General features: G+C 38.1%; 1 protein-coding gene across 1 annotated transcript; it reads right to left on the reverse strand.

The window, feature by feature from the left end:
- Nucleotides 1-12,692: 12,692 nt before the first annotated feature.
- On the reverse strand, nt 12,693-34,375 carry LOC139722929 (transient-receptor-potential-like protein). Its single transcript, XM_071634215.1, has 12 exons — nt 33,959-34,375; nt 29,077-29,533; nt 23,746-23,918; nt 21,826-22,162; nt 20,816-20,930; nt 18,611-18,767; nt 17,720-17,916; nt 15,899-16,115; nt 15,113-15,331; nt 14,199-14,365; nt 13,157-13,431; nt 12,693-13,075 (listed from the first exon to the last, which is right to left on the reverse strand). The coding sequence occupies exons 1-12, from the start codon at nt 34,373-34,375 to the stop codon at nt 12,693-12,695; spliced, it is 3,114 nt and encodes a 1,037-aa protein (XP_071490316.1).
- Between the last annotated feature and the right edge of the window lie 17,643 nt (nt 34,376-52,018).

The following is a 52,018-nucleotide window of genomic DNA, read 5'->3' on the forward strand; positions in this document are numbered from 1 at the left end:
CCGTTTTCAGTTTCTCATTGGCAAGGCAATTGGATGGTCATTCAATACAACTATACCCTCCTCATGTTATACAATTCTAACTTCTAAGGTGGCTTCTAGATCTCTCAGATATTGTCCATTAGAAATATGACTCAGCATCGCTAGGAGTAAATTGTCTGATCATGCCTTTGACATTAGATTCTGGCCATATCTCAGCAAGTAAATTCCCTTCAGGCAGAATTTTACTTACCGGTTCAATGTGTAGAGGCAAAATGCTCGGGGTTCACAATATACCCACAGAGTGATCCTTCTCTCAAAGTGTAGATCAAACAATATACAGTACTGTGTGACTTCCATTATCCGGCCATGTTGGGATCAGCTTCTGTCCAGATAAGCAATTTGGCCAGAAATGGGAGACATGATGTTTACGCACATTCACATTGTAATGATAGACTCAGAAATTGAGCAATCACACACTAGCTGGCTATGGCTCATCCAACAACAAGCATGCAGCGCGCATTTGGTAAAAGTTGCGTGTGTTGATTTATGTGTGTACAATTTGTGAATGTGCTTGTGCTAATGTTGTTCACGGATTGCGAAGGTCACATTAAAGCCAACATTTTTGGTCATTTATTTTATCCGATCCAATCTACTGTAAGGTAGATTGCAGGAGTTTTGCAGAAGTTTTGATTGACTGTGAAATCACTTTTTTTAATTGTCTTCACTGTGTGAACATTTCTGTATGATACTCAATAGAGAAGTTTTGATTTGAAGAGATGGCCAGATAATCAAGGTCAGACTGTATTTCAGGATCGGAAGATTTTGTGATTGAGTGGAGGAGACCACAGGCTCACATTCTTAAAGGGATCGTATAGTTTTGGTTGAGAACTAATTTCAGGTTTCTAACATGTTTTGGTGAGATAATGAGAAACCTCTTGTGAAATATGATAGAGCATGTAATTCCATGAGGAATTCAACGTTCATTTGATGAAAATTGGTCTTGAAATGGCCGAGATACCCAAAAAAGAGCGATTCTACACTTCTAATAAAGTGTGGGACCCACACTTTATCACGATCACTTTGTTTTACTTTGTTTTTGGATGTTTCAGTCATTCCAAACCCGATTTTCATCAAATAATCTTTGAAATCCTCTTAAAATGGTATGCTCTGTACTAAATTATCATAAGTGTTTTCTTGGTATCTCGCAAAAAGTTCAAAGCCCAATTCTCATCTCCACCAATACTGTACCATCCCTCTAAGGCCCCTGGTTCAAGTCCCTGTGCAGCTTTGGTAATGCCCTTTGGCAAGGCACTGTGATGCAACTGCCTAGCTCTAGCTCTTCCAAGCTTTCCAAGTTTTTGTATTGCCTCCCTATGTGGCCATGTAAAATAAATCTAAATGCATTTCATACATGTGGTTGAACAGTAATGAGAATCATGAAAATGTCTACTTAAACTTCATCTAGTGAGCACAGAAGCTCATGATACTACGACGTATGTAAATTATGGATTTTACTTTGTTCCCTCTCTTTGATTACAAAGTGCTTGACAATGAACTCTCACCCTGTCTTTTAGGGTAGAAAACCTTATTGAAACATGGCATACCAGATGATGGGTTACTCACAGTGTCAAGTCAGTTTTCTCAGAATAACAGAGAAGTTGTGCAAGAAATCTTAACTTTGTGTACAAGCTGACTTTTGAAACGAATAAAGTCAAACAAACAGAAAACAGTAGAATGAAACAAACCATAGTTACAGTTTCTTTAAAAAAAAAAGATAGCCAATGATTCTTATTTAGGTAAAACTTTGATGCTGATAACATGGAAACTGAACAAGATGAAGATGCTTCATTGCTGCTCGTCTCTTTCGTTGGTTTACACTCGGAGATGTTATGAATTCTCCTTTTGTCAATGGTTTAGCAACTCTAACCCCCTTTCCTGTGCTGCAAAAATAATTACTGCCAAATTGTTGCAACTCCAGAGCAATGGGATGTTAAGGGTAGGATTTTTTCTTGACAGGTACATAGGAAAATTAGATTTGTAAGTGATGATTTGTCTACTAAGAGTATTGAATACTTGCTGGGCCACGAAAATATCACCTCATCTAATTTGCATAGATCACTGTGACCTATGCCACTGTTGTGGAAAATGTGTTAAACTTCAAAATTCAATAACTTTAGTTTTATTTGTCCAACTTTGATGAAACTTTTGGCATTTTGTTTGTCTGGCTTAAATCTATGAATACAAAGAAAGTGGATGTGGAACATGGATTTTGTTTTCTGTGAAAGCAAAATCTACTGTGAAGATTGAAGGAGAATTTACTTCAAACATAAACTTGGATACAGGGAGTGCAGAGATATTAGAAGTATATATCAGTGAAATTGGAGGAAATCTCATCAAATGTTAGCAACTTATACAGATTTGGTAAAATCAGTGTGCCATCATTTCTGGAGTCTACACTAAGTCACGATGTCACAGTAGTTGAACTTTTATGAATGAAAATGTCAGAGAATCCACATATTATCATTTTCTAGCATAATTCTAGAATACTTGATTAACCCCCTTCACAAGGCAGGGGAGTGATACCATAGGTACATTTATGTCAGTTGCAAGTCTAGGGACTGTACGTGTATAATTTTCATGAGATACTCCATAATGGGGGTATAAATTTCATTATTAGACCAAAACAAGTTTATTATGTGCAAAGGATACCATGTTTAATACTTGGCCAGCTGACATCCAAACAGCTGCTATTTCTTTGACATACTATGCTCATCTTCTCCCAAAGCACATGTTTATTGATATTATCTCTTGCCCAGTTTTACTGCTAATATTGAATTTTTTTTTTCTTCACTGAGGTAGTTATCCGTCACATATGTGTCAATGAGATACAACACACAGTGTCAAGTCTTACATATGATCTGCAATACATGCGTTTAAGAGGTACGCACATTTGCATGATTTTGTTAGCTAAGCGAGATACATGTTTGTGATGTGCATTAAATGATACCGTAACATGTATTTATCTTTTTCGTTCAAATTGCCAAAGTAAATAGATTTATTTTTAACACATTCGTTTTATGAGGTGCATGTCTTTCTTTGTGTGTGTGTGTGTGTGTGTGTGTGTGTGTGTGTGTGTGTGTGTTTGAAGTCGATTAAATACACATCATTGCAGCAATTCATTGTTGCAGTATGATATTCATGAAGAACATGAATAATATTTGACCCTTTGTTATGCAAATGTTGTGTCCAAATTGCATTATGGAACGCACGTTAAGAGATGATTTGTTTGCCTGTTAAGATGTTCCAACTATTGCATATTATCTTTTTCTACTTTCATATTTATTTTTTCTCAGAAAGCAATTCACGATGCTGCATCTGGCCCTTCATGTGATCACTATGTCTATACTTGGCACTTCAGGGAAAACCAAAAGAGTTTTGATATTGATAATGACAATAATGATAACATAGTATAACTGATAATATAATTGTAATGACAATAAGAACAAGATAAAGCAAGAAGATGAACAATAAAAATGAGTATACAGTGGACTCCCATTATAACGAAGTCCTCGGGACCGGCAGGTTTCTTTCGTTACATTGAGATAATGTGCTTATTTCTTTATAACCTCACAAATAAACAATGAAAAACATCCCACAAAGAGGATAAAGTTACGGTGTGAATTTTTATTTCTTTGTAACCGGAATTTTGTGATAACAGTGTTCGTTATAATGGGAGTGCACTGTATGTAGGGTAAAGTGTTATAGCCTACTTCATACCTACATAGATGTTGCACAGTGCAGTCTATGTAGTCACAAGTGTCTAATACCAAATTACACAAACAGAATACCCCCCCCCCCCCCCCAAAAAAAAAAAAAAAAAAAAAAAAGTGAAGATGGAGCATAACTGTTAATATACAAAGAGTAGAAAAGCTAATGTAAAACTACAATGTGAAATGAATTTGTAGCAATCAATCACATGAAAGAAACAAAAGCAAAGTTGCTTTCCCTTTAGCATAAGACAATGCTTAGAGTATGGCTAGATTTGTGCATTTCAGCATGTGTGTGGGTGTGTGTCGTGGTGTGAGCATGGAGAGCAATCAGTATTTAGTTTGACATTTTACTGGGAAGAACAAGGAACAAAACCTGATACACATGTACAATTGCACATATTTTTTTTAAAATCTATTACAGTGTATTATACTCCATGATAGACCTGCTTGCACTTTATTTTGTCAGACATCAGTGGATGATGAATATAAGATGTCCCACACATCAATAAGTTATGAAATTGAAAAAAAAAAAATGGTTAAATGAAATACTGTATTGAGCTCTCTCTATGGTCCTTTAGTGTGTTGCTATATACTAGTAGATGAGAACACGTGTGTGTGAGAGAGAAGGGGTATTATACGGGCCACAATGTATGTGTGGTTGCAGATTTATATGTGTGTGTTTGGCGTTATTATTTCCTTTTGTATGACACACTTTTGTAGGATGATTTTTTGTCATTTTCAGTTATTCATGTATTTTTATGAGATTTTTGTTGGGAATCAATAACAAAAACACAAAGTAACACTCGTAGCAAGTCATTATGCCTCCACCACGAAGTGTCGCCGGAGGCATTATGTTTTCGGGTTGTCCGTCCTTCCGTCCGTAATGAATTTTGTGGACAGTGTGACTAAAAATCCGTTTGAGGTATTCTAATGAGACTTGGTATGTATATGCAAGAGTGGACGAAGTTGTGCCAATTAACTTTTGGGCGCTCATGCTCAAGGTCAAAGGTCAAAAGGTTAAAGTCTAATGCTCAAAATTTCACTATTTTCCCCATATCTATGCAATGCCTGAAGGTTTTTTTTCTTGACACTCGGTGTATGGATGTAATACCAAATAAAGATTCTCCAGAGAGAGTTTCGAGTCATGAGGTCAAAGATCAAAGGTCAGAGGTCAAGGTAAAATGTCACAATTTCACTTTTTTCTCCATATCTTGGAAACGATTCAAGGTATCTTCATGGAACTTAGTGCATATGCGTGTACTGACTAGCAGTGATTATCTAGGGAATGTAGGGGCTATGGGTCAAAGGTCAAAGGGTCAAAGGTCAAGGTTCACTCCTCAAAATTTCACTTTTTCCCTCATATTTTGCAGTACTTGCCAGATTTTTCTTGAAACATGATACAAGTATATACATGTACAGTATTACCTGGGAAATTTTTTGCCCAAAGGTCAAGTGAACGTGCTAAATTTCACTTCTTTTTTCCATGTCGAAAGTGACTCAAGGTATCATCATAAAACTTAGTACATATTTATGCATTTTCTACCTGAAAGTAATTCTCTCAGGAATTTTAGGGTCTTAGGGTCAAAGTTTCAGGGTCAAAGGCCAAGTTAGAATGCAAAAATTTTACTATTTGATACTGAAATTATACTTTTTCACCATACATGTACCTTGAAAGTTACTCAATGCATAGACCTACTAAAGGGTCAAAAGTCAAGTAAAGATCCTCAAATCCCCAAATACCTGCACTCTTAGGCAGTATAGCCATCCATCCAATTAAACCTAGTTCAAGGAAAGTGAACATTCAACACATTTGTGACAAAACCTGTCATTAATTCTAATATTTTGCCAATTATGTGAAACTGTCATCACACTTTGTCAAGATGTTGTACAATAGACCTATTAGGAGAGCCATGCATTATGGCGGAGGCATATCAGTCGCCATAGCGACATTTCTAGTTCTATATACTTAATGGCTCAACCTAGCTTTCACTGGCAAGTTGAAAGTGTGTGTTTTCGAGCTCTTTTACTAATTCATATAACAATAGAAGATAAAGTGTATTGTCACAAATAGACAGATCGTTAGGAATTCACAGGGTGCGCGCTGTTAGTCCAAGTAGGGAGTCGAGGGAAGACATCCTTCCCGAACAGTCTCCAAACTCTTGAGATGCATGGACATTATATGAATGTTTACATTTTTATTGCTACTAATCGACAAATTGCCCTACATCGACATAAATATGCACCTATTAGTTAGTGTTATACATAGTAGTAGCCATGATATATATATAAAAAAAGAAGAAAAGCTTGCTTAGTAATCGGTGCTTATTCACGTCGATATGGGGCAATGAAAACAACTTGACACAATGTTCACGTTGTTGCTGCAAGATAAATGCCGGGAGCAGTGTAACTCTGTAGTAGCCACCACGAGGCAATTCCAAGCTTGTGATTATTTAGTGACTTACCATCAGCATGTTACCATTAGCGCTGTGCATGCAAGTTTGGAAAGATTTGAAAAGAACTCCCTGCATTACTTGTAAAACATAATGAAAGGGGGAAAGGAGGGGGGGCGTTGACGTAAAGTGCGAACACGTGATATGCTGAATGTCGCACTTCGATAGAGGAGTAAGTTTATAAAGTTTACAAAGTTTGAAAACAACAGAATACAAAAGAATTTGTTCCACCGTGATTTTTAATATATATATTGCCATGTACACAGAACTGTTTTCATATGAGAAAAATACGTTAATAACTTAGTTCGTTTCTCTGTGATACAAATAAGGGCATACAAACAATAAAATCACGTTATTGACAATAGGCAACGTATATATAGCGTGATTATAATAAAATATCAAACCATCTCGTTTGCAAAATGTCTTAAAGAGTACAAGTGACCAAAATTGGAGAGAAATATTGAGAAATGCTGTAGAATTGCGGATACATTACCATGAATATTCGTTCTCTCCCCGTTTTTGTTCTTGACGGTAGACAAATGGGTGAGCTGTATGCTAATACACTTGATATCATTAAATGGATACTTCAACCAGTGGCGTATCTAGGGAAAACGGCGCCCGGGGCAAGCGCGAAAATTGCGCCCCTAATTTCTGAAATAGTGTTCAACCCCAACCCCATCCCGGTAGGGACTTTTAGAAAAAAAGGTCCACATATGCTTTTTCCAGCACATAAAAGGGGTCTTTTGAGGGTGATTTAAATGTAATAAATTTAGATAAATATTGGCGAGCGAGCGCAGCGAGCGAGCCAAAATTTTTTGTATATTTCGCGTCATCATCACGTTTGGTTCTTATCTTCTTTTTTTTTGTGGATAAATTGCGGCGAGCGAGCGCAGCGAGCGAGCCGAAAATTTTTGTATTTTAGCTTACAATACATGGAATTCTTGTCATTTTTTGCTTATTAAATCTTACAATTCTAATCAAGATATTGTGACGGCCTTATAGATAACGATTTATACCAACAAACTTAGGACTCGAAAAAATACTCCAAATTAGTACGCACGAGTGAGCCGAAATTCGTATATTTCCGCGCCATCATCACGTTTGGTTCTTATCTTCTTCTTCTTCTTTTTTTTTTTTTGATAGATTTTGGCGAGCGAGCGCAGCGAGCGAGCAGAAAATTTTTGTATTTCAGCTTACAAAACATGGAATTCTTGTCATTTTTTGCTTATTAAATCTTACAATTCTAATCAAGATATATAAGTGACGGCCTTATAGATAACGATTTATACCAACAAACTGAGGAGTTGAAAAAATATTCCAAATTAGTACGCACGAGTGAGCCGAAATTCGTATATTTCCGCGCCATCATCACGTTTTGTTCTTATCTTCTTTTTTGATAAATTTTGGCGAGCGAGCGCAGCGAGCGAGCCGAAAATTTTCGTATTTCAGCTTACAAAACATGGAATTCTTGCCATTTTTTGCTTATTAAATCTTAAAATTCTAATCAAGATATAGTGACGGTCATATAGATAACGATTTATACCAACAAACTGAGGACTTGAAAAAAAAAATACTCTAAATTATTACGCGCGAGTGAGCCGAAATTTGTATATTTCCGCGTCATCATTACGTTTTGTTCTTATCTTGTTTGATTTTTTTTGCCCCCCCCCCCCGTAATGTTCGACACCTTTGGTGTCCTCGTTTGATCCAGTATAGGCGATCGCTTCAGAACGAAAGAAATAAAATTGCAGCCGCTGCTCCGTGTAACATTTTGCCTTCTAACAATGGCATGTGTGAACACAATATACATTGTCATTTTGTCCCCGTTATCATCACGTTTTGTTCTTATCTTCTTTTCTATACATTTTGTCGAGCGAGCGCAGCGAGCGAGTCTAAATTTCAGCTTACAAAACATGGAATTCTTGTGTGAACACAATTAACATTGTCATTTTTTGTTTTTATCTTGTTTGATTTGGTTTTCTCTCCCCCCCCCCCCCCCCCCCCCCGGTCCGGGCGAGGGGTTTTTTTTTCCTTCTTCTTCTTCTTCTTCTTCTTCTTCATTTTTTTCTTTTTCTTTTTCTTCTTCTTTTTTTCCCGTTTTTTCGTTTTCGGCGCCCCCAAGGAGTGGCGCCCGGGGCACGTGCCCCCCTTGCCCCCCCCCCCCCCCCTAGATACGCCACTGACTTCAACAGCCCAACATGATACCCGCCATGAAATCGAAAACAAACAAACAAAAACAAAAACAACAAAAATCAACCTTAACATTTGCAGAGAAAAAAATCCACAACCCCGTTATTGCCTGAGTTTTAGTAACCTTTGAACTGTACACAGATTGATCGCATACCATTCTAGAAATCCCTTAGTTCATAGAATTTCGAAGGCACATGAATTAGTGCAATATATATCAACATAAAGCTGGAACAGTACAAAATGTTAGACATGAAAATATAAATCCGGATTAGTGTTCGATAGTTTTACACTCCTGTGTGTCGTGTATTGTTTGATGTTACGGGTTTAGAATTTTGTCAACAGAAAGTGTACGTGCAGATTTTTCATATTGTTCACTGGTCTTGCATGTAAGTGTAAGCTGGAATGAATATCACTTGGTCCTCGAACCACGGGGGTGTTTCACAAAGAATCTAAGTCGATCTTAAAATTTAAAGACATCTTAAAATGGTAGGTTTAGTGTGTCTTCAATAATATTCTAACTGTCATAATAAGAATGAACATTTTGGAGACTTTTTCATCCAGGCATTAATGAACAAAATAAGTAAGGGACCAAGGATTTTTTTTCTGTAAATTTTGATAGCAATTTGAATTGGATTCTAAAAACATAAGATAAACTGAAAAGAGAAACCGATAGTATACCATTGATAATTTGAAGTCGATCTTAACTTTTAAGTTCGACTTAAATTCTTCGTGAAACAGCCCCAGTAGAGGTATCTCTCCTATGTACCTCCCTGCTAAAATCCTTTAACAATCGACACGAGTTGCTCTCATAGCTCAACAGCTGGCTCGCGGTTTATCACCAATACGAGGCGGGAAGAGAGATTTTGGATCCTCTCAATATTAAAGGAACTATAACATAGTGCAAATGCATGCTGACTTATGTTGATTCATGATACCGTCAACATGAATATCTAAATACGTGTCATATATTTTATTTCTTCAGACTACTTGCATACGTAACCCCCCCCCCCCAAAAAAAAAAACCCAAACAAACAAACAAACAAACAAACCAACAAACAACAACAAACAAACAAACAAACAAACAATTTCCAAACCAAGATTCTGCCAGTGACATCATCTGTCAATCATTGCTAGAGTATACTGATATGATACAGGACACCGGAATGTACCTTTCCCTAGACTAAGCATGTTTGGGAGTGTCCAAACCATCTGAAGATAAGTAGTAGAAAAATTATGATAAAATATATATGGCACATGATATTTAGATATTCTTTTGGCCGCATAAGTGATGATCAGGGTATTATGAATTCATACGAGTCGACATGCATTTAGCATTGCATAGTTCCTTTAATATTTCGCATATCTTACCCGTGAGAGATAGCGCTTCGGGCCTTCTCCCCTAGCGCGGGACCGGCGCGCCTCTATCGCGGGAATGATTTTCCGCGCAGAGTGTACAACTACCGCTCTCCGGACGCATGATGTCCTTTTGCTTCAAAGATGGGAGAGTAGTACGGACTTGCCAAATGGTCCAAATTTTGGGTAACGGTGATTTAGACGTCGTTGACTGTGTCACCAGCTGTGTCACTTGGATGAGTCATGAAACTGTTAAAAAACTGTATTCACATGAGTAATTCCTTTTCACAACATTCATAACAAGTACTCTTATTTCAATTCGTATAATAGACGAACCAAAACTTTAATCATTCAAGGATTATGTAACTTGCATGTGAACATTCTGTCAACTTTGATGGATTGATACGAACAAAATAATGTTAATGCATGGAAGGTGAAAAAGAAACAAAACCAATCAAAATCGCAACAAAAGAATTCCTCAAACAATCTGCTTCAAATACAGTTTTCATCGAATCCGGAAATAACATCAGCCGGTATGCAAACTACAGTTTTCATCGAATCCGGAAATAACATCAGCCGGTATGCAAACTCATAGTTTTCCTGTCAAATATTTACGGCAGACGTGTTGCCTTTATCAATTTGCCAATGTTTTCTTAATTGTCACTCGCATGCGATGCTTGCTGTGAAACACGGATTTGTCCAAGCTATTATTGAGAGACAACGTGCCTTATTATCCATCATAATCTGTACTTAACAATTGGTAAAAATTATTGGGTACTTCGTCATGATTTAATTGATTTCATCATTGATACGAGAAATATTCTAAAGAAATATTGAGGGAAATATTCTATCTTTTTGGTTAAAAATAAATAATGTTCCTGTTATTTCACGTTATGTCGCTATAACAATGCATGGTAATCGTATAGGTCTATATTGTAATTCATATAATACGGTACGCATCTTAAAAAAGAATGCCTTTGCAACATCAGAATCATGATTACTCATACAAATGCACTCAGAAAATATATTCAGTATAGTGTGAACAATAAGGAAAATATACATGCCAGATGTACGTAATACACAGCATGGCAATCTTATCATTGCGCCGAACAGAGCAGTGTAATAAAAATGATCACAATATAGTATCTTACAACTGTGTCATAATTCAGAGTTAGTATTCCTGCGTTGCAATGAAATTGATGATGGCACTGACTGATATGTTTTGTTTGTGACAATAGCAGTTTTGGGTATGTGGCGTATGGATGAAATAATGACAATTTTTCAAATTCTAAGGAGAATTCTGATAAATCAAGCGTTTGCTTGGCTACTAATACTAATGTCACTATAGCTTCTGGAAGTGGGTCGATGTGTTTTAATTGTAAACCGGTACAGTGTTTCTCTGCGGAGGTTGAATGCGTAGCATCGTCAAGATTAGTGTACCCATTATTTCATCTTCGTTTTTCCCTTCACGCGAGCCGCTTCGAAAGAAGAGAGAAGAATGTGTGAAACACTGTTTTCATTCATCATGGTGCGTAGATACTTCTCTGCTCAAAGTAAACATTTACAGCTCATCTGATCTGATTTTCCAAGATTGAAATATGGTACAGTGTATGATACGTATGTCACGTGCTTGTGGAATCTGTAATTATACAACTCGCTTGTTCAGTTTAGTGACAGGTGTAATCTTCGATGGAGGCACCTTTATAATGCACGCTATTTCCACGTCTACAGTGAAACGCACAGCTACCTTCAAGTTGACATTGATCAGTAGTGAATGCATTCACAATTAGAGCGGTAAAATAATGAAAATGGCTATAAACTAAGACACTTTTTGGATTTTGAGAACAGCATGTGTTTTCACAAAACATTGGTAATTGGTCATAATTACATGTTAATCCCTTCCTGTGTCACAGCGCCCCCATTGGTTTGCACGTAGCCAACGTTAAAGAAATTTTGTGTGTGTGTGTGTGTGTGTGGTGTGGATGATTAGGCATTACTCCCTATCTATAAAGCTGACATTGCTCCGTCTTTTAGATAAAATGAGATAATTTTGAGGAGGATAATATGTTTCGTATGAGGTAATGACACCGTCCCATCTAATTTGCATTATTGTGACTGACGGGAGTTCCATTACAAATGATTTAAATGGTTTACTTGAAATACTTTATTGTATCATGTCCCAATAGATGTGACGACTTACACTGCTTAAATCTTCTTCATCGAATTAATTTAAACTAGGAGGGACTGATTGTTTGCCATTATTTTACGTCGTATGTTTCTCGGAGATTGAAGTCAAATTCAAACCGCAATCTTTGAAAGCAGCGGTACATTGCATGTGATTGAGCAAATTTGCAATGCAAAGCCTTATGTTGATTCTTAACAATTACGGTGCATTTGATCTTCATTATTCAGGCTGCGAAAAGAGACAGGTTCAGTCAAGTTCCATTTTTGTTCAACAACAACAGAAACATTATTTGTCGATACATCGTCTGCATCACTCGATATCCAGTTTCTTGGTGGAGTCCTTGGCGAGATATATACTCAGAACGTTGTGTATGCGTTTTGTCTTCACTCACCAAAAGCATGGCATTGATCGATTTCTTCCTCAAAAGACTCGTGAATGCATTCACTTGAGCATTCATGACTATTTTCCTCTTATCCGATCGTATCAATTCATCTGACCGCCATTCTTTTTCTCTAAATTTGCACACAAAAAAGAAAACAGAAAAAAATAGTTACCTATCTTCTGGTGAATACATTCAAGTAGTAGATGAAAGTGCACATTATTTGTCACTTAGAAATACAGCCGCAGACAGCGGGTTTTTCTAAAGCAGTTCATGCAAGTCTTGGTATCAAAAGTAATTACAAAGAGTATGAACGAATGTCTTCGATGAACATGCTGTATTTTTCTCAGAAGAGAAGCGCCATTACCCGCTTGTCGGCAGATTCGTCAAAGCTGCGTTAGGGACGGGTTTTTCGTCCGTCCCTCGTCAGTCTCGAATGCTGGATTCCGATATGAAAAATAGTTGTCCTCGCAGGGGAGGGGAGGAAGCGGGGGCGCTGTGGTGAAATCCAGCTCCAGGGGTGGCGGAGGCACAGGTGGTGGAGGTGACGTCGGCACGTCCACCGAATTCCGCTGCATCACAAATCTGGAGCTGTTTTGTGCTTGCAAGACAGTCTGTAGGCACTGCTGGACTTCAAGGCGAATCCCCTGCATGATCTCCTGCTTCAGAGTAGCGAGATCCGACCGCGTGGTGAGCTCCTCCAGTTCGCTATCGTCCGGCGTATACGTGATACTCACCCCGTTGCCGTTGCCATAGTTACCGCCTCCTCCTCGAGAGGCGTTAGTGGTGGTGGTGGTGGTGTTCGTAGTAGGGGCAAGCCCGCTACCCACTCCGCCATTACTTAATCTGCTAGCGTCCAGTGTGTCCAGTCTGCGAAAGGCGCTCATATGGGAGCTGAGGAGGATGGGTCGAAGTCCGTTCATGTTGTTTTTCTCTGGGCCCGGGCTGTGCAGCTGGTCTGGACTGTTCCCGCCGCTGGGCTGTGAGCGAATTTCCGATGCTACAGATGCGGGGTCGCTCGTCGAGTTGGTGTTCCGCACGATTCGGATGATGTCGCGTCGTATGTTGTGCATGTTGGAATTACCGCGTGCCTCCTCGCGCTTGCGATCTTCACGAAGTTCATATCTGTGTTAGAGAACGAGAGATTGTAATCATATAACAGAGGCAGATGGTTGTGTGTGTGTTTTTGGTTTTGTTGTTGTTGTTGTTGTTGTTGTTGTTGTTGTTGTTGTTGTGGAGCTCTATCTTTTCTTCAACCCTTTGTGTGCATTGAGCTCTGGTAGTCACAGGAAATCCCAAGGCGTTTTTATACTAGCTGCCGAAAGTCCCTGGAACAGAGAGGGGTTAAGTGCCAACCACCTTCCCATTTAACTCTTCAGCTTCACAGGAAGGTTACTTGCACTTCATGTTTTTAAGACCTCTTGTTATCATACCCTAACTGTACATGAAAGGGAAAAGGAGAGTGATTAATGGAAGAGTAAACGTAGGGCCTGATATATCCCAGCAAACCAACTCTTACGTACTGTGTTTCTTAATTTCATTATCACAGATTATGTATAAGCGTACTTATCACTGTCTTGTTTAATCCTACACTCATGAGCGGAATATTAAATTCATACACAAAGAGATGTATATAATTCATAAATACTTTTGAATACTAAGTCTTTCATAGATCTTTTTCCACGCATGAATTAATATAAACGGTATACAAGATTCACTGTAAAATTACATAATATCCATATGCATTAAAAAGTAAATATATTAAGTCTACTGCCCTTTCGTCGAACAGTGTATGGAAACATACTATTATACGTTTACAATGCCCTATTACCGTTGTACTTTTCGGCTTGAAAATAGGAATAATGAGTATATATCAAAATAGAGTTTCGCACCTCAGACTTGAAATGTCTTGCTTGATCTCGTTCAGGTCATCCTCGTTAACGCCGTCAGCCTTTCGTTCGGCTTTACACTGATGAATGTAGCGATTCACCAGTCGCTTCATCACGTCCTGATAGCGATACTCAGGCGACGAGTTCGGCCCGATCGACCCGTCGACATTCTGCGAGTGTAGAAAGCAAAGGACAATAAATGGGTTCCAGCGAACCAAAGAAACATAATTCAATTACAGTAATTTGAACTTCGGTTTCATATTTTTTTTTTATGAGAAAGCAAATAGCTTTCAAAAGAAATAATGCAGTAGTGGCCATTATTGCATGAATTAAAGACATCAGTAAGTGTAAATAACTTACACACACACACACACACACAAAGAAAAAAACAACAACCCTTGGCTTTGCATATATGAAATATCTTATCATACAATTATAATTTTCAGTGAAAGATGTCCTTACACACACGTTTGTATTATGCATATACATAAATTTAATCTTATGTATAAGCGTAATTACATATCTATAGTGTGCGCTCACAGTGCATTTATAAAGACATGAATACTGAATATATGGCTAGATTGGCGTGACGCATCTATGTAATAAGAAATTGTGTGATGTTATTGACGCCACACCGATAGATGCGTCTGCATTACCTCAATTGTGTTTCTTTTTCCTAAGACTAAATAATGGTGACACGACATTTTCTCCTGCCATGCGTGAATCGCTCGGGTCTTATTTTGTGATATGGCTTTTCATTTAGCTTGATAATTAGGAGGATTTGGAGTAGGATTAGGGTTATATGTTTATGGGTGGAATTTATGTTTGGCTAAGCTTGCAGATAATCTTATTTTATGGGAGCAATTGTCGCAGGAGCAAATGTCATGGAACCAAAATCGCATTGTGTTCCGTCCAACCTTCATTGAGTCGTTCATGGAGCACCCCCTCTTCGGCCGGGAGCTGTGCTTGTTCTTCCGAAGCGGGACGCGAAACAGCCGACGACAGGCAAGCGCGGCGTAGACCACCGACTTGGGACTGATGATGAGGTTGAATGGGGGCGGAAGGGTTGAACCCTCGTCGAAGTAACTCATCCACAACTTGGAGCGAGCAAATTTCCACTCTCTATCGGCATGGTCCTGAAAATTGTTACGACAGCATATCTTATTGTACATTTCGTATTCTGTTGCAATCTTTTATATCCATTCCATTTTAACTTGTTGATCATCGTAATATAAATGCTTTCATGAAAACGTCATTCTCTCGTTTTAGGTCCGACTTTGAGGATATTGTTATCAATTTTCTACCAAATCAGTTCGACTGAGGAAGTATATGTATCCAATCAAGCTGAGCATAGCATGGAATTGTACTTATGTAAACTCTATTTGTTGCTATAACAGTTGCCACTTTCAATTTTGACATGAAATGGCAACAAGTGGATGAAATCCGACACACTCATGACTGTATGATAGAATGGAGCACCTTCTCAGAGTCATTATTCTCTTCTTTTCGTATATCAGCGGGATCTGATCTTTTCACTGACTGGCCTAAATATCAAGCTCACTGATAGTTGAATGCTGTATCGGTTTAGAAAAGGGAAGACCTCTTAAAATCGAAGGCATGTAAGACGTATCAGAGACGGGCTATGACAACTGCAAAATATCTAGCGTACGACTTGATTTGCAATGCTGTCATGCCATGTTTACCTCGATGATCTGGAAAGAATTGCTCATCATGGCGATCAACATGTTGAGCAGGACGACGATGGCCATGAGATGGTAGACGAGGAAAAGAAGCTCGCCCACGGTTTCGACGAAGATCTCTGGGTCCTCCTGTGCGCTCTCGTCCTGCGGAAGACGAGTCTTGTCCGTGTTGACGAGACCAAAGAGCGCCCACATGAGAGTGAGCAACGTTTGCACCAAACTGCATTGGTCAGGTGCAAGGGACAAAAGACATCGCGTAGTCAACAGAACGAATATAATTATTAAAGGACAAGTTCACCTTCATAAACATAAGGATTGAGAGAATGTAGCAATATTAGTAGAACACATCATTGAAAGTTTGAGGAAAATCAGACAATCCGTTCAAAAGTTATGAATTTTTTTAAGTTTGTGTGTAGTAACCGCTGGATGAGAAGACTACTGCAGTGTATGAATAACTTAGATGTCACATGCGTACAACAATATAAAGAAAATATAAAGAGAATTTCACAAAATTCCATCTTTTGAAAAAAGTACACAATCCCCTGACTCGTTACCGACAAATGTTATGGGTAATATTATTCCCCCTGCCTTTAGAAAGGGAAGTCAAGAGCTCTTTTATTATGCGAAAAAAGTGAAAATATGTTGAATTTTCTTTTACATTTTCTTTATACTGTTGTACGCACATGACTCACCAGCTGTAGTAGTCTCCTCATCCAGCGGTTCCAACACAAAAATTTTAAAAATTCATAACTTTTGCATCGATTGTCCAATTTTCTTCAAAGTTACACTGATGTGTTCTACTAATATTGTTGCTTTCTCTCAATCCTTATGTTTATGAAGGTGAGCTTGTCCTTTAAGAAGTCGACCATTTTACAGTCATTACAGTCACGACATAATGTTATCCTCGTATCATGCCTCAATACTTCTACTATGAATATCTATGGTTACCGTTCTTTACTCCGCAGGTTCGTAATTCAGAAAATGAAATAAGGGTCGTTATTCCGAAGACTGGTAAAACCGAAAATGAAAAAGGTTCGTAATTGAGAAGGTTCGTCAGCACGACCTGTTTTTTTTTTCTTCTTCTTTTGGATTAACGAAGGAAATAACGTTCGTTATTCCCAAGATTCTTTAATCCGAAAGCGAAATAAGGTTCGTACACTCCGAAGATCCGTTAGTTCTTCTTCTTTTTTTTTTTTTGGTACTTTTTCTTTTTTTTTCCATTTTCGGATCAACCAACCTTCGGAAAAACGAACAAAAAAAAAAACGAACGGAATTTATGTGGAATTGCAGTATGCGATTTTCAAGTACAATAGTCTTCTTAAACATAAGTTTTAAAGAAATTTAAAAATCTACCCTCTCTCTTATGACGCTTTTCGGGCATCAATCTTTGACGAAAGCTTCAAACGAAATTGTTCTCTTTGTGTGTGTGTCTGTGTGTGTGTGTCTGTGTGTGTGTATGTGTGTGCTCCATTTGATACACTTGTATATCTTCTTTACACGTGTATGTCTGTGAGGAATTTACCTATCAAGCCCTAAAATCGTACGAATATATTTACGCCAGACTAACTGGGAAACCGATGCAGTTAACATTTTGGAACATGTTTACACACAGTCAACGGCACATACAGTAATGTCCTTAGCCTTCAATGCGATTGTACGATTGCCATTGACAATAATTTGATGCCATATAATGATGTATGAAAATAATGATTTCATAACATCTGATACCCCTGATTTTATGATATGCTTTATGGTGGTGTAGTAAGTCTTCCTTCGCGACCTAGTAATGACTACGGTCATGACAAATTCTCTATCCTCATTTACCCCTCGAAATCGTGAGAAGTAGCATCCGCATCATTATTTTCTCTGGCATCTCTGATGCTTTGGAGATAGTTCGAGTAGAGCTTGTTGAGACCACAGGCGAAGGAGAATAGAACGAGGAAGAAGATGAGGAGGAACTTTGCGATGTCAATCAGCATACAGCCCAGAGAGATCTGCAGAGGACCCAGGTACGGGTTAGCCTGTGGGTATGGAAGAATATGAACCTTGCGATGTTGGTATTGCATGAAGTAGAAACCATGGTAACGAAGGTCTGTTGCATTCAAGATGTCAGAATTTAACGACGTCAGTTCTCCTCCCGATAAGTAGCAAATGAGTGATGGGAGGCAATGGACTCGTCTGACTCAAAAGCTCCCTTGATTGAATCCATTTGCTGTCACATTTTCATCCCTCTCTGTTTGATGAAATGGTTTGATAAAATTTGAGTCAGATGATTACCTCACCTAATATAATACATTAAGGTATGGATTCTCCCTGCTGCCCTAAAAGAAGCCGCCCTTTAGATTGAAATTCCATTGCCACTTCAACTGCAAGCCCCTTCCAAAATTAGATGAAAACATGTTTTAATGTTAGTTTGTTAAACTTTATGCCACTTCAGATCACAAATTGGACACATATACACACATGCACGCACACTCACTCACACACACATGCATTCGCACACGTGCTCATACGATCCATACACATGTACCACATTTAAGGTTAGCGCGACGTCGGGTTTGATTCTCTTGACCACATACACAGTCGTGTTTTGTTCTTTTTTCTTCATTTCCTCCTCATGTTCTCTCTTCTTTACTCCACCATCTTCTCTCCTCCTCCCCTCCCATCCTCTTCCTTCTCCTCCTCCTTGCTTGTATCTTCATCTTAAATACAAACCTGAAAGAGGTATATGATCCTGGCGAAGCTGAAAACGTTGGCCACGGCAAAGACCCCTTCTGACAGCACTGTTGGGTCGGAAGGGTGCCAGTCCAGGCGGTACTCGTCGGGGTCGTACATCCCCCTCTCCCGCTGTACAGCAGCCACCAGTCTCAAGCTACCGATGTTGAACAGATTGATTGATTGATTGATTGATTGATTGATTGATTGATTGATTGATTGATTGATTGATTGATTGATTGATTGATTGATTGATTGATTGATTGATTGATTGATTGATTGATTGATTGATTGATTTATTGAGTGAGTGATTTCAAATTATTTCCAGTATGTGTCACAAAAACAAAGAGACAAATATAACTGATACAATGATTATATACCATATAATGGTATTTCGTGGGGGTTTTTTTCAAAATAATAAACAATAATAAAGAAACGTATACTAAGGAACAAAAGGTAATCCAGAATAGAAGTTAGAATGGAAGTTGGGGACCTACACTATAAAAAAATCACAGCTTGCATTACTTAGTCCTCCGAATATTTAACGTGTGACAAAGCATGGATATGTACACAGTGGTTACAATGAAAAACTGAAGCTCGGCTTATTAGAGAAAAGAAAGTAAGAAATATAGGGAGTAGACAAGACACACCATTTTATTTATTTTTTTTTGGGGGGGGGGGGGAGGGGAGGGGAGAAGAGATGACAGAGAGAAGAGGAGACCAGAGAGGAGAGGAGACCGATCAGGAGGATTGGTTATTTGATACAAAATGTATTCATGAATTGCCTCTTAACTCTAGCCAGACTCGAAAATTATTTTAAAGGGATGACGTAGTTTTGGTTGAGATGGGGATTCATGTTTTAACTTTTTGTGAGATAACATTATTAACCCCTTATGAAATATTAAAAGGCATACAATTCTGGGAGGAATTCAAAGCTTATTTAATGAAAATCAGTTCTGAAATGGCTGAGATATCCAAAAACAAAGTAAAAAAAGTGGTCCTAAAAAGGTACTTCCCTCCTTTTATTAGGACCCGGATTTTCATTGAATAAGCTTTGAATTTCTCTTATAGAATTTTGTGCTGTTTGATAGTTCATATAAGTGGTTTCTAATTATCTTGCAAAAAAGTTAAAGCCTGAATCCTCATTCCAACCAAAACCATATCACCCCTTTAAGCTTGGATACAATGAATCCCATGCAGGGTTCAGGTCTGGTGAATGCAAGTTCTTTTGGCAAACAATGTTCTAATTAGGGGCGAGTGCAATAAATGTGACTGTCTATATAGTTGAGTAATTATGAACCGAACTGTTTGTAGATAACATTTTTCATAATGTAAAAGGAAGGTCATCAGGTCATTACAATTGAATTTGTGCATGAGTGGCCCTTAATGAAAATCATTTGAACATTGTGTTATAAGAACTTTGTGTTCATAAACATGGGCGTAGTATGTGAATAAAACCATTGTTAAAAATAATAGATTCTGTCCAATGAAAGATTACCTGGATAATCCTATAAACCATAAGTCCATAATGTGACTGGGGAAGAATCATAGTAGACGGGCTTGTACAATTTACAATTATTGTACAATTTTAAAAAGTACAGGGCTGAAGATGTCAGCATATTCTATTCATTTCATTTGCTATCAAAATCTCTTACTTCACATTATCTCCACTTAATCTCATTCCATTCTAACTTTGTTTCAGAAAGGCAAAGCGAAAGAGAATATGCTGCATATAATATTATAAGGGAAAAAGAGAGAAAATAACACGAATCAGAAATATTCACTTTTAACAAAGCAACTACTGCATAACTTTTGCTGTAGAGTTTTGATGAAAGCAAGTCCAAGGAGTATTGATGAATATAAGAAGCATTATAGTGGCTATGTAACATGAAAATGAATGTTTTGTTCAGTTTTATTATTCATTTTAATTCAGTTTAATTCAATTATCATTTATTTCCATCCAATAAAAGAGTGAAACAAAATAAAAAACATATATCATGAATACACAAATTATATCGTTTAATCAATTTGTAAGAAGTGCAAGCCAGTACCAATACGAAAGAAGAAGAAGAAGAAGAAAAAGAAGAAGAAGAAGAACAACAACAGCAAACCAAATCACTTAACTATAATTACATGTATCAACTGTGAAGTTAAACTGCGCAGTGCGAAATCTTATTATGACATCAAATCCTTTGGAAGTCTCACCTAAAGGTGCAAAGGTATAGCGAAAGCATGATGAAGTCAAGCCAGTTCCACCACTGCCGGATGTACGCCCTCAACCCTTCCTCCCACAGCTGTTTACACTCCGCCCAGATCATACCTAGCATGGCACAACCAGTTAATCAGTTAATTGATAGTGCAGAAATGCTAGTAATCGTTTAAAAACTGTGCATTATTTACGTGAAAGAAGCACGAACGTGGTGTTGCTCGCACAGCTAATTATTATGGACCTTGAACTCAAAAGCTGACAATAAAAGTTACATGTAATTATACTCGATCACGAACACTCTACGCGCAGGCATTAGATTACATTAAGCTATTAGGAATGCGGGTATAGAACGAGCAGAAAAGAAAAATAAACCCAGCCACATACATGAAAGTTCGATATTGAGTCATTCTATGCAGAATTTCCAGTGAGAAAATCAGTTGATATGTTCCTTTCTCAGAAATAAGCACTCACAGGGGCGGATCCAGGGAGGACCGCAACCGGCGCACGCCCCCCCCCTTATTTTTTGTTGAAAAAAAAAGAAATAAAAAGAAAAAAATAGGGGGAGGGGTGCATGCGCCCCCCCTTTAATTTTGTAAACGCGCCCCCTCTTTACGGAATTCCTGGATCCGCCCCTGCCTCACTATATTGGATTTGCGCTGTCTGCACCGCATAACAAGTCATTTTACTTATATTTCTGATAAACCATTTTACATTCATTATTCATTGTAATTTTCCCATGAACACATATTTTTAGTCCTTCAAGATTAAACAGCGATATACTTAACTATACACTGTGTACAGATAATTGTAACTGAGCATAATCTTGTCAGGAATACCATCCATGAACAGCCAAAACAATGAAGCAATAAATCAATTAAGCAAGAGTATTCCCATGTTGACAAACTCGGGTTAAAAAAAAAGGTGGAACTATGAGACAAACTGGGCCTCGGTTTTTGCAATTTTGATGACGCGGGTGACGCCGAAACAAGAATAAGTTTGCGCTCACCGAGAACGAAAACGAGAATGAGGCTCTCGATGGTGTCCGGTGTGCGACCACGAGAGGAGTCCCCCCTCGCCCACGGCGACGCCGACGCCATGACGAGGAGGAAGAGAAAGAAGAGGAAAGACGCGCTGTGGTTGAGGAACTTCATAAAGGGGGATCGGAGGAGGGTCCCGATTGGGGTGCGGGGAAAGATCAAGTAGTACATGGCCATGAAGGGGAAAAGGCAGATGAGCCCGATGCAGATGAGGCTTTTGACGAACCAGTTCCGACGCCGCCAGCCCGGCAGGCCCTCGTACCAGATAGAGGCTAGAAGCTGCTGCGTGTGGGGGTGAGCTACAAACTAAAGGGAGAAACATTATGCGAAGGAAGATTAAGTGCATCGTATAACAATATTTCTGGTTCGGAGGGGGGGGGGGGGGGGGGGGAGTGAGCTGCATGGTCCTGTATGCTATAATGTCACTGATCACTAATTTCATATGAACATGAATCTATGAAAGTACTGAGGTTGAAAATGATAGACATGATAGATGAGTTTCATTTAAAGAGAGAGAAAAAAACCCGAATGTGTAAGTGAGCAGACACTTCATCGTCATTGCGTAGTCATGCGAAGGGGACTTCGAGCCGTTAGTCCAGTAGTTTGCTCACAAGCATTCGATGCTTCCGTTGTGACCACGTAAAACAATTTAATCTAATTCACAAATCGATTCAATTCTAACGACACAGAGAGTTAGAAGTGTACTCATTCATGATTATGTTTTTGAACCTTTAATGACAATCTGTAACTTCGAAATGCTCGCTATTCTTCATTCAGTATACTCTGACAGACGACGTGTTTCGAAAAGCTAGAGAAAAGAATGAGCCTATGATGGTACTGGCAGTCATACAATAATGAATACAGCATTACCTTGTAATGCGCCATCGATCTAGTGACCTATTCTGGGGCAAAGAGGGACAATAAAGCGAATTGCGCACAGTTGTACATGATTAAAGAGAAAGGGAGAAGGAAGGGATAGAAATCTGTATTACCAACTCTAACAAAATGTTAAGATATCTAAACATTACAAGAAGCAAGCATATATGACCTCAGATTCTTTTTAAATACTTCTATGGATTCTACAATTATCTGTACAATGATACTGGCATCATGTCTTTCTGATGCAGTCTCGAAGTTGGTACATCTATGATGATTGATTGAGCTCGATATGGAGCTGGATATGGAGCTCGACCCATCAGCCCTTTCGACATTGATATGATGATCAAGCACGTTAGAGAATAAATCCACCCCCAAAATAAGTGAACTTCAAAGGAAAGAAAAAAATCCCCTACACAATGATACAAAAACGACAAAAAGCGGATAGACAGTACGGAAAATATGACATTTTGAAATTTCACATTTATTCGGAAAACATATCTTGACGAGTCCTTGTGAATATTCAAATGAGCGAGTTGATGATGACATACCCTCACAATTTTTCATGGATGCTACTGTATTATATGAAATTCAGAAAAATCGTTATTTTTAGCCAGTGCAAGTAAAAGCATATTCCCATACCAAGATATATCAGAGTTAACATTAGTTCTTTTTTTTATTTTGGATGGTTTTAATACAATTTTCATACAGCTAAAATACGAGATTTTTGTCATTTCTGTCTATGAAATGAATAAGAAATTATGAGAGCAGAACATCGTCAACTTGCTGATTTGAATATTCGTAAGGACTGGTCAAGTAATGTTTTCCGAAAAAAAAAAATTAAAATTCAAACTGTCATATCTTCCATATTTCTTATCCGATTTTCATCATTTTTGAATCGTTCTGTATGGTATATTTTTTCTCTTCCTTTTGAAGTTTATTTATTTTTTGGGTGAATTTCCTCTTTAAGAGAGCTACATTTATTAATTTATTTATACTCTTATGAGGTGTACCTTTTTCTGCTCGTATTTAAGGGCGAGTTTCAGACGGGAGAGAGTCAGCTTTCCTGCGTTTAACTCATCAGCGTCGTAGTTACTGTCATCGTCGTCTTCCATGCTCTCCTTGTTGAGGAGGGCGATGACCTCCTCGGAGCTCCGACACTGCTCCAGGAGATCGACCGCGTACGCTAAAGGGTGTGCAGACAAAACGCAAGTTTATTAGTACAGTGTAATGGGAGACTGTGAACTCGTAAAACAGAGGATGCTGACGCAAAATGCTTTGTCCACTTTGTCTATCGTGATCCAGAAGTTATAAAATCTTAATGGGAACTCGGTGATGGGGGATAATATACTTACAGAGCCTTTCGAGGAAGCAGTTACCTCAGATAAAACCATGGTAACGTTCATTACTATAAGTTTTCCCGGTCAATTTCATACTTTTGTCATTCAAGTTCCTATTCCGAGCATTCGATTTCACGCATTCCACGCTCACAGCACTGAATCAGCAATCAAATCAAAAATCCGTTCATTCGAATTCACTATCAAAGCATTCATATTCACTATCGTAGCATTCAAATTTACTGTCGGAGCATTCAAATTCACTATTGGAGCATTCGAATTCACTGTCGGAGCACGCATGTCAGCAATGAGCATTCAAATTCCTGTCAAGCTGTCGACGGAATCTCGTCGATCATTCAAATTCGTGACTAGGCAACCATGTTCCAAATAGCTGCATTCAATTTAAAAGAAGGCCGGAATTTGGTTACTTTACGGCCGTGTGTGTGTGTCTGTTTCATTTAGCTTGAATATATCGGGATTTATGAGGAATATTATTTATTTGGCAGTAGAGGTCCACCTATTCATTGACAAATATGAACTCAGGCTTCACGAAATGGGATATACAGGCACATATGCATGTCCCTCAGGTAGGACGTAAAATGGAGGTCCCATGTGTGACAGAATCACAACTCATCCACGCAAAAGATCCCACTTCATTTATTTATCACAAAGAGCAGAGTGTTCAACCCGATGAAATGGTCCCACCTGATATCCAACTGGACCCCATAGAAGACAAGTTATTGCAGCCATCTTCTTAGATGGAAAATGAAACAAACAAACAAACAAACAAACAAACAAACAAAGATTAGGCACTGTATATGCCTACAGACGAGCATGATACGGAAAGTTGGTTGACACCGGATGAAAAAAAAAAGCAATTTCCACTAGGCCTACATTGAAACTGATAACATGAACATTGTATATGTCTTATTTGTTGGTTGTTGCTATCGTATTGGCATACTTTTGCGGGACTTTGTGAGGTCATTGTGTGTCAAATTGTCTTTAACACATTACCATTATGGGGTTAGTGTTTGGGCGTTGTCAGCGTGCATGCAGTATCATCAAGAAATATGATTAGATTGTCGTTGCGTTGTTTGGATGCACTGCTGATTGGACCTTACAATTTAGAATTTTAAAAAATGAAAAACAAAGAATACATGAACAGCGAACAATAGAACTTATAAACGATGATAATTACACTATATGCAAGCATTCATTGGTTGTGTATGCCATTTCTCCTTTCGTCAAGTCTACTCCATTTTCCTCGTTAAATTGATCGCACAAAGTAGGAACTAGATCGTCTGAAAATGACATTGAACGCTCCAAACAAGCTCATCGGGACTATCACATGACTATCGCATGAATATGAATGCACGAGTAGGAAATACAATGCTCGCATTTAGAAATTGAACGCCCAATCGTGAATTTGATTTCACAAAAACGAAATAGAACGCCCATAATGAAATTGATCGCTCGGATTCTGAATCTGAAAGCCCGAATTTGTGTGAATTTGAATGCACGTTATAGGAATTTGAATGACCAAAATATGAAGTTAACCGGGAAAACCTATATTAGGTTATAGTAATGGGAGCAGTGATTTAAAGAATGTTCGAGTTATCATATTTGATGTAGGTCAGCTGTACCACAAAATATCCTACCATACAAAATTTCACAATGAAGCCTAAAATATGAGGAGATATCGCTTTTTTTCTCAATGAACCAAAAATGTAGACGTTTTCTTCTAGAAACAATTTTATTACAATTATTGTTCACATTTTGTATATCTACAATACTTAAGATTATTTATACTGATCGACATTTTCACATTGGTTGTTTCTATCCCTAAGTCACATTATAGAACTACTTTGTGAGCACTAAAGCTGGGTTTTTGTTCATCTGCAAATGGTAAAATGCCTTTAAATGTTTACCCACTAGGCTTCATGCCTATCGAAGAGTTAATCCAAGTTCCCCCTTTTCATCCTTATTGCCTCGTTCATCTTGTGACTTCCGTTCATTCTCTATCCGTAAACATGCTCTGTCCCTTGTCTATTTCCCATTTCATGTGCTTCTTCGAATTTTCTGATATACTTTGATTTTCTGTCAATACCATAATGGGACACAGTCAATATATGTTAAAACTCAACAACGTGAAGACTGAACGGGCTCTTCTCTGTCTTAAAGTTTTGATTTTATCACAAATATTCGCATTTCCTTCATTTACATGTGAGACCACTTACTGGCAACCGAAATATAATTGTAGTGTTAAATCTGTATTACTTCAGTCATAATGAAAACTTCATTGGAATCATGTAAGGTATCACATTGTTCTGTTCACGTGTAATCAGTATGTGATATTACGATTTTAAGATCGTTTTTAGAATCATCTTTCTTCAAGTGTAACCTATAGCTGTCCTGACCTGAAAGTCGGTAGCCGGCAAAGCGCTTGCTCAATGAAATGGAAAATATAATGCACGTCCCTCTAACAGAACGAAACAAAATAATGTGAAACTCACTAATTCGTTATGCCATTTCAGCGTATATGAACGTAAACAGAAAAGACCGAAATGAAACTCTGTTCATAAAGGTTCTGTAATGTCGGTACTACCCTCTCAAGTCTCACCTTACATGACTTTTAATAGCACTTTTAACATACGATTTGGATTGGAAAGGTAATACCTATCCCAGAAGCAGACATTGCCTATTAGCCGTTGGGGTCCTATAATTTGGATTTAGTTGCCCATTAATGTGCTTGGATTTTCCATGCGCTAGCCAACATCTTGATTCTCACCTGCGAATCATCTCTAGATCCAGATAAAGGGATGGTATAATTTTGGTTAAGATGGGGCTTCAGGTTTCCTACTTTTTTGTGAGATAATGAAAAAAAAAAACTCTCGTAAAAAATGAAAGAGCATAGAATTTCAAATGGAATTCAGTGGTCATTTGATGAAAATTGGTTTTGAAATGGCTGAGATATCCAAAAACAAAGATGTACTAATAAAAGGTGGGACCCATCACTTATTAGGACCACTTTGTTTTACTTTATCTTTTGATATCTCGGTCATTTCAAAACCGGTTTTCATCAAAAGCTTTGAATTCCTCTTGGAATTATATGCTCTTTCATATTTCATAAGAGGTTTCTTACTTCTCACAAAGAAAAGTTGGAAACCTTAAGTCCCATCTCAATCAAAACTATTCCACCCGTATAATTATCTACGTTAGATATTAATCTCCCTCTGGTCAAGGGGATTCATATATCATATAATGTATGCCTTTCATACTGAGACATTTGAGCATTTGTGGCGGCAACCCTGGTCAAATCTATGCATGTAGATCACTAACGCAGGCATCATTTCCAGTTCCACATCATGTTCTTTAATACGCTTTAAGGTATTGGCCCTATGTACACCACACTGAACGCCGTCTTCTTCCTCTTCTCCTCTTTTTTTCTTCTGATCCTTCATTCCTCCAATTTACCCGCATCATCATTATCGCCGACATAGTTTAATTCATTTATGCTTCAGGGCATATCTCATGGTCGGAGACATCGCCGAGACTGATCAGTGGCGGCCAAAAGACCCAAAAGAGAGGAAAAAAAAGAAAGGAAGAAAAAGGGGCTTTTAATTTCGCTCTCACCAAGGGGACTCAAGGGCGACGTCCGAGACATCTCCAGACAAGGTAACAACCAATACTGTTTTCTAAGGGAATCGCCACTGGAACCATCTTCCTCGTCTTCTGTACATAGCATCAAAATACTGCCTCAGCATCCACAAAATACGCTATATTGAGCTGCTGCAACTGTTTCATCTTCTCCCTCTTGCCCGTCTGATCTCCGTTAGTTGCACTTGGCATGCTTAGGCGCCATGGTGAAGGGACATAATTTGGTGCAGTGCAAGGAACAGCAACAGCAGCAGCAGGAACAAGTATACCAAATGACCAATGAATGATGAAGACCTTGACCGGGATGTACCTGACTAAGACAAGGAGCGCAGGCAACTCCATGCCTGCACTTGGACAGTCACGTGGTCCCTCAGCGGGTCAAGCAGCATCCAGCAACGTCAAAGCAACGCCTCCTCAGCATCCTCGTCTCGGATACGTCGCGGAGACATTTCCCGACGCAACTAATAGATACGTTTCGGAGACGTCTCCGAGACCTGCTGATGAAGACTGGAAAGGTCTCCAGGAAATCAAATTTGTTTGAATGTTCCAGAAGATGTCGCGCAGATGTCTGGGAGACATCTTCGCAACCGGTGGAGTGGAGACTCAGTCACCACCAGGTCACCGCCTTTTCCTGATCATCGCCAATGAGATTTATCCACATAAATTGACCTAAATATTGTCTTCATTGTTTGATATTTTGCCAGACGGTATAGAAGGTTGTTTAAACCTGTATGCATATTGTCGGTGTCGGTGTATAGGTATACATGCTTTTTCTTTGTCTGTTTTGCCCTCGTCACACAATTTCATAAGTACTTGATCGACCAAGGTATTAAAATAGTCCAATTCAGAGTAGATCATAGCTCTTGCACCCATAGTCAAGACAGCAAACTCAGTGGCCATAGTGGAGATTTGATGCAATAGGATTATCATTTTTAGTAATTTTTCTTACTGTCTGTTTCAGGCAAGTAGGATATTCTTTCAGGCAAGGAAAATACGAAACGTGAGGAATCTGCTTGTCCGAAAGGCAGATAAAAAGGTTAGTGTGAAACCTGGCTGTAACATCTCTATAAAATCAATATTCACGATTATTCTTTTAGACAGTTTCCTAGAATACGACATGTACTCTTTTTATGGCCTCATCACTGTCAAGAGACACTACACAGGCGTAAGATCCAATCACCAAATAACCTTGTCATAAAATTTCAGCCTGTTTCTTTGGGCTATGTTCCCCAGACGACCCCATCCTGTACGAGGGGGGCTCATAGAGCGGCCAGGAAGTCGCAGAAGAAACAGGCTGGTGCTTTTGGACTACAGACAGACTGTCAGGGTTCTGTAACCTGATGATCTTACCTTTGGCCTGCTCACTGAGAGTGACATACATGTCCTTGAACTCGTTCTCCCTCATTGCCAGACGCTGCAGCTCCCAACTCAACTTGAAGGCTGTGAGAACCGGGTCGCTGCTGGTTAGTGAGATCCAGGCGGGGCTGGCTAGAGCGCGGTAGGTGTTGATTCGGTCCAGCGAGTAGCGCAGACTATCTTGCTTCTGTTTCTCCTCGCAAACTGCGCAGGCGCAGACGCAAGGATGTGGCTTGTAGATGGTGGCGCCCCGCGTGAGCAGAAGCTGCAGAATCTCGAACTGGTTGCAGTGCGCAGCCAGAATCACCGGGGATATGTCCGGGGAGTAGTCAGAACTCTCCTGGCGTCGGGACTTGTTTGCGGATGCCCAACCTTCTCCGAGCATCTGGCGGGAAATACTCGGATGATTTACCATCATCTCCACCATTCGATAGACCCCTTCACGTATCGCCTGCAAAACGATAGGTAGATGTACTTGTTTAAACGAGGTGAAGGCAGATGGAAACAATGGTCGCGATCTGCCCATAGAAATTTGTGAATGCATAACTCCCATAGCAGATTCCGGAATGAAATTCCGAAGGAGAAACAAAATATGATACAAGTAAGTAAATCCTTATCCAGTGGGAAGGAATGCTGGAAGCAGTCTACCACCCGACCACATATCACCTACTGGAGATTGTTTATCATAATACAAGTATTGGAGTCTACCAAGTTATTTCTGAAATAAATCTGGTAATCTCAACGTTAAAAAAAAATCATACTTACATCATAAATAACAATCTGTGCTTGTGTCTACCTGTGCCTATCTAGGCTTGCTCGCAAAGAATACGTGAATATTCAAGGAATGAATCTAATTTTCTTCCATGTCAACGGCGACAGACACTGGAAATTGTGACCTCGATATATCATGCAGGCGTCTGAGCACTTTGGGGTCTCAGGTGGCCAATAAAATTGGCGATGATATCACGATAACTAATGTGGTCTTGTGCGGGGGCGCGTGTCAATGCGTAAATATTACGGATCAGGCTCACATGGGCGTGGTCATATTGCTTATAGTGAATCTTACACCACCTTCCCTGCAATTCGAATTCCGCGTTAATATACCGTTCGGAGTCCTTCGCTTTCTTTCGTTTGGACGTAATTAGGCTGAAATTTTTGCGTAATTCCTCCTTGCATTTGTAGTCTCTTTTTTTTATAATAAAGTGCTGATCAGTTTCTGTCGAATGGCATTTCGCTACACACCTTTATAACAATAAAAAAAAAGGCTGAAAAAGCAGTGATTAATGTATATGTATGGAAGAGCAATATGATTGCTGCAGTGTACATATACATGAAGACTCATTTCGGAAATTTGAGGAAATTTTTGCATTTTATAATTTCTGTTGTCGTTGTTGTTATTGTGGTTGAGGTCTTGAAATTAGACAACCCAAAACTCGACTATATCGAATAACTGACACGAATGAAAAAAGATTTAAGTACAAAAATTAGTGATTGGCCCATGCGGTCATTAGACGAATGTTTCTCAGCCACAGAGTGGTCATCACACCAAATAAAGGATTAAATGGACGAATTAATTAAGCTGGAATTGTATCGGACGAAAATAAAATAGGGATAACCTGGTACGTAGCAGACCCACTGGCTAAATGAAAGTCTTAACGTTGTTTGCACTTCTTCCCACTTCCCGCTTTATATCCCTCTGTTTTAAGTCGACATTGCTTCACCTAAGGACAGGAAGCAAACGTAACATTTGCTTGACTATATCCCTTCAATACATGCAACACTTTTTTGAAAAGCCAGCGAAACATGACGTCATCACGACGAAAAACGTTAGTTCATGCGCTCCTTTCTTTTCCTGCGGATGTTATTGAAGATCGATTTAGCCGGTAAAAATTGACAGATTTAAAATTGATGTTCCATGTTTAAAGATTTACAGGCATTTCAATCATTCGAGCACAAATAGCCTGGGCCATTTAATGTGCATTCATAAACATTGTAAGGGAGGAGCTGTCTCTTTCACTATGGCTCCTGTGTTTCAAAATGACAAATGTAACTGTAATAGCTTCTTTCAGCTGGTATCTAAAAGGAATTGACAGAAACATAGTGTCAAAGCCATTGTGTTACATCATGATCTGTATATTGTCCATGTTGTATAGGAGCAAGCGTCACTCTCTATGTATAGACTATATTCTTCTCAGGGGCGGGGTCTTGGGAAGCTCTAAGGAAAACGTGTCGCTAGCTTTTAGATGCTATAGACAGCTTACAAAGTGAGGTACAAGTTTCGATTATGTACTCGTGTGCACTTGGTTTTCTACTTTTTGTTGTTGTTTTTCTCCCATCTGACGCTGCTTATCAACTTATAGTGATAGATATGGCGTGAAATTTCCAGTTTGCAAAGATGAAAAGGAAAGACTGCCATAATGTTCAACAGGAAATGGAAAAATCTCTAGTTAATGATGGCAGCTTTCACTGAAGCTACAAAGAACATTTTCTGACGAAATCAATCGAGTCCTTTCAATGTATTTCCTTTTCTTATGTCAGACAGTGATTTGAAGAAAAATGAAAGAAGTTTCCTGCCTTCCACGAAACACTGTCCTATACGCGATTTCTTTCCATGCATCAGCAATTATTCGATTTTGAGGATTTTCAGAAATCCTTCCATTGTTTTCCCAGGAAATCAGTGGGAGTAAGAAAAAAAAAAGCATTTCTAGCATGTTTAAGGTAACAATCTTTCTCGGCATCCACCTGTTTATACACTCCCTCCCCCCCCCCCCCCCCCCACCCCATGTGAAATGACTTGTGTAAAGAACCTCCGCACAGTCGTCGCCTCTGATTTTTGTATTATGCATAGTTTTTTTTTTCCCCATTGTATACTGACGAGAGATCAAACTTCAAAATTGAGCTGTGTACACCTACTGGCGTACTTGGTTACTTTATATTTCTTAAGGGATATTAGCTTCACATGCCACATGCTGACTCTCTTAAAGGGCCAGGAACAAATAAAAGTAAAATGCCACTTTCATTCATCTATACTAATATAGCATACTGTATTACATCGATGATAAACCTATAACGTTATGTCTCAAGGGCATAATAATGTGCCCTTGAGTCTTGGTCTTCCAAGGAGTCCAGACTACAAGCGTTTATAAAGCTGACATTGGACACAAAATATCATTTATATAAACTACCTAAAAACTCAAAGAAATAATTATATATCAAACAGCGTAATAAATAGAATAACATAAACAATATTTTCCTTTTAATTCTTGCTTTAACCAGATATGAATTTATCAGAAGACCATTCAATATTACAGATGCAAGCTATTATGAACGAATCTAAATTTAGCAGTGACTCTTACTCAATACGCATCTGGTTGTATTCAAAGGTATCTTCATAACAAAAAGTTTCAAAATGGGGTCTCGGAAAACAGCGTTATCGACTGCTGGTAAGTCGCGCGGAGTATACACACTATTCTTATTTATAAATCGAGCTTTAACATTTGCGGCCGGAGGAACATTATGCGCACCATAAGCATTTCAATATTGTGTGCTCTGAACGCCTTTTGATGCTTAAATCTCCAAAATCTTGATTCGTTAAAATTCCAACGATCCAGAATTTGTTGTGATGAATCACACCCAGATGTATTTGACAAGTAAAAGTTGTAGAAAAAGGATTTTCAAGAAGAAAAACTGCACATTCAGTCGTCATAATCGCTATAGGACCTACTATTATAGTTATTATCGTGACGATACCGTCAACATGGGCGTGGCTATCCAGGAGGACGGAGTATTACGAACTACCGTGCTGATAGCACGCACTATGACGAAATTAATCTACATTCTGTCTTCAGTAGCAAGCAGTTTATAAAGGTCTTATGACAAATGTAGGCTTTCGATTTTATTGAATAGTCGCTCCGGACACATTATAAATATCTAGGTGTTCGCTTTTTTTTTGAATGGCCGCTCTTGAAAGGTCTGCTTGTAGATTTTTCCCCAATTCCTCCAGAGGTACGTTCCTTGTGTGTCAAGGCACTATAGGATCAGAATTCGCTGTCACTGTCTAATACTACGACCTGAGCCAAAAGAGAGTGTTGTTCACTTTGGGTGCGTCCAAGAAAGTTAACTCATGGAGGGGTCATCCAACGAGAGCTCGACCGACACCCATAAGTCATACAGCCCACAAGTTCGACATTGAAAAAAAAAAGGTCCATGAGTCGTACAGCCCATGAGTTCGACACTAGGCAAATAAGGCCCATGGCCCATGCATTCGACACTAGATAAAAACAATCCACGAGTTCTAAATTACAACACGGGGCTTAATATGTCGGTATCGTGGGTCCTTGTTTGCTTAGTGTCGAACGCATGGGTTGTAATTTATGACTCGTGGGCTGTGCAACTCGTGAGCTGGAAAACTCATGGGCTGTATTACTCGTAGGTGTCGGTCTCATGACGTGCACCCGCTCATGGATGGTACAGTCTTGAAATTATGACGCACATTTTAGGAAATACGTGTGTCACTTGCCTTTGTTTTAAAATTGTCAATATTCTTAGAGCAAGGCTACAATATGGCTCTACGCACTTTCACAGTATGTGGATCCTAACGTCAAAACGAACTCTCCCTTAAATGGAAAAAAAAAGTACGAAGAGAAATGCGATTACGCTTTTCCAGCAGAATTTCTTTTGATTTCTTCTACAAGCCTTGCTTTTAAGTGGGGCTCTTCGGATCGTAATTCTAATAGATATAACATTTGATCGTGAATGAAATTTAATCCATACCACCTGTCGTATTCATACATTGTTAAATAAGTTACATAGGTTTACGTAAGTTGAATTGTAATGATAGTGGAATACTGAAAACGACGCCATGCCACAAACTGACCTGAAGCAGGGCGTCCCCGATTTCGACGTCGGGCTGAGCCAACAACAGTTCAACTATTTCCAGATTCTCGTTGTCGACGGCCATTTGAAGGGCGCTGCGACCCAGCAAGTTGCTGACGTTCACATTGACCGGGTTCTCGCCCTGAAGGCAGCGGACTATGGACGCCTTGTCGCCCTTCTCGGCCGCCTCGAGAAACTCGCGTTCCTTGGGCGTGATTCGCTGGCCCTCGCTGAACAGCTGCAGCGGAATGTTGCTGACGCCGGAGATGAGAGAGAGGTCCGAGCCGATGCCATTGGCCGTCATACCAGGCACCGACAGGTAGCCCGGCAGGTGGCTGTTGTGGTGACGGGAGGGCGTCTGCGCCGGAGTCGGCAGTCGATGGGGGTTAAGCTCCGTTGTCGACGATGTGGTGTGCATTGTGACGATTCCGTGATTGGTCCCCTGCTGCAGTGATTAAATCACCACGTTCCTTGTGTGTATTCTGAAGTGAATGAAAGGAAATTCCATTTTCACATAAACGAAGCTATTCATTTACTTCGTCTCATTCATGTTGATATCAAACAAATTATAAATTCCAAAGTATGGGTATCATTACAGCTTTCAAATTGCCCTCTAATCGTCCATCCTTCATGATTAAGAATGCTATCAGTCATACCAAACCATTGTCTAAATAAGACCATTTGAAGGTCACTGCTCTTTGTATCCTGCAACCATATATATTTGTCAAAGTAAGCAGAATTGTTTTCCAAAATTTGCGATCAAAATGAATATGTTCAAACGCTGAACAATTAGGTATAGTCTTCCAAAATCCAGGAATTGTGTTTGTCTCACCGTCATATATTGCATCTTGTCACTGATCAATTCAGCTTTTAATTCTACCTTCTTGCCAAAACAACTCAGACAAAAGATAGTAACGAATATGAAGAAGCTAATTTCAGTACTATTAGTCCTTATTCTTATTTTTACCCCATCATCATCGTCTTTGCAATGTCATTATCATCGTTGTAGTATAATACCCAGCTTTCACAGTTCTTATATTAAGCCTTACATCAAAACATTATAGTAGTAGCATTAGTAATGAAAAACAATGGTTTGTTATACTTGCGATATGATACAGAAATGTTGTGAAATTGCATTAAGCAGAAATATTGATGGATTGATGGTTTCATGCAATATGCTCCGGCGACATCATTATTTATGATCAATTACTTCGAAAAGTGAGACAAATGCTCCGAGACATTTTGCTCCGCCGACATTTGCTCAATAGATAAAATGCAACATTTGCTTCACACTGGTCGGTAAAAATCGATTATTGAACCCCAGTTTCCTCTGTTTCAAAGCATTAATTCAAGAACAAACAGCATTGTTGTGCAAAATGATTTTGAATGTTTGTAAATGTCGCAAGACTTTCATAGTTTCACTCTAGATTTAAAAACGAACGTTATATCAAAACACTCGAGAATTCAATTGAGAGTTACATTTTCGGGGGAATAAGTGTGGAACAATAATTATTATTGTTGAGGAACACAATGTCCTATCTTCGGAGCATATTTCGGCGGAGGAAATATCAGAGGAGCAGTTGTTAATGGAGCTATATTATTGTCCTAGAGCAACTGTCAGTGGAGCAAATGATGGCGGAGCAATATACGGCGAAGAACTTGCCCTCGGACTAAAAATCGGCGGAGTAATTATTGTCGGTGTAGCGTCAACGGAGCTAAATGTTGGCGGGGCAATGTCGTGCCACCAGATTTATAGTTGATTATTATCTTCCACCATATTCAACTCGCTTCTTTGTTTAACACCTGTGTGCATGTCGTAAGATACAGTGAGCTTCAAAATGCTCTCTTATGAGAAGGTGGGATGGAAGAAAATGGAGATCCGTCGTTCCTGTTTGATCTGTATATAACACGTGTAACTTGCTTTTAGCACTCTAGCGCTTCATTAGCTGAAAGGGCGTGGTAATATAGTGACGGCAGAAAAACTGCATGCTTTCCGGCACAATTAAGTTTATTTTAGAGACAGACACAATGTCAACTCTAATTCTAGTATACTGTCACAAACTTTGCCTAAGCAATTAGTTGTAGGGACTAGCATGCGATATACTCTACCCTCCCCCGTTGGTTTCCTCCTTGCTGGAGTTTGTCACTAGCAGCAATTTTGTTTCCGGCAAAGAACAGGAAATTGAAGGGCTGAAAGGAACTAATATTGACTGATTAGCGAGCCTGTCGTGTCGTGTTTGGTTTAATGTAGAGCTGTGCCTCTTTTTTTCTGGATTATTTACCGGTGTTGTCGAAAGAGAAGACAATGGACCAGTGTCCCTCCAATAATCCCAACAATCTTACTGCTAGGAGTGATAATAAAACGTACATAGAGGGCGCATACTACTTGGGGCGTACGAAGACATAAAGAAGAAAGATTTTCATCTAGGATGAGGTGATACAGGAATGTACGGAAGAAACTTTGAATCCAAGGATGTATATTATGGGGGAAATGTTGTGCATAATCTTACTAAGATTTTGTTCTTCTTCAAAATCACCTCTGCTTAAAGTCATTGTATAATTTTGGTTGAGATGGGGCTTCAGGTTTCTAACTTTTTTTGAGATAATGAGAAACGTGAAATGTAAAATGTGAAAGAGCATACAATTGTAAGAGGAATTCAAAGTTCATTTGAAGAAAATTGGTGTGGAAATGGCTGAGGTATCCAAAAAAGATGAAGAGGAAGAAAAAAAAAGTTATATTAAAAGGTCTTTTATTCGGACCATTTTGTTTTAATTTTTTCTTCTTTTTTTTATTTCTCGACCATATGAAAGTCGATTTTCGTCAAATAAACTCTTAATTCCTCTTAGAATAAAATTGTATGCTCTTTAATGATTCATAAGGGGTTTCTAACTAGTCGCAAAACCTTAAAATCTGAATCCCCATCCCAACCAAAACGTATACCATCCCTTTAAACTAAAGATATAGAAATAGTATGGGAGAGGCACGTTTGCGGCGGTATGGTTATTATGAAGCCATGCTAACAAGTAGATTTGAGTGACAATTACCACAGTCCACAAGAAGCGAGACAGTAACGTCATGTATACCACAAAAATACGAAAACTCGATTGTTAAAATACATACTAGTAATCCAACGTACACATTGACACATGCAGGAACACAAGGACTCACACTTGTATACACACGGGCGCACTGGTTCAGACATGCACGTATACAATACTCTCATACATACACACCCACACACCGACATACCCACATACGCACACACACACACACACATACACACACACACACACACACACACACACACACACACACACACACACACACACACACACACACACAATCTTACACATACAACAACACAACGCACACAGCATGGCTCGCAAACGTATGGCTTCAATGTGGTACATCATATTATGTAGTGTTTAGTGCTACAATACACATAGGTAATACATGTATGATTTAAAAATCTGCTCCTATAAGTCGTTGTTATAATATTTGTGTAATAATCCAGAGAATAATTTGTAGATAACATCACTGATCCCTTTTCCGCACACAAGTTGTTATCTGATGCAGAAATGCTCGGTCAGAAACACTTAAGGTCAAAGAAAATACGGCACAAAAATATCTTGTTGACATGATTCGAGGTTATATTTAAATTATACATCGACATAATGCCACCCTCTCATTTCACGATGACGCCGTAATATTGTCATCCCAGTGCCCTCAAACCGAGGATGCTGATAAAATTGATGCAAAAATATTTTGAAGGGAGATATCATAACTGTATACAGATTAGCATATTGCGTTTGATGAAAACTCCAAATAGACGATGAAAATGAACGGGGATTTCGTTTTGATCCGAGCAGTAAGCACCTCATGAAATTGAGTTTCCAACATGAGCCGAAAGGCAATTTATCCTTCAGCAGGCAAAAAACACATCATCAATTCAAGGCTTTCATTACGGACTCCTACCATGTTGGCACAATAATTGAGGGGATTGGTGCAATATAGTGCTAATCCACACTTTTGTCAAAACTGAGTTACATGCATTTTCATAACCCTTATCCTTCACTCTAACCTCCGTGAAAATATCATATTTGAATTCAACCAATAAGATGGTAAAAATGCATGCATTCATGTTTTATTAATGTACAATGTATGGACTTTCCAAACATTCAACAGCGATTATCTCAAAAAGACTATTGTGTTTGTTAGCACTACATTGCACCGACCCCCTCAATTATGACATGGTATAGCGACTGACACTTCCCAAAGATGCAAAGTAATGATAATGATACTGATGGCCTTTAAAGGGATGATATACTATCTTTTGGTTGAAATGGGACGTCAGGTTTCCGTTCGGGTTTTTTCTTGGTGAGATAACGAGAAACATCTTACAAAATATGAAACAATAAATACAATTTTAAGAGGAATTCAAGGTATTTTGATAAAATTGGTTTTGAAACGGCTGAGATATCCAAAAGAAAAGGATCCTAATAAAAGGTGGGAAAGAAATTATATTTGGATCATATTGTTTTTCTTTGTTTTAGGATATCTCAGCCATTTCAAAACCGATTTTCATCAAGTAAACTTTGAATTCCTCTTAGGATTGTATGCTCCTTGATATTCTGTAAGTGGTTTCTCATTATCTCACAAAAAGCGAAAAGCTGAAACCCCATCTCGACCGAAACTATACAATCCCTTTAAAGTTCAATGCTATAAGACCGAGGTTAGGACTGAGTGCTAAAGATGCGTAACCAAACTCAGTCACGGATGTACATAACATGATTTCAGAATTTTTTTCATCAACGTTATATACTAGTATAATGTGGCGTAGGAAATGCAACAACATCCATTTAAAACGCCTCTCTAGACCTCAATCATGTATGGCCCTAAGTTACACAAAAGCTAAAAAGAAAGACAAGCTGGCGGAATGAAGTGCATGAATATGATATCATGTGCATTACATTTGTATGTATAAAAATAATGTGTATGTGTAATCGATATATTCATTATGGATAATATGCACATTATGTTTTTGTGTGTACTTGTGTGTATGGTTTTTTGGTCATCTGCGTACAGGCCTATATAATGCACGCATATAATCATGAGTGTGTTAATTAGTACAAGACAGTTTTGGATACTCCCTGTGCCTGTGAGATATCTTTAATACCACTACGTCAAGTCATCTCATGAGAGTGCATTATCATGAAGGTGTTATGAATTATGACCCGCGTAACCTAGCAACTAAAAGCCTTTCGTTTAATGTGCGCGGCGTTTCCTCTGTAGGGCTGCCTTTGTGCCGTGCAAGCTTTTCAATAATATGTTCGTAGGAAAACATTTTGATTATCACTCACGCACACACGCACTACCAACACACACGGACGCACGTGCATATGCTTGCTGACCTTTTCCTTATAGGGATGGTCCTCCTTTTGTTAGGGCTCAAACGCCGACATTTGATACAATATCTAATGTGTGGAGTTATGGATTACCGCTGGTTTCATAATATAAATATATATATATATACATTTTTTTGTTGAAGGACATAAGAATGGCAACCCATGACCATGACAACTTAGATCAAATAAGTTTCAACCGTAAATAGGATATAGTATGTCAAAATGTACGGATGAAAAAAAAAAAAAACAACAACAACAACAACCCGAACTGATTCCCTGTGCTCCTGGGTGTTGTGTATATAGGGTATACTTCATGCGAGGAAATGTATATGATTATGAGGCCATAAGTCACGCTTTGAAGAATGCTCTTGCCACGTGAGCGACAAACAGTTCTTTGCGATGAAGGGAAGCAGAGAGAGAACTGATACCAAAATGACATTGTGACGTAATCACCTCGATGCATGCAGACACGGCGGCGAGCATCACTGGTTCACGGAATTGTTCACGTGAAATTCCGTGTTTAAATTGACGTTTGATTCGATTAATGAAGAAAATCAAGAATGACAGGACATCCATCTAAATCGCACATTGTTTGTTTGGTTTTATTTCTGCATTTTTCATCATTCCAATCCAAAATAACATCATTGATTATTCTTTAAAAAAAAACATTTCAATACAGAAACATCATTAACAATATTTTTCAACATTACAGACGACAGGATATAGAGTATAAAAACATAACTTACAAATCTATTATCAACGACGATTATCGATACTTATGATGCTTTTGTCACGCTGTTTGGTTGGTTTCTCTCTTATGAACTTTATACCCGTTTATCTGGCAAGTGTCTGAAGATCGGATTTATTTTTGATCAGTGAGCGAATCACAGTAGTCTCAATTAATAATATTATGATGCATAGTGATACCGAGACTGAAACGGAGACGTCACAAGCCACCGATGTCACGAAGTATACAAAATAAACAAACGGACAAACCATCAAACAAACAACAATCACTCGGTTGTAATGAAACTCCTGATTGTATATACCTCGTTTTTGGCGAGAATACAATGCATTTAATACAATTTACAGACTGTTTAACATTACTTTAATAATTTTTAGTCATATACTTTTGCATGGTAGCTTTCATCGAGGATGTGATATGATAAATTGTGCATTATGTGCATAATTATGTATATGTATGTATAATTGTGTTAAGATAATATGGATGCAATTATATCAAATAAAGTCTGCAACTACAACCCAACCGCCACATCTTACTGTAATTCATATCCAATATGCTGAGGTTAATTTGGCAATATGAGAATAATCAATATGTTTTAATCTGTATTTTGTGTGTGTGTACATGTGTGCCCTATCCCATGTAGCCTGAACGTCTCAACTTTAATATCTCATAAATTCAAAATGTGAACCTATCTTATACTTTGTTCGAACGGAAGTCGTATTATTTGCTGTTAGGCGAGTCTTGACGGGCGGAAATAAAGTTAGTCGGATTATCAAATTGCCGCTAGAGACCTACAAACTTTGTTATATCAATTAAATACACTTAGATTACTTTCGAAATCTAATTCTATTATACGAAATCAGGAGGGCAGCTTTTCAATCAAAGTTCGTTAAAATGCCAGCATATCGTAATCAAAATGGACTAAACGAAAGAAAATTATGCTACCTCCCATGATGAGCTCGTAAAGGATCATCATTAAAGCAATTCAAAATCAGAACATTGAACCGTAAGAGGAGGTATATTTGCAAATATTATATTTGTAACTTTAGGACTTTGTCATGTTTTTGGTTCAGCGTGAATACACATACCTTCGACAAGGACTGCTTAGTACAATCACATGGCATAGCAGCCCCAATAGCACTCAATGTTTGCTTTAATAGGCCTATCCTTCTTTTTTCGAAGTTTGCGCATTGTTATTTCATTTTCATCACTTTAGTTTTCATAACAACCTATAATTACTACTAGGTTCCACTATCAGACTATTATTTTATACTCTTCTCAGTTTACGTTGTTTTGTTTCAATATGAAACCTTATTCTCTATTACCAAAGAAATCTAAATGTCTATGTTCTTTTCGTAAAATGTAATATAATCTGAACTGAATTGAATGGAACCTAATTGAAATGAATCAATAACATATTAATTATTCTGGTGGGGAAATATAAATCTTCTCAATAAACTGCACATTTCATATTTTCTTGGGTAAAAGCAAACAGTATTCCTCGAAGATATATCTTTTTTTTTAACATTTGATACCCTGCTTTTAGCGCTTATAACAAATTAACAAAGGAAAGAAAAGCACACAAATTTAGTTATCACGCAGTATACGACCATATAGTTTATTCCGCATGTACAATGCAATCACCCATCAGTACTGTAACTACACTCGCATCGTTTTGTTTTGCTGGGTTTTTTTTGTTGTTGTTGTTGAGAATCTACGATTTTCAGATTAATACTCTCTCGTATCATCTGTTTTTATCCTTCTAAAAAAGCCATCATGTCTGTATAGTTGTTGTATCAATCGCATATTTTTTTTTTTTTGTAATGAAGTTGTTTACCGACAGAAATAATCACGACTAGTTCACAACCAACCGCATGACCACAGCTGTTCAGAGAAGGATCAACAGGTACATATTGATCTTTAATGACTCGAGCAGATACTTTAATGTTTCTTCTAATATAGGATAAATTTTTTTGACATTCTACTTCCTTATCACGTGACTGCGAGGCTGCGCTGAGATATCAGCAGGTCAACATTTTTAGTTTATAGCCTATACCTCAGCTATTTGTTATCTGTCTCTGTTCTCATGTAACAAAACTTCCTTTTTGACAAAACCTCACGTACAGTGTCCTGCCCCTCAAAGTTTAAAGTTTTAGTATAACAGAATGAAGTCAGGCTAATGAAATAGTTAACTTGATGTTTCATCCGCGGGACATGAAATAAGGTCGTGGAATTTTTTATGGTTTCACGTCTGTACACCAATTAGCGAGATCAATCGCAACCACAATTTGTAAATTAGCTGACTTGATGACATCATCTTTCTTCCATTGGTTTTGATAAATCATGCTTGATTTAGAAACTTCAATCACGCCCCCAGAAATGAATAATTATCATAAGTAAGTAGGCCTAAAACATATAACAAAATATTGTTGTTGTTTTTTTTCTCCTTATAAAAATGTCAAATTTGATGAAAATTTGTGCGTAGGTTTTGTCAACCTTGGGAGACTATGACATTATCTCCCTTTCCAATGCACTATATTTCCTGGAAGCATACCCCCCCCCCCTCTCTCTCTCTCTCTCTCTCTACCTCTATCATATTATGAAGCGTCATAATTCCACACAGTCCTTGTTTTATCAGTCTGTTAGGTCCAGTTTCATGGAAATATCCCCATTCTGGTTGTTTGATTTCACTCTATGTGATAAATCCAGTTTATGTGTAAGGAAAATTGTTGCGACCTTTTTTTTTTCAAAATCAGTCACAAAGACACAGGTATAATGATACATAGAGGCAACAAAACAGTTATGAAAGTCGCTCTGGAATACGACTCTATACATCACTATATAGTATCATTTGAAAGGTGTGGGCATGCAGGACTTATCAAAATACGAAAATACGCGACTTCACCACTGATAGTGACATTATTATTATTATTATTACCATTATTATTATTATTATTATTATTATTATTATTATTATTATTATTATTATCATTATGTGTATTATTATTATTATATATTATTATTATTATTATTATTATTATCATTATTATAAGGCTTAATAGCTTGAAGGCTTATTTTCCACATCGTGCGACTAAACATTGAGCATGTTGAGGGAATATAAGAGAGAGAAAGGGAGAGAGAAAGCAAAAAATAATGGAACTAATAACTCACAGGCAGCCATACGCCCATCTAGGGCGGGATTTTCCTTGAAATGGTCACTTTTTTTTTCTCTCTCTCTCTCTTCTTCTTGGATTTTTCTGTCAGTGCTTTTGCTGAGTCATACCATACATTCGGCAATTGTTCAGTGTCGTATAGATTTAATGAAAAATCGTCGTCTATTCGACAATAATCGATGGATGTATGGGAAAGATTTAAAAGAGGCCGGGGAGGGGGCAATATTCCGACGAAGGCTACATTTTTACTGTGTAATGAGAGTGTGCCTCGTGAAAGTATATCGACTGATATAATGAGTTTAAACAAATTATGTCGTTGCTCCTCTGTAACCATGGTGATATTTCAAAGGTATTGTTTGATTGTAATTTTCCGAAAATGTAGATTCTTTGACATCAGGCAAATTTGCTTATGATTTCCCGATGCCAAAATATTTGAAATCAATGACGACCTACTTTCACACAGCACCTATTAGACGTGAATAATAACATTTGTACATTTCAAGTTAAGATGTGTTTATTTCAATGTTTTCATAAACCAAAATATATAGGTTAACATTATTTTACACAGACGAGGATGATATTATACTTAAGAATCATTGTGTGTTTAGAAACAAGGATTTATATAGATTCCAATGTCACAAAGCACCTCCACCACAATAAATGTGTTTGTGAATTTTGTTTTAAACACCAGCAGACAAGTTGAAACGAGAATAATCAATATAATAAGAGAGGAGAAAATGTGGTTTATATACGAAAGTTTGTATACGAAAGAGAGAGAGAGAGAGAGAGAGAGAGAAAATGAGAGAAACTGAAATACATATCGAACGCATATTGGTTGAGGGGGAAAGGGATTCTCGAAACAAACACAAGGATTGAAATGGAAGAAACCTGATACGTGCATTTTTCTTTCGCAATAGGTCAATTTCGTATCAGGGCAACTACCTCCCCCCCCCCCCCCGTTAGATACTGGTTAGTGATAAGGTCAGATTAAAGATTAGGGTTAGGTTTAGGGTTAGAGTATGGGTTAGGTTAGGATTAGGTTAAGGATTAGGGTTAGGGTCAGGGGAAGGGTCCGGAGTAATTATTGTCCAGCTATATATACACTGGGGGAAATTGCCCTAGAACCGGCCAATTCATCTGTCTTAGGAATTGTAATTGTACTCGTTTGGGCATGCACTTTTTAAAAATTGATTTTGACCAGACAATAGTATTACGAACCAAGCATTGTACTTTCTGTTCACGGCAATATAAAACGTATGCATCAGGCATGTCTATAAAATCCCGTTTCACGCCTTGCCTCAACTCATCAAAATATCACACACTATCATACTTCATTTCTCTTTGAGATGAAAAGGCTTCTGATCTGAATACCAAACACTGGTCTGTCTGACTCATATCCCAAATTCTTGATGACCTTCCAATTTCTATCCTGACACACAATCTGGATTATCACGTGGCGAATCAACAGGTCAGATCAAAGATATAGATATGGGGCTTTGTCTATGACATAGTTAAAAGATTCTCATCAGATTCACTTCGGTGCAGACTAGGGGCCACGGAACGTTTTTCTTTGTGTGTTTGTGTATGCTGTGTGTGTGGGGGGGGGGGGGGGGGGGCAGGGGGTGTTAAGGATCAATGATACCACCCCCTTCCCTTAGAAGAAATTATGACATTGATGAAAATGTTTCGATAAACACACCGATACCATCATTATCACCAGCATCTGTAGCCTCTGCTACAAATAATGTAAACACGAATTCTATCGTTATATATTTTTTCATGTATGACCCGAGAATGTTTTCCCTTTATTGTTTATTGATTTTTGTATGATTCCATAATCATACAACTTATATCTTTTAGCATGTATGACTGTGGAAGGAGCCCAAGGTTAAGCCTCTTCTTGAACACGTTGAAATCAAGGGATGCTTCATTATTTTTATCTAGTTATCAGAATCGGCTTGTATGCCGTTTGGTATCCCTTTGACATTTCCTTGTGTGGTACGAACATCCTCTAAAAATGTCTCAACACTGTTGCATGGAATAATAAAAAAAAAAACAGAAATATTGCACAGATCGACAAATTGCAAGGGTTGGATCTAAGCGTTCCTTGAAATTAATGACGTAGTTCACCGTATAGTGCGGAATGCACTTTCTTTTACGCAAACTGACAGTCGTTTTGTACCTGTCGCTGTTAAGCCGTCTTGTTTTCTTTGAATTAATGCTTATGCAATCAAAGGAGAAAGGACTGCGAAATGTGATATTATGGTAAGCCATCAGGCTCTATTGAGAAACCCGTTTCATTCCTCTGCATGAAAATGCATTGCATCCGTGCGAGCGCGGTTCGATTTGTCAATTGCATTTCAGCTGACCCGAGGCCACGGTGTTGGCTGAGTTCTAACACGCGATATCACCGCCAAGTCTGCGTAGATGCCAGTGTTGCCATGGTTACTGCTTAATCTACCTTTCGACTGTAGTGTAGCTGTACTGCGTGTGTGTATATAGATTTAAAGAAGAAGCCTTTGCATTCTTCAGTCTTACTGGAGGACTTGAAAATATAGCGGCTCGGAACATGTTCATACTTTTTTTCTAAATGTGAAAAAAAAGTTTTGTCCACTTTCTTGCCGTCTCATTTGAAAACTAAGGAGAAAGGTTCATAGAATGTGTAGTCATTTTCTAATAAAGAGGGATGATGTGGTGGTATCGATGTCGCTATGTAAGGCTGTTTGCTGATGATAAAATATAGATATGAGCATGAATATGCATATACACATACACATCATTATGATTATGTATGTGTGTATATGTACGTATGTATGTATTATATACATGTATACATATATATAATATATATATATATATTATATATATATATATATATATATATATATATATATATAGAATGAGTTTATTGTACTCAAATTTTCGGTGGCCTCCACCTTCTTCAAGAGTCGAATTCCCCGTCGAGACTCCTGAAGAAGGTGGAGGCCACCGAAAATTGAGTACAATAAACTCATTCTTTATTGGCAAAATAATACATTACTAGTTTATTTCCTGATTTTTCGTTATAATATATTGTAGATAAGGCTGCAGGTTTTCAATTTTGTGTGTGTGTTTGTGAGATAATGAGAAACCTCTTATAAAATAATGAAAGATCATGTATTCTTAGAGAATTTTACAGTTTATTTGATGAAAATTGGTCTTGAAATGGCTGAGATATCAAAAAAAAAAAGAAAAAGAAAGGAAAAGCGCGATCCTAACAAAATGTGACAGGCCACGAGTTTTATTAGAATCTCTTTGTTTTACCTTGTTTTTCTCGCTCAAATAAACTTTCAATCCCCTTAGAATTGTATGTTCTTTAGTATTTCATAGAGTGGTTTTCTAAATATCTCGCAAAAACATTAAAAGATGAATCCTCACCTCAACCAATACTATACCATCCCTTTACATAATCATCATTCTATGCAAAAATTGGTCTGTAGTCAAGACTATCGAATGCGAGCGAGTATCATCATAATTATCAAGTACACGCGTTTGCTATACTACCTCATTTAGTTGTGTTCGACAAATTTCATAAACACATTAAAAATGTGAGGGACTACTAGTATATAGTGACACCCAACTGCATGCAACCACATTGATGTAAAGTGATATGAATGTAATTGCTAAATTAATATCATCATTTTGATCATTGTTATCATCATTATAAGTAAGCAAGCAGATGTAGTATACATGTATGTATACTATCGTCACTCTTATGAAGAGTATTGTGTAATCATTAGCATTCTAAATCTATAAACGTCATATTTTCAATTTTTTCTCAAAAGCAAGGGCACCACCCCCTCATCTGAACATCGGATGGGCGTGAGGGATGAATCACCCTATCCCCTCCGCTGCCTACACCCCTGCTAATTGTGCTCGTATGACGGGCCAATCATCGGCTATAAAATTGACCATGGCATGTTAAGCCATTTACGTATAATAGGAGTGAAGCGACAAGACCACACAGCAGGTCGAAGTAATGATATGCACACTTACCATGGTCTTTCATTTAAATGACTTGGATTAAAGATGTGTGAAATGAGAGGGAAGAGGGGAAAAGGTATGAGAAGTCAAACTGAAGAAACACGTAGACATAATATCATAACCCGTTGTCCATCATTTTAGGTATAAAATACTCTATCGCCACGACTGCATGGTTTATCATTGCAAAATATAGCATGTCTATTATAGTTATTCAAATCTATACCATGTCGATACCATGTCGATTACCTCGCAGCAAACGTTATTATTATGTCCTCGTTGACTGCACAAGAGGTTGTGTTGCCACGGAAACGTCTAGGTTGTCGACAGGCAGCGTCAGTCATTGGCTGTAACAGTTAGGTGGATTTATCGGATCTCACGCCTTGTTGCTTTAATTACGCTTCATTGAATTTGCACTTCATGTGATTCATTTGTTTATATTGTTGATTGCCCTGGTTTAGTGGCCCTCGGTATATTATGCATACACATTATCTATATTTGTTTTAATTGAATCGATTTCCTCAGTTATGCTTATTGACTGTGAAATTTAATCTGTTAGTGGAGAACCTTTTTTTTTTTCGTATTCGGGATGAGAAAAAAAACCTGTTTCTTTCACTCCACCACTTTTAAATGATTGCATCCAGGCAGTGTCTATCGATCGTATCAAATGGATATTATAGGCTAATTAGACTTTCAGAATGCTGAACCTGGTTGCGCTGTCATACGTGATTGAAGACTCTGAATGAATTTCTAAATGGGCAGGTGGTTCGCAGACATCTCATGAACCAAAACAGAGATCGTATGCCTCAACTCGGCCTCCACAATGGCAGTGATGTGTTATATCGTGTTGCATACACTCGACCGCCGAGCAACTTTCAGCTCTTGACCTTTACCTCATATCTCTTGTCGATTTTCCCTTCATTAAGATATGATTTGAGATAATATTCCATTTTAGAGAGTTATTCTAGTGATTTTCTGGGTGATGTCACGGACTCTACAACTTTACTGCGGAGATGAGAATACGTTGTACCAACAATATCGATTTTCATGCAGAGGTAATACGTCAAGAGTGGATTATAATATAGTTAATGGTTGTAAGCCAGACAGTATAGGTAAAAAACACAAAATCATCGTCTCTGGTGTCACTTTCACTAAATGACAGAAAAAGACATTTCAAAGACCGTTGACGATTACACTTCACCAAACAGTAAGTTCCTATGTCCATTTGAAACGTTGTGATACCTGTGAAACAATTTCTTGGGAGACTCTTAAAATCTAAAACTGCAATGTTTTTGAACTTCAGGTACTTATAATTCTTAAGCTTGAATATGCATAAAATAACACCTGTTTGCCTTAATTTTGTATCATCATGAAATAATATCGTACATATAAGTTGATAACTGTTAGATCCAAACAAATACTCAATAAAGTCATTGACTTTGTGTTACATTATGTAAGTGGCTCATATAAGTGAACAGCCTACTAGAGACGGGATAAGAAGTGAGATGGTGTGTGTGTGTGGGGGGGGGGGGAGGGGAAATAATGCCTTCGGGTTTTTGAATGCAATCAAAGAGCAGGTTTAGACAGAGATTAAGACAATGGATCTCCACTGATGTGACCCCGCCTCCCCCCCCCCCCTATGCAGTATGATTAGTCTCGCAACTCATGACCCTCTAACAAGACAAGGCTGATTCATCGATCTATTTAATCATTGATCACAGCCCTGACAGCATCACACTTTCTATGCTCACCGTGGTACAATATTAGTGTACAGTACTTCGTTCTCTTGTCGAAGCGGTTAAATTTGACTCTATGGTTTTAAATGTCAGTCGTTGATCGTTTGTTTTATTTTCCCTTAGTGTTACATAAACGAATGTGTTCCAGTGTCAGTCTATCATTACACACAGACATAGATACACAGACCCACAATAATAATAATAATAATAATAATAATAATAATAATAATAATAATAATAATAATAGCAATAATAATAACAATAATAATAATAATAATAATAATAATAATAATAATAATAATAACAATAATAATAAAAATAATAATAATTGACTATCAAACAAGGAATCTGAATCGTATAGAGACGGGCTGGAGTTCAAAGGGAATAGAACATGGGATATCGAGAGCGCTAAACCAAACCTCTCTCATCACAATTGTGAATGAAATTGCCCATGTATCGTTACATTAATACTAGGAACATTCCTTATCAAATGTATTTCTGCCTGTGGACTTAATTGTCATATGCTGCAACTGAGTGAACTCCAATTTTATTGATATCATTTTGTGTAAGGCCTAAACATTTCCTTCGTGTTCTTCTCGGATGTGGATTTGTGAAGACTGGTACTAGTATTCAAAGAGAGTGACTAAAGCTATTAGTTGACGACCATTGTGACAAATTGGCAATCCCTTTTTCTTTCTCTACAGAGATCATCTTCCACAAGAAAGTTCTGAACATGCAGTTTAGGAATATCTATACGCAAGTGATTTCTTATAATGAACAACTTCAACAACCCAGTTACTTTGAGGAGCAGTATTTATTTATTTATTTATTTATCTTTTTTTTGGGGGGGGAGTAAAAAGTAAAGACGCTCGTAAAGGCATTATTACATTATTATGATTGTACAGGTGATTTCATAGGTTTTTCAACGATTAATTGTGTTTTCTTTTGCTTTATCAGAGAAAAAAAAGGATAAATACATAGTAAGAATCATTTATAAATTTTGCTTCATATACAATTCCAACTAACTCCACTGAAAAAAAAAGACTGATGGTCCCAAGATTCCATTTCACTGAATTCTCAACTTTACATGTTTTATTTATAGTCATAATGTTTTCCTAGCGCACTATCTTCCCCCTACTTTTCTCCCTCCCTTCCTCCCTCTCTCGTTCTCGCCTCTCTCTCTCGAATTTTGTCTCTCAACAGAACGAATTAAGATTATTATCTTTTTATTATTTTACCCACTTCCTTCTCTTGCTCCGGCCAACCCGTGCATTCTGACATGATTAGGTTAAAATTCTCCGCTGCCCGCGCTTCGTGGCATTTTCCTCCATACAACGCCAATGTCAACTTGGGCTGCAAGGTTTATACCACACATCATCTCCTCTCCCGGGAACGCGTAACAACGTTAATGAAAAAGGTCACAGGTATCTACAGCCTAATGCATTCAGGTCGAATTTCGAACACGTGACTTTTTTTTCTCTATCTCTTTTTCACTGAGAATGTCAATGTCATCCATGATGACAATAACAAAAGAAATGAACGTAGATATGAAAAATGATTATACTCATTGTTATTATATACTAATCATTTCCATCATTATGTAGAACTGTATTACTGTAAGTTGTTTTCATTCCTTTATATTTTTTGAGGGATTTTAGTTATTATCATCGTAAATCAAAATTGAGGATTATTTGCTGCTTCTTCGATTAATCAACGCGATAGAGCTGGTAATGATTTCGAACACGTGATTTAGTTATTGCTATTCTTTTCACTGAGAGAAAATAACTGTTATCCACTATGACAATAACCTTAGAAATTAAAAACATGAAGACTGATAACACTCATTGTTATTACTAATCATTACCATCATTATGTAAAACTTTCCTTTTTTGCTTCTTTGAGGGACTTTAATTATTATCAGCGTAAATCAACACTGAACACGATTTTCTGCTTCTCCGATTAATCAACGCGGTAAATCTGCTGGGTTTACAGTTGGACGTTTTTAATACCATAGTCGTGACTCTCTAAAATTCATGACATTCGCCATCTTTACACTCTGCTCAGAATTTGGGACCTACGCTTAACAAGCTCGCTTTTAAGTAGGTTCCGTCGTATTTCTTTAGCGTTATACATAGAATCAAACGTACGATGATTGACCACTATATGTTTTATATTCTTACATTAATTTACTGTACATCCAAGCCGGATGTTATGATTCACTATGTTTTTATTATATTTGATGTACATTCCTTCATTGAGAAGTATGAAAATAAATTGGAAAAAAAATTGAATCTTACTCTCACTTTTAACATACTTTTGCCATGCTGTTTTCAAATACCCTACACACACAACAACTCTATACTCATCTTCACTCTGATCACATCTTGAGGTATAATCCCTCAGAGGCTATTCAATCACGAGAATACACTTTCTTGATACCCTGCTGTGATTTAGGCTGCCATGTTGGATAATTCATTTCACCTTATATGGCCATCAAGTAACATCTGCTTGATGGGTAGTTAGCATCCATTGATAATGGACTTTACCATTAAGCACGGTAGTTCATTATTTTGTTTTGCTTTTTTTCCCCATGATAAGGCTCTTCACCAACCTATATGTCTTAGAGACTTTATCTGAAATACCCTTTTGTCTCATCCAGGGATATTTTAGTTGGTGTAAAGACGTCATAACCCCTTACCTAACATATTCTCTGTCATCTCTCGCTATCTTTCCCTCTCTCCCTCTTTATCCTTTCTAGCTCTCTGTGGATGTGTATTGTATATGTCTCCCATTATATCTCTCTCCTCTCCCACTTCTCTCTCTCTCTCCCTCCCCCTCTCTCTATTCCCTTCTCTTTTCCCCTCTCTCTTACTCTTTCTCTCTCTCTCTCTCTCTCCCAGTCCTTCCTATAGTTGCCGTGTCCATGATCAGCCTCTACGAAGATATACTCCGTACGTCTGTAATTTCGTTTGTCTGTCTGT

Source organism: Diadema antillarum, unplaced genomic scaffold (assembly GCF_040938485.1).
Source record: "Diadema antillarum isolate AM-2024a unplaced genomic scaffold, OU_Dant_1.0 scf00000014, whole genome shotgun sequence".
Taxonomy (NCBI): Eukaryota; Metazoa; Echinodermata; class Echinoidea; order Diadematoida; family Diadematidae; genus Diadema; species Diadema antillarum.

Coding starts and splice junctions, on each gene's coding strand:
- LOC139722929 (XM_071634215.1), bottom strand. CDS start 34,375: ATGCACACCACATCGTCGACAACGGAGCTTAACCCCCATCGACTGCCG. Junction 15,332..15,898: donor ATTCTTTCCAGATCATCGAG/GTAAACATGGCA, acceptor AACAATTTTCAG/GACCATGCCGATAGAGAGTG. Junction 13,076..13,156: donor ACTGGACACACTGGACGCTA/GCAGATTAAGTA, acceptor ACGCCTCTCGAG/GAGGAGGCGGTAACTATGGC.